The 72,089-nt window shown below is 40.2% G+C and overlaps 3 protein-coding genes across 4 annotated transcripts; 2 read left to right on the top strand and 1 right to left on the bottom strand.

Moving 5' to 3' along the window:
* Positions 1–12,090: 12,090 nt before the first annotated feature.
* SOWAHC (sosondowah ankyrin repeat domain family member C) lies at positions 12,091–14,988 on the bottom strand. The gene has a single exon (XM_053455124.1). The coding sequence runs from the start codon at positions 14,847–14,849 to the stop codon at positions 13,461–13,463; it is 1,389 nt and encodes a 462-aa protein (XP_053311099.1). The 5' UTR covers positions 14,850–14,988; the 3' UTR covers positions 12,091–13,460.
* A 9,583-nt stretch (positions 14,989–24,571) lies between these two features.
* SEPTIN10 (septin 10) lies at positions 24,572–52,560 on the top strand. Of its 2 annotated transcripts, none has more exons than XM_053455125.1 (11): positions 24,572–24,695; positions 36,348–36,416; positions 38,325–38,442; positions 38,780–38,975; positions 39,242–39,428; positions 39,758–39,919; positions 40,333–40,429; positions 42,673–42,841; positions 49,904–50,036; positions 51,749–51,933; positions 52,467–52,560. In XM_053455125.1, the coding sequence occupies exons 1-11, from the start codon at positions 24,663–24,665 to the stop codon at positions 52,474–52,476; spliced, it is 1,359 nt and encodes a 452-aa protein (XP_053311100.1). In that variant the 5' UTR covers positions 24,572–24,662; the 3' UTR covers positions 52,477–52,560. The 2 variants fall into 2 exon arrangements, with proteins under 2 accessions (XP_053311100.1, XP_053311101.1); XM_053455126.1 differs by lacking the exon at positions 24,572–24,695 and adding an exon at positions 34,391–34,408.
* Positions 52,561–55,199: 2,639 nt separating this feature from the next.
* DPH3 (diphthamide biosynthesis 3) lies at positions 55,200–56,835 on the top strand. The gene is made up of 3 exons (XM_053455145.1): positions 55,200–55,363; positions 55,519–55,593; positions 56,309–56,835. Exons 1-3 carry the CDS (start codon positions 55,256–55,258, stop codon positions 56,375–56,377), a joined length of 252 nt encoding a protein of 83 aa, XP_053311120.1. The 5' UTR covers positions 55,200–55,255; the 3' UTR covers positions 56,378–56,835.
* The last annotated feature ends 15,254 nt before the right edge of the window (positions 56,836–72,089 follow it).

Below are 72,089 nucleotides of genomic sequence, written 5' to 3'. Positions count from 1 at the left end.
CACTCATATGATATGTTAGAATTATACAGTTTAGTTGTTTTAGGATCCTAATTTAACTGGTAGTCTACATGAGTTGAATAGTTCTTGTCTGTCGCAACATTCTATGTTTCTACGTAAACTGGCTCACACCCTTACAAAATAACTGAATCAGTAATACCGCTGAATAAATCCATAGGAATGTGCAAGGAGGTGCTAGGCAGATTATTAAATCATTCTCAAAGGCTGTAGTTTAAGCCCTTTCATAATGACATTCCAAGAAACATAATTGGACACGCTAGAAGATCATTTCAATATTGTGTTTGTTTTGAGATTATATTTTTTTAGTATAAATGAAAGACCCCCCAGGCCTCCTTTGATCTTTTCTGTTCACCTGTATGTTAGCTTATATAGCTAGTCAATGGTACAGGCAGGTCATGGTTGGGTTCAACCCTGAACCACCTGCTAGCAAGGAATGCTCTGGACGCATAGGTGCAAAGACCTGGAAGTGTCTAAAACCAGTAATGAGCCAACTGGAAAGTAAATAATCAGTGTTTACAGATGGGGGTCAGTGAAGCAAACATAGCTTTTCAATGCATAGGACCCCTCGATATATAAATCTATAAAATTACTTTTTGAGAGCCTAGACTTTATTTATTTAAGAGGTAGTGCTGAGTTGGGTTATGGCTGGCTTTTGTTTACAAGCTTTTGTAAATTAATTATGGCTGGGATGTGTTTACAGGTGTTTATTCGTTAGGAGGACACTCCAACCATCATATGTAGAAAAAATTGACAGACAATGAGAAAACGATATATTGGGTAAAGAGGGTCCTGCTCGCTAGCTTACACTGTAGAGGGGATACTTTATAATGTAGCGTTAGGGTGACCACATCAGCCATGTTTTCCAGTACATGTATTTTTTACATATTGCGAACCAGCCCAGGCGAAGTAACATGGCCAATGTGGTCACCCTAAGTTGTGTGGTCCCTTTAAATTTTCATTGTTTCCCCATGCAAATACATTGGGGATTCTGCAGATTCCGCCATATGCTTGTGCCATTTGGTCAATTAAACCCCTGTGCGCATACAAGGAAAGTGCTCCCCTTGACTGAGGCAGACAATCAGTGGCAAGACTCATCAGACCAAGTAGGAGAAGGGCATCTGCAGTTGTACAGCTGCAGCTTCTAGCACTGGTAAGAGCTTCTTTTTCCATTTTTGAATAATGCATATTAAAGTACTCACAAAGTTCTCACATCTATTGATGAATAAATAGAAACTTTATTTTAAAGTTTCCTGGCTCTGTAGGGCCTTAGTCTGTGTAATGTGTAAAACCGCTTTCTTTAAATCTTCTTGACAGCCTTAGAGGTAAAAGAAGTCAGTCCTGCCGTATTTTCTATTCCCAGTACAGTCAGACAGACTATGCAAGGACTGAGTCATCATACACGTGATGCCTGAAGCCACAATTTACTGCCACCAATAATTTTTAATAAAATATGCAAATTAAAATAGAGTAAATAACACAAAATGTTTACTTTTCCTCTCACTGATTTCTGGGCCTAGAAAGTTTTGTCCTCTTAAGTGACTAGAAATTCAGGAGGGCGTTTTATCTTGTTTTATATTTCTGTAGGAATAAATTGAATTCGTTCAATTTATTCCTACAGAAAATAAAGTGCCAGGAAACAGATGACTAAATACACACACATACCAGCATGGGTGTAGGAACCCCATCAGATACCTCTTTCCTCACCATCCCCTACCCCACTTTCTCCCCATTTCCTTTTTTGCAAACACGTACAATAATATATACCTTGAAGCACTGGTAAAAATAATGTACATTTAATACATTAAATATGGGAAACAACAGCTAATCTTTGTAACAAACTTTTTGAAATATTGAAAAATTGGACACTAGACAAGCATTTTCTTGTATTCCGCTCCACGCTCCCTAGCATGCAATCACTCCCTTCGCTACCACACAAAAAAATGTTTGCCACACTGACTGCAGATTAGGGGAAAACTGTGAGTCAGTGAAGTCTTACCTCCTTCTGACCCTACCGTAACTTTGAGAGATCCTCTCCCCTGTAATCATCCCCAGAGTCCCTTCGTCCTCTCATTCACTAAGCCATGCCTCTCTTTTCTTTCCTCTCTGTAGTTCAGATAGATATCAAATAAACAACACAAGTAAACAGCACTTGCATGTATAGATCAACTGAATAAGACATACAAACTCTGTATTTGCAGGTATACATAATGTATGGGCACATAGCATAGCAGATATGGATCAACAGAATAACACACAAACCCAGCTTTGCAGGTATACATCAATTGGAAATCACATGTAAACTCAGCATTAAAGGTATAGATAAAACCCCCTAAATTACGGGCATAGATCACAGGTTGCACACCCCAAAGGTCAGCCCAGGCATCCACGCTGCCCACATAGAACCTGACCAGCACTCAGATTACACAAACAAATTACAGTCCAGAGTGAGCCAACTTTGTCCCCAAAAAGCCCAGCATGAGCCAACGTTGTCCCTAAACAGCCCAGTGTAAGACACCTTTGTGCCCAAACAGCCTGCCCTGACACCAGTACAGGCTCTGACATACCAAACACACACACAGCAGGACAGGCTCTGCCACACTGAAACCCAAACACACACACACCAGGACAGTCTCTGCCACACCGACACCCAGACACACACACAGGCTCTGACACTGACACCCAGACACACACACACCAGGACAGACTCTGCCACACTGGAACACTGGTTTTCTGTGTGTTCCGCACCTTGTGAATTGATGCCCCACCCAGGCCCCCTTTGGTTTTAATGTATTCCCCCGATACCCTTGTGTATTGCCCCATGTGCATTTATGCCCCAACACCCTTGTGTATTGATTTATGTTATGTCCCCAGCCAGCTCCTCCTCCCTTGTGTATTGATGCCCCCTTTTGTACTGGTTAATGTACCCATGTGTATTGCCCCCAGCCACCCACCCCTCTTTGTGTATTGATTTATGCGATGCCCCACCCACCCTGTTGTGTACTTATACCCCCTCAGCCACCTCGTTTTTGTATTTGTTGTCCCAATGCACCCCCCCCTTTGAATATGGGTCCCCTTCCACCTATCCCCAACTTTTTTTTTTTTAATACTTACTTTTCTGCTGCCTTTCTTCGCTACAGACGGCTCTCCAACGACATGCTCTTCTAGTTGTCACGAGGAACTGTTCTGTGTGAGCCCGCTCCCTTGAGCGCCACGTCACGTCTTCAAAGGGGCGGGACGAAGAGCCTCACTGAGGCACTGAGCGGCATGGTGCAGGCACGCCGGCCACTTAAAGATTTTAAAGTGGCCGGCGTGTCTTTCTGCCGCTGTAAAACTCGCAACCGCGTCGGCTGCAATGGCATCTCGGTGTGCCGGCCTACGGACTGGCCAGCCCACCATGGGTGCCACAGGCTTTTGCCCTGCATTAAAGACGGCCTGGCGCGGCCTAATCGGCCACTGCAGTGGGAGGCTGCGCGGCCGCTTTATTTAAATTCAGAGCAGTCTGGGAGACAATTGCCCCCCTGCCCCCGGCCCAGCCTGCATGGAAGCTGCACACAAGTATTGTGGGGTGTCTGGTCATTCAGCCCACGGTAGGTTGTTTGTCCCAATTGTGTGTAATTCCATGTACTCTCTTCATCTGCTCTCTGCCAAAAGTGTGCCTCTCTGTAATGTAACCAGGGCAAGATCAGCTAATCCACTGGAGAAGGAGGTAGTAATAATGGTTATACAAATAATAGTAACTAAGTGACATTATAAGTTTGTGTGTGCAGGTGTCATATTTTATCTTGTGAAAATGCATGTCCAGTGGATCTTATGTAAAGCTAAGACATGAGAATACTTTTTCAGAAATGTTTTTGTGTGGTCTACCAATAGTAGTGAAAGGACACAGTATATACACTTTCTTACTCAATTAAATATTGTGTAATCCTGGTTCTCAGTAGTTAGCCAATTCCAAAGTCAAATCTTCACGGACAATGAAATATCGGAATTTGTGCTGGATAAAACCCTACATACCATCATTGTGACTTAACTGATATGTTGTAACCAAGAACTGTTTTTTCTTATGTATTTGGTAACTAAATTGTTTTTATTTATTTTGGTCCTTGGTTATCTGAGTTGGGGGGGGGGTATTTTTCTCTCCCTGAGAGGCTGGGGCATTTTTTTTTATTTTCCTATAGTTATATCCAGGCTAACAGCTAACAGTTTAGCTGTTTACCAGGTTAAGCTATTTACAAATGCCTTGTTATTGAGCCTTCATTTGCGAAGTACATATGAAATACAAACAGGAGGCCACCTATATATCTTACACACTACCTAGATCCTGAACCCCTAAAAATCCAATCCACTTATCTACACATACTATATTGACACACTATATGACCAAAAGTATGTGGACAGTAGACACCACTACTAATTATTGAGTTTAGGTGTTTCAGCCACACCTGTTGCTAACAGGTATATAAAAACAAGCACATAGACAGCCTTCTCCATAGGCAAACTTTTGCTGTAGAATGGATTGTACTAAAGATCACATTAAACGTGGCATTGTCATAGGTTGCCACTTTTGCCACAATCAGTTTGTGCAATTTCTGCCCTGCTAGATCTCCCTTGGTCCTATTATTGTGGAGTGGAAACATCTAGGAGCCCAGCCACAAAGTGGTAGAACATGCATACTCACAGAGCAGAACTACAGAGTGCTAAAGCGCAAAGCCTGTGGAAACCTCAACTACTCTAACTCTGAAACTCTGAAAGCAACATCAACACTAAGTCAGGAGCTTCATGAAATGGGTTTTAAGTGTACCAGCAGCTGCACACAAGCTGAAGATCTCTATGCACAATGCCCAAAGTCTGGCATGAAATGATGTAAAGCACACCTCCACTAAACTCCATCAGCAGTGCAAACATGTTTTTGAGTAATGAAGCACAATTCACTATCTGGAAGTCTGATAGATGGAGATTTTTGGGGTTTTCTTGGATGCCAAGAGAACGCTACCTACCTGAATGCATTGTGCCTACTGTTATGGAGCATATTGGCCTCACAAATAATGTTTTGGCTAAATGGGCTCCAAACTCTGGTGGAAAGCCACCCCAGAAGACTGGAGGCTTCCACCAATATATACAATAAGTAGAAAACCATAATGTTTTGGAACACAATGAAAAATGCTAAACAGACTTTTTGTTCAACCTTCAGTTACTACAAATGGTTAAACTGTAGATGATTATCTTTTATTCCTGGTAAGTCAAATAGAGATATGGCTTCCAATATTATGAGGTCATTTCAAACACCTTCCATACAGTTATTACTGCTGTAACAACTTCCATTCATGCTTTGCACATGAAATGCGTTGTAGTCATTCCATCTAATCCTGTTTTTTCTGGCTTTATGCTTTGGCACTGGATAGAAGTGTGTGATCATCAAATCAGTCAGGGCCACCATTAGAAACCTTTGAGTGCAGAATCAGTTTAAAGCATAGGCTCTACTCCTTCACATCCTATCATATTAATCCCCCAAACTCAACTTTACGCTTTGTCCTCATGGCCCTTTGCTTAAAAAAACAAACAAACAAATGCCTATCCTCCCAGGGTCCCTCATGTTAAGGAAGCACAGCTCTCTTTGGCCACCATAATTCTATATAAATAGTATTTCTGTTGTTTGTGTAAATAGCTTCTGTTTTTTTATTCTGACCTGGTCAGGTGGATTAATTTAGGGATTTTCTTTTCATATATTTGAATGTTATACTGTATGTGGGCATCACATCCACTACATGAAGTGTTTCTGCAACATTTCAAAAGAAACCAATAAGTGGAAGATCTTGAGGTATTCCCATAATGAGGGCAATGTATGGCATGACATTATAGCCGCACATGAAATCAAATGCCTGTTTATGGATACTGCGGGACAAGAAACATTCTCTCTCATTCCTGGATGTTGGTGTTGGAGGTAGACTTTAGTAGCAGGGGCTGAGCGTGAAGGCAAGGAGGGTGTTGGCATGTGATTATTTAGGATTCTTGCACCATCAGTTTTGGCTGGGTACCAACTTACACATCTCTAGTTATATTAGAATAAATATACCTAAATGCTAAATAATGAGCCATAGTTGTTTATTTGAGATTTCTACAGGTGGTGGAAATACCACAGAGTAGCGGTTCAATTAACCTGTTTCTTCAAACAACCTGTTCCTATGGCACCCCCACTAGATGACACCCTAGAGATGCTGCCAATTCCACTTTTCCTTGCTTGTTGTACATATCCTCCAAACTGCTTTCTAGTAAGCACCCTAAAAGAAAAGAATCATAAGAGATCTGCTGCAAATCAAGCAAGCTATAAACCAGCTGGCTGGGATGAGGGTGTCTCACGCGGAGTCATGCTCGGGTCAGCAGGACGGAAGACCCCCCCGCCTAATCTTCAGAATCAGTGTGGCAAGCACTTTTGTGGGATTTTTGCTGTTGTGGCGGTGGGTGTGATTGCATTCAAGGGAATGTGGTGGGGTGTCAAACAAATGCTTGCCCAGGGTCTAATCATTATTAAAGACTCCCACTACCCCACCCCATGCTAGCAATGAGGCCTTGAGTCTCTTAAGCATTCAATGTTCAGAAGGGCAAGATATGGGTAGCGGGTCATGAGAGCCTAGTCCTAGGTAGCAGTCCACAGCAGCTCAGTGCCAGGCAGGAGGCTGTGGGGGGCCATGCCTGGGCCCCATACACAGGTACTGGTTGTATGCCCCCCTTGATAGCAGCCCTGTTAGATGCATAGTGGTGAGACTCTCGTGAATAGCTCTCTATCTCTGCTACTTTAGCATCACAAATTGACTACTTTTATAATAGAGACACGCACACCATTTGGTAGAGCACATTCTTCTAGCTTCCTAGAAGTGTTCACCATTTTGGAACAAAATGTATGTTAAGATTAAAGTCTCAGATGTGTTATTTTTAAAAGCTAAAAGCTATACTTTAAAGATATCATTTACAAGAAGGCAACCCTCTGCATTTTGCTAGGAATGCCATACGGGTTTGTGAGATCTGGTGGCATTCTCCTTGCACCTAACAGTATACAAGCAGTGGATTTGTATGCTTTCTCCTATGTTATTTTTAGTTGACAAAAAATATACATGGAATCCATTATCTATAATATCTATCGTGACCTCATCGCATTTCCCTGATGGTTTACAACAAATTTTGGTAGAGAACACAGAACTCAGCCAGAGGCTCCTGAAAACACAATATTAAAATGCACACTTTATGCAAAGAATTACTTACGTAAAACAGAAATGTACGCAAAACCAATTGTTGATATGCGGAAAGGTAAATATTATTATGCAAAAATGCACCCCCTACATTCCTAAAGAATTACACTATTTTAAAGCTATGGATCTCTTTCTCATGCAGCATCAATTTGACTGTTGTTGGTTAACTGTGTAAATCACCATACCATGTTTTTATGGACCTCACTTTTTCCACAGGGTCACAGCCATGCTGGAACATGAAAAGACCTTCCACAAACTGGTGCCGCAAAGTTGAAAGCATATACCGTATTTGCTCGATTATAAGACGAGGTTTTTTTCAGAGCAAATGCTCTGAAAAATACCCCTCGTCTTATAATCGAGGTCGTCTTCTAATTAGACCTCAAAAAAATGTCTGCTGGGGCCAGGCTGCTTACCGGTGCTTTGGTCCCGAGCAGCGTCTCTTCTATTAGCAGCAGGAAGCTAGCAGAGTGTCACATAATTCTGCCTCCCCCTCCTTCCTCTGAGGGCGGGACCAGAGAAGTTGCTCGCACAGCAGGGCCCCTGCAGAAGTCTGCGAGTGGGAGATCTGCAGTTCAGGTAAGGGGGGGTGTGTGTGGGGGGGGTTGAGCGTGTGTGTGATTAATGGAATGAATGAGTATTTAAATGTTTGTGAATGAGTGTGTGTGTGTGATAGCATGGATGTGTAAGGGGGGGAGGGGGTAGCATGGCATAGGGAGGCTGTACTCAAACTCCTATCATCCCCAGGTTCCAGCATGTAATGGCTGCCTTGGCTTGATAGGAGTTTGATTGCTGTTAGCAGTTATATATATATATATATATATATATATATATATATATATATATATATATATATATATATACCTCCAGAAATGCCTTTTAATCCCCTATATGCCACTCTGGCATATAGGGGGTTAAAAGGCATATCATGGGGCAGAGTGGCATATAGGAGGGCATAAGACATTTCTGGAGGCAGAGTGGCATATAGAGGGTTAAAAGGCACATCATGGGGCAGAGTGGCAAATAAAGGGGGATTAAGGCATTTCTGGGGGCAGAGTGGCAACCTTGGGGGCAGATGTGCATAACTGAGGGGGGGCAGGTTGGCAAATAAAAGGAAATAAAAAAATATATATTTTTCTCAATCATAACTTTTATTAAATATGAAAAAACTGTTTACATGAATTAATATTTACTAGTAAAACTTTTTTCCTATAGGGTAGTCTTATATTCATGCTTTTTGTTTTTTTCCTAAATTAATATTTAGATTTTGGGGGGTCGTGCAAAATACAAAATCGAGCAAATACGGTAATTGTGTATGCTGTAGCATTAACATTACCCTTCACTGGAACTAAGGGGGCCTACAACAAACACTGAAAAATAGTCTGAGACCATTATCCCTCCTCCACCAAACTTTACAGTAGGCACTATGAATTCTGGTAGGTAGCGTTCTCTTGGCATCTTCCAAACCAAGATTCATCACTCCATAGAACACTTCTGTACTAGTCCATTTGCAGTGCATTTTACACCACTCCAGACAACACTTGACATTGAGCATAGTGATCTTCAGCTTGTGTGGTCTACCACTTCATGGTTGAGCTCCTAGACGTTTCCACTTCACAATAATAGGACTTACAGTGGACCAGGGCACATCTAGCAGGGAACAAAGATGGCATCCTATGGCAGTGCATTTAAAGTCACTGAGCTATTCAGAATGACCAATACAATACAATGTTTGTTTATGTCGATAGCATGCACTTGATTTTATACATCTGTTAGCAATAATGTGGCTGAAGCATCTAAGATCAGTAATTAGGATGAGTGTCCACATACTTTTGGTGATATGGCGTATCATATGACAAAGGTCCTGCACTGTTTACATACACCCCAGACCAGTAGATTGTATACAGCTAGATCATAGAAATTTGCTAATTTTTCAAAATAAATGTATAACCTGTGTGGCAACCCATTGCCATTTGCTTCTTTTATATAGAAGAATTGTGCTGGTCTCCCAACTTTCCCTTTCAGGGATGGCTAGGCCAGCTACTCTCCAAATAAGCCCGGCCCACAGGTAGAGCAGGGCTAAGTAGGGTCACCTAACACAATCTTACGGTAGTATGCATGCTTCTCTACAGATAGGCTTTGTGAGTGAGTGGCAGAGAGTGTGATAGAGTGTGTGAGTGTACTAGTGATTGTGTTAGTTATGGTGGTACGGGTGCTTGGCTAGCTAAGGAATGAAGTAGGATTGGGTGTGTGTCAGCCACTGAAACACATTCACCAGCTGCTGCTGAGGTTCATGTTGTTTTATGAGAGAGCCTTTATTAGTAACTTCTGTTGTTTATCACAGTTTTACAAGTGATGCTTGGTGGACATAAAAGCTGGCATTCCTCCAGCTTCGCTTCTATTTTTAACATTTGCAGAATTGCAACTTTCAATAAGTTTTTAGGAGTCCACATGTTTTTAATGTTATTTATTCCGGTTTGAATTTTCCATGGGGTTTATGGTTAAATCAGCATAGTGGGGATTTTGTGGGATTTACTAACTGTTAATGAAACAAGTTTGGTTTCCTGTTATTTAAACTGCTGATATTACCTAGCACTAGATTAAGCATGTTTTTTTCCTGATTTTTTATGTTAGAATTTGTCTCTACATTCAAGCATGGCCATAATTTATCCAATGTATGGAAAGCTACTGTTGTAATAACATTCTTGTCTTTACAGGAACCGTGATGACGTTTCTGTTTAATTTTATACCGATTCAAATGCAACTCAGCAACTAATTCAGACAAGAAGTAACATAAAGCGATGTAAAACTATGTACGGGGAGGTTCTAGATACTGCAGACTCCTCTTTCTAAACCTTTGGCTAAAACAAAACATTTTGCACTTGGCAGATTCATCCCCAAGCATGTCTAAACATTACTGAGTCATGTACGTTCATCTGGAACGTGTACATTCTGCAGAACATCATGGCTTCAGCTAAGAAAGAACATACATTTTCTCTGCAGGAACAACCTGGGCAAAAATGAAGTTAAATTGCCCCTTCACCCGTTATACTTGGGCCTGCTCAATTAATGGGTTACAGGACTGCGAAGATATAATGGTGTGAAGGGCTACCGTAATATTATTAAATACACTTATACAGGCTCCTGCTGTGGGCGTTAGTAATCATTACTTTGATACGCATTGTGCACAGTCTCTCATCCTGCACGCTAACTCCTTCTTGCTTGCTCTTAAGAGTAGTCCCAATTGTACATTGTCTTCTGAAACATTTTAATAGATCAGATAACAATAATAAGTCATGAAAAGATTTACGTTGTTGTCAGTGAAACAAGGCAATCTTATGCCATGACCCTGTTAACTTGGGGGTACACTAGCAAGATCTGCCATTATGGGTTTGTGAGCACTTTTTATAGAACAATCTGTTTTGGTGAAACCAGACAAGCGCTTCTTTATTTTTGTCTAGTGATATATAATTTTTAGGCCATTGTTAAAACGTCTGCAAAACAAGTTGTTATAATAGTTTAACAGTATATTTCATAGAAGAAAGGCTACATTACTTTAGAATCCAAGATTAGCTCTTGTAAGCAGGAGCCTGTGTTTCTTCCACATTCCTCATATTCTCAGTTCTAGTTGCCTGAGCCCCTAACTAAAGAGAGATAAACCAGACCAGTAGAGATTCTGCAACTGCTGTTTGTTGCCCCCATTTGGGAGTAGCCATAATACGAGTGGTCCGGTTTCTATAGGTTAGTTTATACATACATCTTCTAGATACCAGTACAAAATAGATGGATAAACATACACATGATAATATGATTGAAATTATCTCCTATACCCTACCCACATCCTACCAATAATTCTCCTGCTGCTAATTAATGCTTGTAGGCCCTTTAAGGTGGCTGATTGACAGCATCTTGCTTTGCATTGGCTTCACAAAATTCTAGGGAGAAGCTTGCTATTGTGTCCTCCAACAGGCAACTTTGGGTTTAGGAGTACCAATGTTTAATAATGCTGATCCCACAGAGGTCCATCTTCTGCCCATCTGAGACAAACCCCATCGAAAGTGGCCTATTTGAATAAAAAAACAGACATTTCCGTTGTAACTGCTGCCATAGTTTTAGAACTAGCGCTTCGGTTTTTTATTTTCTTATTTTTTCAGGTCTCTGTCTTATTTTTTAATTAGTTCAATTACTTTGTTTGTAGTGTACTATTACATGGCAAAACAGAACAGTAAAAATATGTGGATTGTATAAATTGTTCAGTATCCACAGTGATTAAGCTTATGGCATGTCGATTAGTTGCCATACACTAGGCATCTCAAGGTTCGAATTGTGAACTTGGCAGTCCTGTGAAGAAGCTTTGTTGCCTTTTGTCAAAGAAACCGTAAAAACCCAACATGGTTGTTTAATGTATGCAGCTCACGCTCTGGTAGACAATATGTATGCTCCTAACACAAGCAACATTGTCTAACAAATTCTTCTCAGAATGCCAACAAGTGAGCTCATATAACACCATCTTAAGAGCCAAGAATATCAGCGGTGAAAAGGTAGATCATCCTGTAACTTCAATACGACTAATTAAAGTTTTTGATCAGGCATTGTCAGTTGACCTGCGAGAAAACAAGAATTTATTTTATTCTCCTAATTAGCTCAGGCTCCTCCAGCAATGATAAGGTTAATGTGATTTCTCAGGCCACTGAATACAAAGACCCCATTCATCGGCTGCGATCCCACCAGTAATAAAATGTGGGAAAATCTTTGCTCATTCCTATTCAAAGCTTAGTTCTTCTATGGTGTAAAAATAAGTTATTTTTCGGTAGAATAAAAAGGAGGAAGGACGTGCTTTGGAAAACACAGTATATTGGAACCAATATTTTTATGAAAAAAAAGCAAGTTAACAGGATTAAGACCCCTAAAACCAAATACAAAATCCTCTCTTTACCAAAGAAAACTGAAGAGTCTATGAGATAGGAAAACGTAGAAGTGTTTGACATTTTAGCTTTATTTTAGTTTTCTTGTAACACTAATAGCCAGTCATGAACAAGTAAGTCTTGCTCTCTGTATATAATCATCATGCTGCATATATAATTTACGCAGCATTTGGAACATCGTTAAGTGCTATTTTCCATTAATTCCTCCAAACACCCAAATCTTTGGGAGTTTCTTTCTCAGCCCACATCACCAACTAATTATATGCGGTAGGCACATATACAACAACTTATTTAGTGTATATACATGGAGGAAACAAAAAGCAAGAACATTGGCGTGTAGAATAACCATACTTAACCAGAATGACTACATCACAGGACGACACTAAGCGTTTTGAAGCCAAAACAATCTTTGACCTTCCTCATTTTGTTGTCCTTGTATATTGTTTGGTACGGTTAATAATTATTCAAAAATGCCACTTTCCAGTACACAGAATAAAAGGTGCTGTTAGAACTCTTATTGCTATTTACATACCACCCCCACAAAATATTAGTTATTTTCTTACAATAAAGCGTATCTTGGCCCATTTTAGCAGCTTAGAGCTATCGCAGGTTGTTATGCAAAATAAGTAAACTCCCTGTTTCACACATAGTTTTTAAAAAATCCAACACATTGCATGTATTAGTGGGAAAGTTGTGTATAACATTAAAGTTAAAAAGGCACAACAACTTAACACATGTACCTACTTCCAGGGAAAGCTTCCTCCCAGGTGCTAGTAAACATATACACTTAAGAATACCTATGTATCATTTCACCTCTGGACACTAGAATAGTCATCCACTAAAGTAGTGCTTTGTGTGTAAAAACACAATTAAATGCCACAAGCTCTCATAGAGTGAGGGGAATACTAGCCAGGGAACATTTTGGCAGGGCTTTCATCCTCTGCAGAGGGACCAGTAGCAGACATTGTGCCTTGGTGTGTTATAGGGTAATCTGGCTACATAGCAAATGAGTAAGGATGTTATAAGACGTCCATTGGTATAGTCACGGCAGAGCACTGGGGTGAAAGTAGTACCGATCAGAGAAGAGTCATCCCACCTTCCTTGCTGGGTTTGAAGTGGTGTTTGGTGCTATATACTCCAGTTGGATTTGAGAGGCAGGCGCACACATTTTGTTGACCCAGGAAGAGATCACAAACCATAGATCATGTACCATTGTGTAGTGGGCACCCGGGCTCAGCCCTTTGCCCCATTCACAGTCTTGGATAAGTCACTGCAGCGGTCACCCAAACACGTTGGACTTTGGACGGTGCCTCATGGGGCTTTTGAGTGGCCGATCATCCTCCTCCTCCGGGTCCTTTGCAGAAAGGTTGGTGTGGATGATCTGTGTACGAAATCGTATTTTGTTCATTCGGGGCTTCGCTCTCCCCCCAGATCCTTTCCTGCTAATGTCCGCCCGGCTGCGTCCCAGCGATGGCCCGTCGTGCTCTTCCTCCGGTAGCTGGGAGAGCCGGTGCACTATGAGCTGGGTGGGCAGCACCTTGGAGAACCGCCAGCGGCCAGTGGTGCTGCCTCCATCCTCCTCTTCTTCCTCGCCAGGCTGGGCACCCACCAGCCCCTGGATGTCGCGGGCAGTATCGGTGCTCAGGTACTGCCAGGCTTTCCTGCCGCTGTAGTCCCGGATATCCACCTCTGCATCGTACGCCCCGACCAGCAGTTTAATAACCTCCAGGTGGCCGTGCATGGCAGCCAGGTGCAGTGCGGTGTAGCCTCCTGCCGCCCGGGCATTGATGTTGACAGGTACCCGGTGCTTGCGGGCGTGGGTTAACAGGGCTGCCAAGAGCTCGTGCTGTCCGTGCTTGGCGGCCCAGTGCAGGCAGGAGAAACCGGTGATGAAGTCCCGCCGGGAGATGAGCCCGGGTTCGGTACTCAGCAACTCCTGCAAGCTTTCCCAGCGGGCCTGGCAGGAGCTCAGCATCCAGGCATGTTCCAGGGGATCCAGGGCTGCCGGGCCGGACACCGAGCCTGTCCCGCTGGCGTTATCGTCGTCCTCATTACCGGACACGGAGGAAGAGCTGTGAAGAGACGAACTGTCTGAATCCCGGGTCCGGAGCAGCCCGCCACCGCGGCGGAGTTGTGGGGACACCGGGTCTCGGTTAGACCTACGACTGCCCCGGGGGGTCCTCCCACTACCCCGACAGACCTCCGGGGATCCCGGACACAGTCTGACTGACTGGCTGCCGGTATCCTGTACGGGCAGCTCCGGGGATTCCTGGGTAGGCTCGGTCACGGAGATGCTGGGAGGCGGCTCGAGGCCGGGGGATTGCACAGGGGAAGGAGACAGGCTCTCGGTCTCAGGTTCCCCGCTCTTCTCATCGGCGTGCTCCGAGCTTGGCGGTACTGGAGCTCCAGGCTGCTGCTCTCCTGGGCTCGGAGCGCTCCCAGTCCGGTACTTCTTCCTCAGACACACGTACCTAACCCCGTCCTCGGGATGCACAGTGGCCACATCGTTGACGATATCCTTAAAGCGCTGGCGAATAGCAGTACGTGGCTCCCCGGGGGGCGGCTCGGTCAGCAGGCCCCTGAAGTGCTCCAGCAAATGCTGATTAGCGACCCGTCCGCCCCGCTCTTGCAGGAAGCAGATAACCGACTCCCGGCTCAGCTCCATCATGACTGAGCGGCGGTGGCTGCAGGTAGGAGAGGTGATAGAGCAGCCCCTCCTATCAGGCAGACTCGCGGAGGCGGCAACACTAACACATGTCAACAGGCAACTGCGCTACAGTCTCGGCTTCCTCTGCTCTCTCTTAGCAACCGCCTCTTCTCTAATCATGCTGTACAGAGCGTGCCCTCGCCCGGTACCCTGCTGCCCCATCTGGAGCGGGAGGGGGTGTGACACTTGGCCGCCAATCAGCGTCAGCCCAGCGCGTGTGCGCGATCAAAGAGCGTTCCGCTCCAATCAGTATAAAGCAGATCGAGAAGCCCCGTGGTTCACGGATAACGTTACTGGGCCGCCAGATACTTGTGCACCACTATTACATACGCGCACTTTACCCTTTCACAAGAGTCTCGTGACTCTATATACTATATTTATGTTTCAACCCTGTTCAGTGCTATGAAGCTTTGGGTTTTGTGTCAGTGATCCACTACCAGTGTGCACCTCCTACATTGAAAGCACAGATTCCAGCCCAGTCCAGCCTATACAACTCCCATTACCACCAGCCAATATTTTGTGAATGTGAAAAGAGCTGCAGGCCAGCATCAGATCTATGGCCTCAGGTGGAACAGCAGCCCTGTAATCTATCAGCCTGTAATCTATCACATGGCACCGGTACAAGAGGTGTTCTACCCCTGGGCGTTTTTAGTAAACCGTAAATGGTGTATTCACATTTTGTGAATGCGGATATGTATTACACCTGGAATGAGCAGAATGGGAAATATTATCTTAATGCAATCTCAGTGCTGCCAGTGCAAATATTTATTAATGCCTGAGACCTGTCAGGGAGAGGTATTAATGATCCTGATGTATAAGATTGTCCCTTTATTCACTTTGACATCAAGCTGAGTTGAGAGTCCCCTTCCCGTGTATGTACCTTGAACCTTTTGACCTGAATTAGACGTGTAAAGCAGGATAAAGGTCTAGCTGACTTCTATGTATCTTTCTGTTCAGTTGTTACAGTTGAGGATAAAGAGAAAGGGACCTAAAAAAAACAATGAGAGTATTTACAGTGGAAGATGTACTTGAACTCTCCAAAGAGAAAACATCTAGATCCATGGGATCCCATGGTAAACACCCCAAATTATTAAAGGAGGGTCAGCGTATGCTGGTAAAACCCTTTAACCAGTCACTATTAACAAGAGGAGTTCTAGAAGATTGGAAGCTGACAGTTGTACCACTTCACAAAAAAGTCTAAAGGGAAGGCTTGTGGAAATGAAAGGTTTTATTGTAGTGAGATCTTGTGAAACTAACCTAACATTTTTTTTCATTGTGACTGGGTCACTAAAACTATAGACTGGGAGTAGAATAGCCCATATAGACATCAATAAGACATTTGATGCTGTGTCTTATAGAAGACATTAAATAAATTGCAGTGTTTGGATGTAATAATTACTGAATGAATAAGGCAATGACAGAAGATTGTTCAAAATACCCTGATAAAGGTCAAAGAAGGGAAGGTCATTCTAAAGCACAGCCACCATCAGAAATCTTTGGGGTGCATAACAAACCTAAAGGAGGGCCTCCCCTGCCCCATCCCACCCCATGTTCCTCCCACTGCCCCTGCTTTTTATGGGACCACAAGACCATAAAGTCAGGAAAGTGACAAGTGGGCCCAAATCTGCAAAAAAAGATAGGTAAGTAGCAGACCTTGAGAGCCAATGAAGGGTCCATGACAGGGGCCTAGCTTCTCAGCTTCTCCAAGCCTCATACATGGGTATTGGTTGTACCCTTTTGATGGCTACCCTGTTATAGACTTCGGAGAAGGGCCACTACAATTTGCAGGATAATAAAGATTTGGGGGCCTCAACATGTATAGTTTGGAGAGAATGTGATAGGAACTTAGAAACACATAAAAGGATTCACAAAAGTACAAAAGGGAAGTAAATATGAAGGGGAAAAATGTTAAGGTAAGTTATGCATAGAAGGGTTTTGGGGTTTCATATGGGGTATTTTTATCATGAATTTTTAATTTGTTCTGTAGCAATACAATGATGCCCAACATGTCATCAGCGCCGAGCAACATTCTGTATTATGAACCCTTTCTCACATGCTTTCTTACTAATGTAACCGCTACAATCTCTTTAATATTCTTTACTGAAAGGTGTCATATCACAATGGAGTCCTGTGCCAAGAAAACACCTGTTGATTGCTGTGCTGTATGAACAGTCAAACCATTGTTAGAGTGTGTGCAGAAAAAGGTAGTCAAGGAGGGGAAAGTTTCAGGGAAAAAAGGCAGAGATCAACAGGTGGCGGCAGACATGTGGTGGGACAGCTAGTAAAGATGTCTGTATAGAACAGTATAAACTGTAGGAAAGCTGATAAGGAAAGAGACAACACTGACATAGGAAGGCAGGATCTAAGTCTGCGCAAAGGGTGACAGCAATCAGGTAAAATAGTAGTGTGAGTAGTGCCTGCATCATGAGCCTTTTTAAGCCCAGCATAGCAATTGACCCTTCCTCCTACTCTTGTTCTTAGTCCTCATTAGCTTAGCTGAAGCACATCTGTACTTCCACCCCCTCCCCCACAAACATGTGGGAACTTTATGGAAATGTTTTGGGAACATGGCTGTGTGTAGCTGCCAAATGGCTCCTATTAACATCTTTTATCTCTAAAGATAACATGTGACAGTGGTCTGTTTAAACTGTGCAAGACAGAGTTGAGCTGCATCTGTATACTGTTATAGCCCCAGGACGATGGAGGAGTTTGATTTTCATCAGATATCACAGGACTATGTTTAATGAGGTGACCTGGGTCAAAATGCATTTGTGTGTCTCAAACAAGATGATCTCCCACAGAAAAAAAAATAACCTTAACTACATAGAATAAAAAATAAATAATAAGTGATGCCCAAAATAAATAAAATATAATAATAATAAATGCAAATATAACTATAAAGTGCTGCTGGTTCACCATAAGAAATAAACCCCACTGTTGTTTCCCTAAAACTCCATAAAACAAAACCAAAAATGACTGCACTCAACACACCAATGAGTGTGAAACACAAATGAGATATATATATAATACCAAAATTGATGCAATCATCCAAAAATAGATCAACCAGAAGAAAAACAGAGTCCAAACATGAAATTAAAAAAAAACAGACAGGGTGGGCATAATTTAAAAGTAAAAAACAGGCAGGGTGGGCATAATTTATTAAGTATTAATTACTTTAGTAATTTAGTGATTATTAATCATCTTCTTCATGCTTGTTTTAAAAAGGACCAATTATTATATTTTACATTACTTTTTGACCTTTAAAATTAAACTCAAGGAACACTCCAGGCATCAAATGCATTTTCATTGATATGACAGCTGAGTGGTCCTGTTAAATGTTTGTGTGAACCCACCTTCAAATGCTTCCTAAAGCCTATGTAACCTACCCTGGGTAATTCCTAGGGCAGTGCTAAAGTAAAGAAAACATCTGATGCTGGGAATGAAATAACTGTAACAGACATCAGTAAATCAGTTAAGATAACACTATATGCTCTAAGGGCAACTAGGACTCTGCAAGCCACTCCAGGGCAATGGGGGAGGACCATTGGGCATCTGTCTCCTTTTTGCCTTCCTGGAATGCACGTTACCTTTATATTTCTTAAACTGCCTGTAGCTTTGACTTTTCAGTGGGTGCGTGAAATAAATTTCAACACCTTTTAGTGCCAATGGAGGCACCTATTTAAGCACCATGTTTAACAGTTGTGGTGCTGAGCTGGGTGGCAGCTTCATGTAGGATCCTCATTTGATATCCTCAGGATCACACAGCTTAAGCAAGCATCTTTTTTTGTCCTCTCTTTGCACGCCAGTGAAACACTATACAGACTTTTACTCTCTCCTGAAAAAAACACACAATTCATTACCTGTTTACCACAATTAACCAAAGGTCATTCGGCACCTTGATTTCCACCATACTTTGAGAACATGAAATTGAATTAGTTCTCTCATCCCACAAGTATATATGGTATCCCAACTAAATTAAAAACAAAAAATTTCGAATATACGGTTGCTGATGTCACGACGCACCCGAAGACAAATTGGGTCACAATTTTTGCCCACCTCTACTAATTGGCCTAAGTGATGTTAAGACATCCTTTGATATTATAATAACCATTCCAGTTTATTTTGGGTATTGGTTAATTAGGTTTTATAGTTATGCCAATAGCCTCCCATATGTATTGTTTGGTATACATGAGGTTTATAAACCCATAGTATAGAATCAATTACTAAGTTATATATCTCATATGCTGCAGGCTAGCAGTTTACCTGTGCTGACCAGCACCACAAGGAATGTATATGTGTACTGCAAAAAAGAAAAAGGGAAAAAGTGGAAAAGTCACCATAATGATGACAAGCTCCATTTGCATCCTGTAATCTTCACACTCTCAGCCTTCTAAGGAAGAATACCTGTAGATCTGTGTAGATTTGTGACCTTGTGTTGACACTATATACTGTCTCTTTCATTGTGAGTCCTTTGCAATCTGTTCAGCTAGCATATAGATTCACACTAAAGAGGATGTGGTATCACTTTCATGTATGCTTGTTTTGTAAAGGCGAGCTCTCTAATCTATATAATATTTATAGATGATATAATCTATCTGTCTATCTATCTTTGTATATTAGGATGCAGCCAGTACAGAGAAGCAAGTTCATTGACGCCTATTTTAATCTATAGGACTCACAACGTGTTATAAAGTAGATCCTAATTTAACGGATACTCTGACGATGTCATCACACTACAGAAATTATAAACACAAACATTTTACCTAATGATCTATTCATGGATATTTAACCCTTCAGACCCCAATACATGAACAACGGGACAAACTGTCATGTAGGATTCCACAGCACATAAACTGTTTTGCCTATTAAAGTATGATAAATTACTCAGACAGACAATCAAACACTTATTAAATAACAATTTCCGAATATCATGTTTCAGGTCATTTAAGGGTTAGCTTTTGGGGCCATCAGGAGTAACCTCAGTCATTTCCTTATTCTCTGGGAAAATGGGGTCAGTGGGACAAATCATTCTTGTAAGTGTAATTATTATGACTTTCTTTGGAAGGAAATATCAAATATAATTTTAAGGTTACTTTAGAATTTACAAATGTATATTTTCAGTAGCTATGAATTTACGTAGAAATTAGCATGTGACCACAATATTTAGTGAGAAAACGTATATTTATCAAATATGGAGACAAAAAGTTATAAGAGGAAGGAGCTCAAATGCGAAGAGCAGTATTTGGATTCAACCACGACCTTCTAGATTAAGATCCCTGTTATTGAAACATAGAAACATAGAATTTGACAGCGTATAAGAACCACACTGCCCATCTAGTCTGCCCATTATTTCTGCTGGAAAGACACAAACCTTGCACACAACACTGTACAGAAGTCCCTTCCTACCCTAGCACTCAAGACTCTCTTACAGCCCATTCCCAGTCATTTACAAAACTATCCTACATCCTCACCATGGCAAACAATGCTATTGACCAGCCCCTCACCATCCTCCATACACAATGCTATCCATTTGCGACTCTCAATAGTTGATCACTGTGGCAACTGCCAGTCACGAGACTTAATGTGTAGGCCCAGTGAGACTCCAGTACGTGCACTTTGATTGGACTTTCTCTAAAGCCCTGTCCAGCACAACCCACACTTCCAGGAATGACAAGCCTTTTACATCCATGGAGATGAAACTGTGAAGATTTGCTGGTAGGCATACTTGGAAACTTCCACCACTAGGTAGCAGTGCTGTCAGCATGCTGACAGAAGGTATGTAGGAGACTGCTGAGAAGATGGTACACTTTTTTGCATGCTACATTACCAAAGGTTACTAGTGGATATACTATGTATCCTTACTCACAATAAGGTAATGCTACCTATGATGTGGTTGAAATGTTTCACTATACGTCAATCTGGGATTAATGCAGTTTGACACAGTTTCTATTGCAGAAATGTTTACTCCCACTGAAACTTGATGTGGTATTATGGATACCAAGTCATATTGCTACTCTGCTTTTTGGCCAAGATCAACAGATTACCTGTAAGAGAGGAAAACACTTTGATCGAGATTTGATCGGGGCCCCATGGTAAGGTGCACTAGGGTGATCAACACGTGACTGTGTTTTTGTTGGAGTTGCACATAATCAATTTCACTGTCCTGGGTTGATAAGCCCACCAAACAGCACTTTTTGAACATACATAAAGCCATTCCACTGATGTAGGCAGGAACAAGGCAGAGTCGTGTAACACAATATTATGTGACCCTGTGGTAATGCAGAGACTGCTCGCACAGTATGTGGGCAGCTATAAACAAAAGACTTGGGACTAGCTAAGGGTGTCGAGGTATGTGAGGGTGGATGTGTGACAGAGTGATGATGTTTTAGTGTGAGTGTGTAAGTGTGTATAGGTAAGTATGTGAGTGTGCACGTGTGTTAGTGAGTATGTGTTACACATGGAATATTCCTCAGCTTTTCTCACCCAATAAAATAGAAAACTAATAGAACTAGATGCAGCTAAACAAGCACTGATTTATTAGGAACAAAACAGGGCCTTTTAAACAGTGCACACCAGAACAATGGGAAAGTGATTAATCTATAGATAACACTTAACACTTAAATTGGGCTTTAGAACTGAAAAAGCAATACATATAAGGGCATACACAAAACAACAAATTGGGAGAGGCAGATTAATGGACATCTCAGGGCTGGGATAAAGCAGCTCATGGGGAGGATGAACAATAGGAGAAGCAACTAACTTCTTCATGTTATCCTAAAGGAAGGGTGATTGCCTGCCACCGATCAGTGAATTGCCTGCCTTCTGTTTGTTATTAAACAATTTCCTTTTGCTCCCACTCACCCACCCAATCACGCCACAGCTCTAGGACACCTACCTGCTAGATCTTAAAGTCTAGAGGATTTATGGTATGTGGAGAACATGACCTGTAATAGAGGTGTATACATTTATTGTCTATTTTACCTGATGCCTAAAGTAACTTACAACATCAGAATCTTGTATTCTCAAGAGATTATGTATGTTTCATACCTTCTGCAGGTAGCCTGCAATGTTTCCACTTTAAAGTTGCAACCCTTCCAGGAATTGCCATACAGTTAGTGCAATTTAAGTCGAAAACTGGAAATTGTCTTTGCCCTACCAAACTTTATTGAACATGTTGTTTTTTTCAGATTTTTCTTTTTCAAATATGTAGCATAAGTTTTGATACAATATACCGAAGTGTTTTCATCTCTGCAGTCTTATCCAATTTCCCAAATCAAGCTGAAAGTTATGGTGCTCCTTTTTTATTGGCTGTATACTTGGGCCATACGCTTGCAAGAAATAGTTGTGACCATAGCACACTATTGCATAAGCCATGTGATGTTTTAGTAAACCACAAGCACAACAGGACATCTACTCGTAAAGCATAATAATTATAGTAATAATGTAGACCCACAGTTGCAAGGAATAACCATTTAAACACGGCTGTCTTAGATTAGTGTCCAAATTGCCTAATTTCCAGAAAATATGCCGCATCTTGGGACTGTTGCAAAATACACACATGCAATGCTCAAACTGAAACAGAGCATACCTATACCAGATGGAAGCAGGGTGTTAAGTGTCTGTATAGCTTCTGGGAACCTTAACTTCTAGCTCTCATTAATGCCTAATCTTTTGATTTCTTCAAAACTTGGTTACAATGCTTTTCCCAGCATTAACTGGAGTCAAAAGGTTCCTGTAGTTATTGATCAGTCTCTCACTGCGTATTGACGAATTTTGCCTGCTCATTCATGAAGAACTGTTTTGACATAATGACATTTGTGGGGTTTGGACATGAGCTGCAGGTTGTCCTGGTTCAACATTTTGATAGGGATTAAGTCCGGAGTATGACTAGACCAGCCCAACACTTGCTTATGTGCTTTGGATCATGGTCTTTCTGTGTGACCCTCTTATGCTTTGTCTGGTAGATAACCATACAAAGCACTGTTCATGGTTCCTTTATTAATGGCAAGTTATTCAGGTTCTGATGCAGCAATGCATCCCAAAATTCTGACATTACCACCACCATGCTTGACTATTGGTATGACATTTTTACTGTGGCATGCAGCATTAAGGGGATGTGTCATCCAAAAGGTTCCACCTTGGCTCGTCTGTCCATAGAATGTTGTTCCAGACCTATTTAGGAGCATCAGGGTGCTTTCTCACAAACTCTAGATTACTCCTCTTAGATGGCACTGGTTTTGATCTTATTTCTCTGTCATGAATCCCATGTTTGTACAAGCGCTTTATAGGGTCATAAATACTAAGGCTAACTGAAGTTGTAGAAAGGCTACTCCTGGGAGGATCTACTAATATTCCAAGCCTTCTCCGTTTTGGTCACTAATGCTTCAGCAAGGCCCCTTGCCGAAACACACAAACACCTATTTATGCATGTTGTCCACATTTTGTTGTTTTTAGGTCACACCTTTGAATGAACTGTAAGCTAAACACTCCCCAATTGGTCATTTTACCTGTACTTATAGTATGTTTTATATATATATATATATATATGTTTTATCTGTAGGTCTGTACCATAAAGACCACTCTCCCTTTCTGGCGCAGACCAACATCACTGTGGAAAATATCAAACAATGCAGAGCATACAATGGAGAATATCCAAGTACTATTTGCGTAACTAGATGGCAGCAGGGTCACTGGAACACATCTGAAAAAGAAAATAGGCGGCCAACAGAATAAGTGAAACTAAGCTGCTAGAGTAAAAATAGCCACTTGAGCAGGAATAGGCAAAGTGTCTTTACAAGGTCACACCAGTGTCCATGGCAAGATTAGTGAAGGCCCATAGAACGTAATTAAATTGTCCATCACAGAGCCCAGTTAATGTCCATGAGCGATGTTGGTGCCTACCCATGCACTTGAGTCCCCTAAGGGGTTAACAGAGTTAGAATAGCCACAGGTAGTCCAGGTCAGTAAAGGCAAAATCCTATTGATACTGCAGAGACGTTTATATGTGGGCCAAATTGGTGGGAAACAAGACTTTTCTCTGCCAAAAGTTAGAAAAGCAAGTAATTATAGGGTGTGGGGGGTAAATATCACCTCTATGGAGGTGGACAATTTTGTTATCAAAATAAATTTGGGAGCCCTGGTTGGTATGGAGAAATGGAGTCCATACCTCAGAGCACACGCAAATAAATTGGTGAATTTATGGTTATTCTGAAATTATTTAATGGTTTTAATGGCTAAAGCTGTGGCCTTTCCACCATAGAAGAAGTGTCACATTTTTATTTTTACACACAAAATGTCCTCGGTAAAACATATTTTTGATACATTAACTAAGATTTCAAGAAACACATCATAACATAATATTTTAAAATATACAATTTTATGTTTTTGTTTTGTTTCAGTATATTGAAAATTCATGGAAAAGGAGAAGTTGTGATTTTTTTTTCATTAATTTACACAGATATACTTGTCTTACACTAATTTACCGTGTTTTTCCTTCCTATTTTGTGAATGTACTTAGTAAAGTCGCTCCAAATACTGATACTAGGTAGAGTCATAAGGCGATTTATTTCATCTTGCGGTATTCAGTAACCGTTAACGTGTGATTTAGGTTTGCCCACCCGTGTCCACTCGCCCTCTGCCTGTGCCCACAGGAAACCGGTTTGTTACAGGAGGAGCCTGCGTGTGTGTGGACTGTGTCGGGGGCGGTGTGGTGTCCCCGGGCAGTGTTAGGGGAGGGTTTGTGTGTTCTGGGTTGTGTCTCTTGCTGTTCAAGTTATGGACGCGTCTCCTGAAGTTTCCCGGCATCTGGTGAGATATAACTTTGCGTGTTTGTTGCGTTCGTACTTGGCTTACCGAGCGCGCTTATTGTATCCGGGCGCACGGGGTGTGTCATGGAGCGGGAGGCGAAGTGCTGGAAGTCGCGGGACGAGACAGTGTGACACACACTTCGTGCATTCAGGGCACCCGGGACGCTCTTGGCTTGAGTGGATCGTGCTTAGGGGCAGAGACAGGCTACATAGGGGGCAGGGTGACACACCCTGTGGGCAAAGAGCACAAAGGAATATGGGGGTCACCATAAGTGTAAGGAGGAACCCAACAAAACTGATCACTACAGCCCGCACATGGGGAGCTACACTGATAATGCAACTCAGCTGGGGGAGGAGGACAGATGGCAGAGTGACAAAAGGGCATAACGGTGTCACATGCAGGGTTTGGGGACATTCTGATGGGGCAGGGGGTGCATTGGAAATTAGAGGGGTATATTCAGCAATGGGGGGGGGGGCATAAAGTACTGTAATTATGTCTAATGAAGTGCCGCTGGGACTTGGGGAAACATCAGTATACAGTATTCATGGGGGGTACTTTAGAGGGAATGAGGGTTACATCCTGTGTTAGGTGAAAGGAAGTAAGCCAGGCTTTATAAGTTAGGTGACAACATGGGAAAACTGTATTAGATATAATTAGCAAGGCTGTAGAACCCACTCGTCCATATCATATATATATACATATATATATATATATATATAGTGTGTGTCTAGTGAACAATAACACTTTGTCCCCATACAGCTTATAGTGTCACAGGCAGAGATATGTGTGGAAGGAACAGTCACACCCAGCATGCAGTCTGTGTACAGACAGAGTCCACTCTGTGCTCCCTAGCCTTGGGCCTTTCCTTTTTCCATTCATTGTGTTTTGTCTGGAAGTTGCAGCCCAATTTGTACATAACTAACCGGTTACATATCTAACAAAAAAAACCTGACCAATTTAAGATTGAGCTGTTTTTTTTTAACGTATGCTTTGCGAGATTATTTAATTTTACTGTAGTGTTTTTTAGTGTCAATTTTAAAGTGTTAAATCAGATGATTGTATCCCTTATGGCATTTTATTCCAACTGAAGTTGGGTTACCGAGGGAGCACATAGTGAGCACTGTTTGGTAAAACAAATGATGCTGTTGTTGATGTAAAGGGACATTCCACACTCACTTATTTGTTTACACAGGTGTTGGTATTTTTTATCTTTAAAGCTATTTACCTTATTTTGGTGCAAAACAGCTGCGTTTTACTATCTGCAACTGTCAACCTGTAGCATAGAGTGTGAAGTAGGTGGTTAGTTAGAGGCTTGTGTGCTTTCAAATACATTAGAGAGAAGCTGCAGCTTTCTATGCCTCCATATCCCGTCATTGATTGGCTGCGCCACTGATTGGCTTCTTGAAGTGGTGTTCGGAAACTAGCCAGGGGAAAGGGGCAAATGCATGGGGAGGTTCTACACCATGCAAGGGGGATCCCACATGAAGGACCTCTAAGCTATCATATGCATTAAGTGTCCCTTAGAGATGACCTATTAGAAGAACTGTGGGTAGATGAACAAAACAAATATATTTTTCATGTGACCTTGCACATGATGACATGTCTAACGGGTTTGGAGGCTGTCATTATGGACGGCAGTAGAATGGTGACACATAGCTTTTCTCGTATAAAGGCCGTGGAGTAATATGTGGTTAACACAAACAATTCAAAATGTTAATTGACATTCATTTGCATCAAAGCGTACTTAAATGTCTTTAAAGAACATAAGGTAAGTCTGTTGAGTAAGGCCTTCTGAGGTCACACTCAGGGGATGAGGCAGGTGGGACTTCTTGGTAAATCTGCCCTGCATTATTCTATGGAAAGTTCTTTCTGTACTGGTAAGTCTATTGCCAGGTCTACTATGATGAAGCAGCACTGGTTACTTCCACATATTGGCCGCCGGTGCCATTCTCTTACAAAGTTCATGGAACAGCAAGGAAATATGAGACATTTCCTTTGCCACTGATTTCTCAGCAAATATCCATTTCAGACTTGGACATATTTAAGCTGCAGTAGAGGAAATATCCATTTTGTTACTGTCAGGGTTTTTTTTTTTTGCTGCAGGCAGGGAATCCAGTGAAACAGTTTCGCTGTATACAGGCTTGGCGTGACGTTGCATGCTGTCTGTATTCAGGAGTGCGGAATTTAACTGTAATCGATAACTGCAAGAGCTTTCTGTGTCTTGTATTTGTACTTTCCATAACTATTCATAAGCGTAACAAGTGATTACCTAATATTTTTAGTAAACAAAACTCAATCTTGGAGTATAGCATTTCTACATGTATGTAGTGGTACATACGTGGAGCAAGTAAAGATGATAGTACATCACAGGATACAGACATGTTATAAGAGATTAACATATAAATATCCATAAGCAAGAGACCCATTTTGCACCGCTGGTGTATCCGCTTTAGCAATCCTCCATCACCATCATAATCATTGTGGCTGAGAGTGAACAGGGTTGAAGTCCACAGGAGACGTCTTACATTTTGTAAAGGATATCTGCATGCTGGCATTGTAATGTGGCACAATATGCATTTGGATAAAAAAGCTAAAATATAAGGTGGCACACACTTGTTTTATGTAGCCATTTTTGTAGTTACAAAGTGTGACTGCCACCATTAGGGGTAGCGGTCATCATGTACGCACCTGCCTAGTAAGTCTACTTAAGTTTTTAAAATGAGGTGGCTTCTACAGTAATTGGCTGCAAACAATAGGCAAATTCAGAACAAAAACTATGGACCCCCGGGGCACTTTTAAACAAAAGTACCAAGCATCATTTAAATTTGAGGATATAAAATATTCTAGTAACGTTTTATTAAATGATCTGGGTCGTGGATGAATTCTAGCAAATAATGACAGGCCTAGAAGTAACTTTTGCTTACTACATAAAGACGTGCAAATTGTTGCAATTAACAGTGGCCTCCCCTAATAAGCTTTATTACTTAATTAGATTTAAAGGGCCAGTCTAATGTCCCTGACATCCCCTCCAAGAAAGAATGTACGTTAGAGCGCACTGTGAGTACTTTAATATGTATTCTGCCAAAATGAAGAAAATAAATAAATTTAAGCTCTTACTTGACACAGAAGAAGCCCTCCTACTCCACGATGAGACTGTTCTTTCCACTGATTGGCTGCTTGGACCTGTCAGTCAATGGCAGGAAAGTGATCCTATTGAAATCAACAGCAGCACTTTCCACATGTATTATGCATTAATCCCACCCCAGTGTGCTTCTGCCACCAGAAAGGATTGGCTTGCTTTGTATAAGGCATATTTAAGTCAACAAGATCTCTCCAAAGTCTACTACTCAGAAATTGAGACACCCAGTGTTGGCACGGCAGCGAATAGGTGGAGGCATTCACAGCCAAAGGGGCAACATATGAAACAATTAGGTATTCCAATTAGTTAATTTTGTATGACAGATTCGGTGTAACATATGACCTGCTTAGAGCTGGGAAGCCCCATGCTCTAGTGTTTTAGCTGGAAATTCTTTCATCTCACCTTGTACCCACTCAGATTTACTAACGTTTTAGGACTAACAACGTTGACAACGAGGCACATATTGTCATTTCAAAAATGTCACAACTCATCCAGACAAAATGCTCCTGAAAAAATCCTCTATTTTTGTTCACTAGACCTTTCCCTTTTTTTGCCTAATACTGAAGCAGAAAATCTTTGCGAGCCTCTGTTAGAGGCTGAGAAATGACCGTCTACATACAGGAAGTACAGCAAGCTTGCTTATGATAACATTTTCTAATTTATTATAAAACAAGGTCTGTGGGGGTTTGCCCTCTCTTTATCATTTATCAAGTGATGCAGTACAGAAAGTATTTCAAGGACAAAATCAGTTAGTGAGTATTCATCATATAAAAATAATCAGGGTATGTATTTTTTTTAAATATACCGTATTTGCTCGATTATAAGGTGACCCCCCAAAATCTGAATATTAATAAAAAAAAAAAAAAAAAAAGAAAAAGCCTTATTATAAAACCACCCTAAAGGAAAAAAGTTTAATTCGTGTAAACTTTTTTGTTTGTTTGTTTTTATTTCCTTTTATTTGCCAACCTGCCCCCACAAATGCCTTATACCCCATATGTTCCACTTTGCCTTCTGATATGCCTTTTATCCTCCTATATGCCACCCTGCCCATGTTATGCCTTTTAACCCCCTATATGCCACTCTGCCTCCAGAAATGCCTTATGGCATATAGGGGGTTAAAAGGCATATCATGGGGCAGAGTGGCATATAGGGGGACACTTACACACCAAGACACTAATATACCCACTTACATACCCACTCTGACACTTACCTACCCACTGTGGCACTTAGATACCCAGACACTAATATACACTCAAGCAACTAAGGCACTTCACTCACTGTGATGCCTCAGCAGGCGCTTACTGCAGCTCCCACTGGATCACACACAATGGCGCTGTGTGACCCCGCTAGGCCCCGCCTCCTCTAGAAAATTACTGGATCCGCCGATGACTTTGGGACGGCACAGTGCCGCCGGTGTTTCTTCTGATCTCTCCGACCGGCTCTGCTTCCCCGGCAGTGGGTGCGCTATCCCGGCAGTGAGAAGGTACGCACATATGCAACCTCCGCTGCTGTCCGCACTTTCGCCGGCGCTCGGTGATAAACCCCGGTGGAAGTGCCGGCAGCAGCTGAGGAGATCTGGATCTTAGTCTCATAGTCAGACCTCTATTTGAGGTCTGATTAGAAGACGACCCCGATTATAAGACGAGGGGTATTTTTCAGAGCATTTGCTCTGAAAAAACCTTGTCTTATAATCGAGCAAATACGTTAGTATGGTCCCATATAGCCTTTGTAAAATAATTTTCAATAGAACAGGAATGTCTGGCAACTTGACTTTATTGGAAGTTTGTCTTAAATACACTGCTGAAATATATTAAATCTTCCTTTAATTCACACTTCATATATTTTTCAGAATTTCTTATAGATATTCTTATGAACTCACTAGAGGGTATTAGTAACTGAGGTAGGGCCTGAGGCAGGGTCAGAGGTCCATCTCTGCGCTGACCTCACAACTGCTCAGAGCACAGGGGCGTTACTTCTGGGCTGCTAAAACATGCCCCTTATCTTGTGGTATCTGGGGCAGATACCCCTCTTGCCGTATATCTTAAGACCATGCTAGGGAAACCTAATTTTATGATCCCATCGTAGCAATAATTGTGACCTTGCTTTTCTGCTCAACATATAGCTGTGTCACACACTCATGAGTTGGACATACTGTACAATCTTTTATTTTAAGTATTACATACAGAAAAATAAGACCGACCGCTCACCAACTAATAAAGATCATCAATGGGTTCATCTTAGGAAAGGGATATTTTATTTCATATCTTTTCCCCCCCAAAACTTTTAACAGTTTTTCTTTTTGGTTCACCAGAGTCAAGGAGAGAATCAGACTTACAGATCAAGCCAATTCATGTAAGCATTGGCTTTGTCACGTGAATTATTTGATCTCTGCCATTGGTTATTACAGCATGACTCTGCCTCCAGGACTGTCTTGGATTTAAGACAGCTCTCTTTACCAGGTGTGGTCCTTCTAACTCAGGCTAGTACCCTCACTAAGTGTCCAAAGTCTGGCTAGGAAAAGTGATATGGAACTGTACCGAACACTGGATGTACTGCATCCAAATTACACTTTGATAAAAAAACTTACATAAAAAACTTTATGTAAGTTTTCCTTCTTTAAGGGAACTTGCCTAATTCTCAATTGAGAGTAGAGCAGTTTAGCTGGTTAAATGCTCTCAGCCCTTTAAGTGTGCCAACATGTTTTAGTACTTCTTACCTATATTTTTACTAAGTCATACTGACATGCAAATTAGTGAAGACAAGGTATCATAGACAGGTCCAGTTAAGCCGTGGAGTGTGTTTTGTCAAATATAGACAACCTTTTGTTTCAATTATTCATATTTGGCTCTTCCTTACCCTGCTTTTGTTTTGCTTCAAAAGAGCAGAGCAACCAAAGATCAATGCATCTAGCTAGAGGCAGGGTTCCAGCTATCTGAACGATCACTCCAGCTGGTAGTAAAGTGAATAGAAGGGGGTAATGAAATGATAATACTGGAAAGGGATATTTACAGCATACATTCTCACTGTGCAAGCTAAGATCATTGTGCGGTTAATGTGACACGGGTGCATGCATCAATGTATATAAATGTATATTTTCTAATGTAGAAAAATGATGATACAGGACACATGGTATCTTGTAATCCCAAGCAACCCACAGATAGATACGAGAGTGGGAATCTGCTCCATTCAGCTGTTCCACCCCCTTATTGCATTAAAACATCATACCTAGTACTGTTTAGAGTAAAAAGGTTTTTTGTGACAAAATCATTGGTGACTAACCCCCATATAACTAACACCACACAAGCAAAAGCAAATGTTGGAAATAAAAGACATGCATTGTTCACGGTATGTAAGATTAAACTGAACTATTTTGGCAGAAAAGTCAGTCCCACCAGAATCTAGCCTCACCCTTTCTAAATAGAAAAGGACAGCTATTTTTGTAGACAACAGGCCAACTCTACCGACAGTCGAAAGTGTGGTGTCACCTGTGAGCACAGATTCCCAACTCACAAAGAAGCTTGTTTAGGTTATATTACCTGTCTGCTCCAAGTTAACTTCTTGATTGTTTTTAACCAAGTCAGAAAAACTATTAATAACAAATAAAAACACACACTATAACAAAAATACTTTTAGGATGAGAATAAAACAGTCCTGTAATGCGCTCTCTAAATTACATTACTAAATGTCCCACGGACAGTAATGACTTCCACAGTGCTTGCCACAGACACTGGTGGACAGTTTTCCTATGTCTGATGACTAGAATTCATGTGCTATCCATTAATTGCACGTAGTATTTCCTCTATACCCAAAAATGACTTAATTACAAAATAAAGCATATTATAGGGTAGGAAGCTATGGGAAAAGATCTAAAAGGGGATCAATTACTTGTTAAAGTCTTTACAGCAGGAAAAACAAAATACTAGACGGGCAAAATGGTTTTTATGTAGTGTTAAATTATATTTTTCTATGTTTAAGTAAAATTAGGATCAATCAACTGCTTTGATATACGCCAGTGGGGTCTAATCCATGGATGCTTTTTTTAATTTGTTAGATAATGAAAGCATTTTCATTGCATATTGGTAGGGTATTAGGCATCATCACAAAGACTGGCTGTGCATGTAACCTTAGCATAAACAGAGTTAAAACATGCCCCACTTTGTTTTATTGTTTCTCAAAATGATTGCAATGTCGCCAAGTAAAGTACATTCAGCAGCGTTGCTTACTGGGCGCACCAAATGGCTTGACTTCCATTACGCAGAACTGCATTCACTTGAGTACAGTAATGGTATAGTCACCAGCGTTACTTTGAGGCGAACCCTTTACATAATCCATCTGCCCGATACCATGGACTCATTTTTATAGCATATAATGTAATGGACCCTGTTTAATGCAGTACAGTTTTCTGTAAGCAAATCAACAGAAGCTTATGCTCTGGGTTATATTCACTAAAAAGAGAGTTCTACTTTCAACTCCCCCACTTCACTATTCATTATGAAGGGCCAACACTGGCAAGTAGGGATGGGTGACCATGCAAAATGCATAATTAAGTAGGTGAGGAAACTTTCAGGAAATCCCTCTGACTGAACTATGCAATATTCAGGTCCAGTCCAGCTGCAACAGAAGCTTACATGAGTTAGACTCTCATAATGAATGCACTCTCTCCTGACAACACCCCCTTTAGTGAATAAACCCCACTGTTGTAGTCACGCGGGTGTGTGTGATGCCATTGCATTGTTGATACACACTTTGGGAAGCAGTGCAATCAAAGAAAGACAACTAATCTATAAAAAGCTTTGAGTGTATGCTACCATTCAAAAGTTTGGGGTCATTTCAAAATTTCCTTGTTTACGAAAGAAAAACAAATTTTTGTCCATTAAAATGACATAAAAGGGATTGGAAATTCAGTGTAAACGTTGTTAATGTTTTAAATGACTATTGTACTATTGTTCTAAATGGCTATTGATTTTTAATGGAACCTTCATAGGCGTACAGAGGCCCCTTATCACTCCCATCACTCCTGTATTCAAGTGGCACATTGTGTTGGCTAATCCAAGTTTCAGTTTAAAAGGCTAATTGATCGTTAGAAAACCCTTTTGCACAGGTAACTGACCCCAAACTTTTGAATGGTAAGGTATAATGCAGCTTTAGAGATGGCACAGTATCGCCCCTATCAACTGTGAATGATCCACAAACTGGGAAATCATTGAAAAATATTGTTCTGAGTAAGAAATAAGAAAACCAATTTGACATCGTAAAGAAAAGGGAGGTTCTACTGAGCAATAAACTATACAAATATGTATATACATATACCCTCATATACATATACCCTCTCATTTTTCATAACTCATTTAACAGCACAAATTTTATTTTGTGTTATGCTTTTAAATTGTTATTTTTTATTGTATTACTAAGTGGCTAAATTGTTTAATATATTGGTTTTGAGCTTAGTAAATTATGTAAGTTAACAAAACTAACCTATAATTTCAAAGTTTCTTTTCTGAATAACACATTTGCAGCCCTTTTGCGTTTGCTGAATATTGTAATGTTTGACGTACGCTATATTCATCCCAAATGTAGTTCAGGCAATTATTATAAATATTGTGTTATATCAACCAATTGTTAAAGATAACATTCCACCCAGACAAAGGGGTCACAGATAATATACCTCATATAGTGCTGATTTCAATCGGTAAGCAAGATTATGTTGTAATCAAATGAATAATCTTAAAATCTAGTTTGTCACCATCCGTGGGAACCCAGCCCTTCTTTGTCTCTACAAAAGCACAGATTTAAACAACAAAAAGGGGTTTAAGACACTTATCTTTATCATGAACTCCTCTATCTGATGGCTGTTTTTTAAAGCTAGTGTTGATTAGTAACTACACGCAGGAATAGAAATATCATTCCAAGTATAGTGAATTGCTCAAACTCTTCCCAGAAATACATTAATTGAAAATGTTTTTGTTTGTTTTTGCTGGGAATACTTAATTGGCATGTGACACAAAGCCAGGTACTGATAAGTTGTTGCCATAGGAAATGAAAGTTTCTATGTTGTTATGTGATCAAACCTTCAGGGGGATTAATCAATTTGTACTTCTGCTAAGGTTTGTTTGCTTAGCCCACTAGAGACTGCAATTGATATTGCAATTTGACTTAGAGAAACTGGAGGTAAGGACGGGTCTGCTCAAAGGAGCTTACAATCCATAAATCTTTGGACATTATATGCGAGACAGAGCACAGGGAGGAGGAGAATGAGATGTGTGTCTGCACCCCCTCCCTTCTTCCTCTGCAAGTGGGGTATTTAAACAAAGCTTACACTATATCAGATGTGGAACATATACAGTGCCTGTAACTTGACATTCAGGAAGTATAGGCTAGTAGAAGGATTGTTCAATCCAAAGCCACTCCTTATATGTGGAATTCCTTTCCTCGATAATGCTTTCCATCTGTACTATTCCCAGTACTGCTGTCAAGGACTTAGTGACATAAGAATGTGGGCTGTTACAGGCATCATCTTCCTTCTCTGTGCTGAGCGCTGCTGCTCTGCTTCCTTTACAGAGACAAGACCACAAAGGTATGCTGAGCAGCGATTAAACACTGTAAAGATGTGTCAACAGGCTTACGATCCCCATGCATGTCTTCACAGGTAGCCTTTACAATAAAGGGAAATGTGACCTATCACCAAGGAAAACCTATAGGCACATTACACCGCATATTTCAACTGTTACAGAAAAGTCAAAAAGTACTCAAAACATTTATAGAGACATCAGCAAATCATGTATCGCATTCATTTTTGCACATTTCTTTCCGATCATTTAGGATCGGTTATGAATTTCAGAATACTTTGGTTGATAATATCTCTTTCTAGAATATTATTATGCATTTTACACACCCAATACATATATATGAACAAGGGTGTATCCTGTGTGTTTTCAGTTGCATTTAGATCAGGAGCAACTCCTTGAGTGTTATTGTGGCTTCAGAGAACAAGGGTCTGCGTGCACTCTATAACAAAATGATCTGTGTTGTACTATTAATATATATTCAACACTTTCCCTCTTGCTCTCCATTTTCCTTAATATTGCTCTGCTGTATAGTAGTAATAAACAGAGCTACCTAATAACGGTTTGCATTCTAAAGAAGACATTTTCTTTCCTTTTTGTGTGCATATAAATGCTTATCAGTGACCAAAACACATTTAAACTACATAAACAGTCTAGTCTAGGGTCCCTGTCAGCTTCACCAACAAAGGATGCATATGAAAGTACTTTGTAAGTACATTAAAATGCATTTTTAACCTGTGTAAAAATAGACTAGCTTTTAGGAGGCGCTGCATCACACTGCCCCCCATTGGCGGTCCTGTTTTCAGCCAATCAGTGGCAGGAAAGTGCCTTCCTATTGAAGTCAATGGAGCTTGGAGATCCCCCGGAACCCAGGATGTTGGTGCTGACTGGTGGCAGGTATACCATATGGGGGCAGCTGAACACATCTCCCGCAAGCCAAATAGCTGGGGGTCTGAGAAAGAGGCAAACACAAATGAGGGAATTCCCTTCATAAATTTGTAAAACGAAAACGTGGTACCACTTAGCTATCATGTGCATTAAATTACATATGATAGCGGAAGTGTCTCTTTAATACGTAGGGAAAAGTAGAAGCATCTGTAAAACACAAATACTTCCATCACCTTTACAGGTGTATATTGCACTAATTTCACTTTAAGAAAAAAAAAGGATTAAAAAAACAAAACACTTTTTGATTATAGTGTAAATGAGTACTAACGGAAGTTTCTGTCATGAATATATAGTTATGAGGGACACTAGTGGAATAGCGTATTGTGTTCATCTTGCGGAATGCCATCACTGGGGACATTCGAAAAGGTCAGCTGCACACACAGATTGAAAGATGTGCTGCAAGTCAGACCTTTCAGAGAGAATACTGTATTCAGTTACAGCTGGAATGTAGGTCAACAGGGTACATGTTAATCAAAGTTCAAAGAGACTTCATTGTGCAACCATTCACACAATGATTGTTGTTCGTTGTTATTTACTTTATACCTTTTTGCTGTAAAATTCAGTAAGATTACGGAATTAACTCTGTAGTCATACACACAATGGTGTTTGTAAATGACTTATTTAAATGACAAATTTAAATCTGTGCAGAAGTTTTCATGATTGTTTGTTTTTTTTCCTTCCTAAGGACAGATGACACTATTTAGGCCAGCTTGTCCTTTCTCGCAGACAAAACATGTTATTTTGGGGTATTTAAAAATACATGTATAGCAGCATCATTTTGTTAAACACAAATCTCGTCTTTTGCTTTGGAGTTAACTTGTTCATAATGCTACTTAGTTGTAGTGGTCCTCTCTGTTCCTTGGTTGCTGCAACCGTGTCCACAGCTAATAGAACTTTGATCAAACCAGGGGTTCACTAGATATTTAAAACAAAAGCAACACAGAAAGCTGCCTCCCCAAAAGTTGCGCTATTTATTTTAACATGATGCTTTTTGCCATGTAGGCTTACCAATCAAACCTTGGAATGAGATCACCACAGAGCTCAAACTGTGATTCCCGAGATGGCCATAAAGTAAGTTTGTTATTCCACTACTTAGTTGTTCTTACGTCCTGGACATTTTACTAAAGTGTAATATCCATGAATAATAAAAATAAATTGCTTCCAGTACTGCTTCAAAAATAAATAAAAAGTTTGAAATAAAAATATATTCACATTTAAGATAATGTACAAAGTTCAATTTAAATAATCTTCCTGAGGTTAGACAGCAAACTACCCTCTCTGGATGACTGATGGGGGCTTTCGATATATTGCACTGCGCATCTGTGCCCTGTAAGTAGCTACATGGAAAGGAAAGCCTTCTTTCAGATATTGATGTTGATGTCAGGTATTAAGATGAACATGCAGCTAAACACATATTTGTTTTACTTTATTTCTCAAGTGCTTACTGCGTGGGCTCCAGGAAGCTCTCCAGTCAGTAGAACAGACAGCTAATTTGAAGGGAATATATAGAAACGTGTCTTCTGCTATATGTTAAATGCTGCATGGAAGACACGGGTCAAATGAAGCAGACGGTGCAGACCTTGTGTCTTTTTCTTCAGACAAAATTGATTATTATTATTATTACTTTGCCTTTAAAACATGATGCAAGAAAGTAATGATTATAAGACGACCCCCCAAGATTTGAATATTAATTTAGGAAAAAAAGAAAAAGCCTGAATATAAGACGGCCCTATAAGAAAAAGTTTTACTAGTAAATATTCATTCACATGTAAACTATTTTTTCATATTTAAAAAAATGCATTTTTTGTTTTTATTTCCTTTTACTTGCCAACCTGCCCTCAGTTATGCACATCTGTCCCCCAGCTATGCCTTATTCTACCTTCCTGATGTGCCACTCTGCCACCAGATATGCCTTATACCCCCTATATGCCACTCTGCCCCCCAGATATGCCTTATACCCCCCTATATGCCACTCTGCCCCCCCAGATATGACTTATACCCCCTTATATACCCCTATATGCCACTCTGCCTCCTTGACATGCCTTTTAACTCCCTATATGCCACTCTGCCCCCCAGATATGCCTTATACACCCCTATATGCCACTCTGCCTCCCTGATATTCCCTTTAACCCCCTATATGCCCCCTGCCTCCCTGATATTCCTTTTAACCCGTTATATGCCCCTCTGCCTCCCTGATATTACTTTAACCCCCTATATGCCACTCTGCCTCCCTGATAAACATTTTAACCTCCTATATCCCACTATGCCTCCCTGATATTCCCTTTAACCCCCCTATATGCCCCTCTGCCTCCCTGATATTCATTTTAACCCATTGTATGCCCCTCTGCCTTCCTTAAATTCCTTTTAACCCCCCTATATGCCACCAGAAAGCCTTTATACCTCCCCCATATGCCACTCTTACCCTCCTCCCGACTTACCCGTGCATCCCTAGACTTCTCCTTGTGCTTCAGATTCCTTTGATGTCTAGTGGGGCAGCCGGGGGAGGTCTGTGCGATCCGTGCAGACAACCTCGGCTGCTGCTGCCTGCACTTCCGCTGGGGCTTCTATGAATGAGCACCGGAAGGTCATGTGATGCGGTGCGCTCCCTCATAGAAGCCCCAGAGGAAGTGCCGGCAGCAGCAGACCTCCACCGGCTGCTGCAGAGGAGGATCCAGGTCCCCTGCAGCGCTGCGGGGGATCTGGATCTTAGTCTTGTAGTCAGACCTCTATTTGAGGTCTGATTAGAAGATGACTTTGAATATAAGACGATGGTTATCTTTCAGAAAAAACCCTTGTCTTATAATCGAGCAAATACGGTAGTTATGAAACCACATCTTGTAATCCCCAATTTTCATCTAACATTAGTACTTGTAAGTGTTTGTGCTAAAAGCTAGAACGTGCCTCTACTTAATGTCTGTATGTAAATGCAAATGTAATTTTAATTACAATATTCGTTCATTATTGATAATTTCTATGCAGAATGGTGAAAATGGCCGTCAATTGCCACTTTTTGGTCACGTTGGCTTTGACAGTTTACCTGACCAGCTAGTCAACAAATCTGTCAATCAAGGATTTTGTTTCAACATCCTTTGCATTGGTAAGTATTTTGGAGACAGATACTCTTAAAAGAAGCACACGCAAAAATAAAGCACTGTCTACTTTATACATAAGACAGCGCGAACAGTTTCAATAGTATACATCGAGGCAGTGGTTCCTCCATACAACTATTCTACTCCTGATAGAAGCACCTGCAACATACATTCTCTGATTTAAAATATATGAAGGACTAATACAGCGCTGTTTAGTTTATATTTGAGACAAGGCTAACAATTTCCATTATAAACAGTAATGCAGTGGTTCCTTACATCTTTATTTTTAATAAGTTAACATGGATGTATATCTTCTCATGATGCCCGTTGTTTCTCATTATGCAGGTGAAACTGGCATTGGAAAGACAACATTGATTAATACACTATTTAACACTAACTTTGAAGAATTGGAATCCTCTCATTTTGAGCCCTCGGTGAAGCTCAGAGCACAGACCTATGATCTCCAAGAAAGTAACGTGTCCTTGAAATTGACAATTGTAAATACAGTAGGATTTGGAGACCAAATAAACAAAGAAGACAGGTTGGTGTTGTGCTTCTTACATATCTTGCTTTTTTATCTAGCGCTGTTTATTTTAGTACAGTCAGAAGCCTGACATGTTCTTTCATAGTTGTTTGTCTTTTATTGGTTGTGGTTGTAATTTCTCTATTTATTCAGAAAGGCTATACTTAATGCTTAATTATCTATTTTTTATCAGGGACATTGTTTTCAATTGCTAGAATGCCAGGAAGACGTATGACCTACAGTAGGGGTTGTACTATAGTAAATTAGATACAATTATCTTTCAGCTACAAGCCCGTTGTGGACTACATTGATGCGCAGTTTGAAGCCTACTTACAGGAAGAGCTGAAGATTAGGCGTTTGTTATACAGATACCATGATACCCGCATCCATGCCTGCCTTTACTTTATAGCACCCACTGGTCATTCTCTAAAGTCTCTTGATTTGATAACGATGAAGAAACTTGACAGCAAGGTAACACTCCACGGTCCTTAATGTTGTAAGACATTATTTTGAGTCAAGTTGGTTTGTAATCGTTTTGATTAAAGAAATTCAGAAAGGTAGCATGCATCGTATTTGTAAGCCAAGTGGGGCTGTAACATGCACAGTTATTTTGCCCAGTTGTTTGATTTCGGATGAATAAAACATTAAAAATGTCATGGGAACTCCAATAACGTAGATTATGCAGACTTGTGTGTTGTTTTCTTTCCCAAGGTTATGACATTGTGACCGCTCCTAATTATTTGTAGCCTTTACTTTGAGTAAGCTGTTTCCTTATAGTGGGACATATGCTTCCTCTGCAGGTGAACATCATTCCTGTCATTGCCAAGGCTGATGTCATTGCCAAGTCCGAACTGCACAAGTTCAAAACGAAGCTAATGAGTGAATTGGTCAGCAATGGCGTGCAGATCTACCAGTTCCCAACAGACGATGAGACAATTAGCAATCTCAATTCTTCTATGAATGTAAGTCTGATTATTGCCTGCTTTTCAGATCAGGAGGCAGAGCTGGTTTGTAAGAATATGTCATACTATGTCTTGGCAACGAAGCTTGTTAGTAGGTATAAACATAACTTTCACCTTTATTTAAATAATTGTTTCCTTTTATTTGCAAGAATCTTCACTAATAACAGTTTTACATTTGCATCAACTAAACTAGGTATTAGATTGTTAACGCTGTTTTTTTTTATGAAAAGAAACTCTAAGTTAAATAAAGTTATTAAACTTTAAAAATAGTCCAGAATGTTAAACCAATCCCACATCTCTGTTGCTGCTATTTATGCTTCTTCTTGGGTCACCTAGTTTTATAACTTTTTTATTGTTTGGCAAGGTTTGTAACATTATAGTGTTGAAAGTTATTTCATGCATTTTCCTTAAAGGGACAGCTTCCGTTTGCTGTGGTCGGGAGCATGGAAGAAGTCAAGATTGGAAACAAGATGGTGAAAGCTCGGCAGTACCCTTGGGGTATTGTACAAGGTAAAAGAATGAGTTGTACCTTGAATTAAATTCAAGGTACATTGTGTTATATTTAAAGAACACTGTTATCTTGAATAAAACATCATGGTGTGATAAAGTGCTTGGGTGAGGGAGGTTTTAAAAGAATGTGAGGTCAGCAGCCGATATTCTTTTTCTTTTATTATGCCATGAAATATTAAAGTAGGAAACAAATGGAATACACAGCTTCCTATTTAAATTGTGACGTGAGTGATTAATGTCTGAATCTTTTCTTCTCTCCCAACACACCTGTCAGTGGCTTGTCTTCTAAACTAATTGGCAGGGCAGCTCAGATCCAGAAAGCCAACAAAAACACGACGAGTCCTAAGCAAGGGATTAAAAGCGATAAACACGTTGCTACAGGATCTGTGTTTTTCAAATAATGTAAATTATATCTGTACAAAATACTCCTAACTGTAAATGCTATTAGACGGAATTAATTTAAGCACCACAAACATTGCATTTTCACGTTTACTGTCTATTGCCATCTGTATCATAGTTAAATAATTGTTATTTCCTCTGCACTCTCTAATCATGGCTATTTCATGATTAACAAATCCTTCCTCTTTAAGCAGTTCTCTTGAACCAGGATTATCAAGATGTCATGAAGGGGGCATCATTACCAGCTGTAACACTTTAAATAGGATTATGGACAGTCCCAATTCTTATATATATATATATATATATATATATATATATATATATATAATCATGTTTTTGAACTGTTCACTTAAAATTGCCTCATATAATTTCTGTAATGCTGTAGATGACACCAGCTGCCTTACTCCTGCATCATACATATTTAAATGGGCAGTTTAATGTCCCTGACACCCCCCACAATAGAAAAATGCATATTAAACTACATTGTGAGTACTTTAACCCCTTAAGGGTCAAGGCGTTTTTACACTACAGGCCTGCAGCATATTTTGTGTTTTTATAATGTCACTGTTTAACCGTAGTGTCCCTCTTTCTGAATTAGAGAACTCAAAATTATACATGTTTTTTTTTTCAGTACAAGTAGAACTTTATTATAAAATCATATTCATAAATCTAAGACATTACATAAAAAAAAATTCTTACAGTTTTACACACACACATAAATTACACACAGATAGATTTAATGGGAAATACCCAAAATATATTCATTGACTTACCCTGATCTGGAAAGCACCCTATACGCCTAGGGTTTTTTTTTTCTATTTTGGCTGTTATAGGGAAAATATTAGAAGGTGCACATTACTTTTTTCAAACTACAGTTTTTTTTCCGAACTCAGCATGTTAGCACTTTAACTTCAATACTGGTTTCAGACATAAAACCATATGTTAAAGGAGACACCCTGGGGTATTTTACTGGGGCCATTTTTTAGCAGGCAATATTAACATCAATCTCTTTTTTATTAAAAAGTAGTCAACTGTATATTTTTTATATATCGTTTTCATTTTTTTAAGGGAACTGGGGAGCGTTGTAGGGGGAGTGGGAAAGGGTGTTTAAAATGTACATAGATACATTTTTGTTACTTTAGATATATATATTTCTACATTTTTTTAACTTTTTTTATTTATGTTTCCCACTGCTCTCTATAAGAGAGAAAGATAGCATGCACTTGGGGTCTTTTATGGCCGCAGGGATCCTTATTTGCGCAGGGGAACCCCTGTTATGTCCGTGGTGAAGCCAATTATAATTTCCACTTGGACTGCCAATAGTTCACGGAACACTAAGAAAGATTTGCATGAGCTAGCCAAAAACAAGCATACCTTGTAATCAGAATGTTTAATATAATTTTTTTAGATGTGCTTCCAGTTGCTATCATGTTCGTCAGCCTAGAATATGGCTTTGCCAAGGGCTCTTGGTTTCTATAGTTATTTTGTTTTTGGCGCCTCCTTCATATTAATTCATATACCGTACTTTGTATTTGACACGTTCTGGCTCAAAATGATTCCTCCAGCCGGTCGGCACCCTAGACAGCTTTATGACATGGCTTTTGGACAATCTGACCCTAGCCTGGAATGTGCGGTGAGCCTCTGAACGTAGTCTAGTTCTGGGAAACATACCTTCTTCAGGCCCTTGTAGAACTACAACTCTTATGAGTGAGACCGTCTGACTTTCTGTAAAGATGACAAACCCTTGCCCCATTGTTACATTGTTAATGAGCTATTAAAATCAGCAATAAGACAAGCATCTGCAGGGGTGTTGGATTGCATTAAGACTTTCTGTTTTCTCCTAGTGGAGAATGAGAACCACTGTGACTTTGTGAAGCTGCGCGAGATGCTTATTTGTACTAACATGGAGGACCTGAGAGAGCAAACCCACTCACGCCATTATGAACTCTATCGCCGCTGCAAGCTGGAAGAAATGGGATTTCAAGATATCGGGCCTGGTGATAAACCAGTAAGGTAAGCTTGTGACCTGCTTTTACCATGCATTTGTGTCTGTAATTGCAACCAATAACGTTTATTTTGGCCGGAGTAGTTTGCCACAAATAAATATATATAATCAAGTTGTATTGGCTGCTGCATAATACATCTAAAGATAAGCAAGTGCAGAATTCATACTTGTTTAGCAGGGTTTAAACTTGAGGAAGAGGTCCTATCAATAACGTTTGCAGTGGTTGGAGGCAGGAGTTTCAGTTGCTGCTACCTATCTATTTCAGCCTAGTTTGCTGGATTTACTAGTTTGGGAAAAGCAATCTTAATTTTGGGTTCTTACATCTTGTTGAGTCCTCAAAAACTGGACAAAAAAACTAAAATACTTTAGACATAAAGTATAGAGGAAGAGAGGGAGATAGTGCTATACATGAATGTGGGAATTGGCAGTAGCATTGCAGAAAGCTGCAGTTTCACCACTGATTTCACTTTACATTGCAAAGGGTGAGCGCCAGTGAGCTTCAGCTTCAAGAATAGCTTGGATGTCCAAGTGTGATGTATATTTAAAACTGTGAACTATGCATTGTACAGGGCCAGCAGAGAAATTAACCATGCGTGGTCATTTATAATGCATCATGAATTGAGACTTGAAAGTACAACGCCCGCTTTAGTGAATAAACTCCAGTCTGTCTGTGTGTTGCTAAAACCGAGTTAGCCATAGGAAGCCCCATTGAATTCATTTGCTCGTTTTAAATTACAGCCATGCATGTCTGGCTCTGTTTTAAACATGTTCTGAATTAAAGAGAAAACATTTGTATCTCTTTAATTGTTGCAATTTGAATGTATCCGACAATAAATGATATATGATGAATAACAAAAGCTACAGACCTGCGAACAGTACAGCAATGCTCGATGTAATTGAACATTTAAAGAACCATAGAAATCATCAAAGCATTAAATTGCCTGTCGGCAGCGTTGACCCTATAAACCATAATGAGTGCTGACCTGGCTGACCCCAACACCTGTTGCTCGCATGCACAATGCAGCTGCCCCTAGACATGGTGCTGGAATGTTCAGGAGGAAATCAATCATCTTTCGCCAGGACTGCACATGACGAGGAAACAAAACTGTGCTCACAGATAAGAGGGCAAACGTTATATACAATGCATGAGGAGCTGCGCTAATGTGAGAAAGGCCAGAAAAATGTTCTAATTTATCATCTGGCTGTGCAAGCATGTGATTAATATATTGTTTTACTGTGCAGGGCAGCCTGGTGTTTATAATACTGTCCCCTGGGCCAGCAGAAGGAGGCCACATGTGATATGCTTCTGGTTTTTAAAGTCTGTCTTCCAATGGAACCAATAGGCCAGTTTATTACAACGTTAATGTCTGAGCATATGTGGAATAGTCTGTCTTGGTCAGTTACATAGACAGGAAATATTTGAAATATTTGAAATTCACATATCATCTGAGTCATCAGGGCCTAGCAGAACATAATACACTGCTGACTCAGATTATAGGCGACTTCACTGCATTCATGTTTCTTATTTGGCACCTCCTTCACCCTAAAAAACAATTGTTGTAAATAACTAAATATTGTCTTCTTATTTGTGTGATGTGATTTGTCATTTGGTTATTTTTGGATTGTATTGGAAATGCCTTAGGGGCAAACATTTGCCAGAAGGTATTTATTGGATGTACCACGCAATATATATGCTGAGACACGTGTTCTTGTACAAAAATTGAAGCATTCCATAACGTGAGGAGGTGACAAGTGTTGAATCACACCAACCTGGTGCCCTCACTCTTCTGGCTGTGTGCCCCTTCCTCTCATTCCACTTTCTCCTTCACATCTACCATACCTGGCACATCATCTGGATCTCAACCTCGTGGGTCTAACCCAGGTTCCTCTTTCTGCTTCCTTACAACTGCTGCCTTACAACCTGTTCCTCTGCCCCTGCCACCTACAATCCTTCTCCTCATTGGCCTCCCTTCCATCTTCTACACCATAGCCCTTCCACCCTCTCACAGCCCAAGACAACCACGCACACTGTCTATAATATCAATCACTCAACCTACAGAAATTGCTAGAACCCTGATCTCTTCTTCTATCACCTGTCTTTCTCACTATCACTATCCCTGACTCCTGAGCCCTGTTTTGTTTGTGACTAAAAGTCTAATCCCAGGCAAATGGTTGTGCAGTTTTGTATATAATTGTAATTTTTATGTATAATTGCTTTGATTGGCTGGGATATTTGCCTTGGAAGCAGCTTGGATTTTCATTAATTTGTACCTTTTTAATTGTATATCGTATGGCCACATAGTTGATTCCCAGCTAAAGCGGCTGCTTCCAATTTTTTTCCTACTACAAGCAGCTAATCATTAGCTAGAAATGTCAGAATGTGGACTGGAAGGTCACAATTATACTTTACAGAGTACTTTAATATGCATTCTTCTATAGTGGGGGTATCAGGGACACTAAACGGCTTCCTGACATGCCTACTCTGGAGACAGCAATGCTGAAAGTCCTGTGCCAGCCACCCACAATGTGAGAGGTATTACTGAGCTTACCCCACTGCTTAAAATATTACTTTCATTATATTATTAACCCCCGTCATTTGTTTGTCATGGGGCTTATAGAATAGGATGATTCCTTTTCCATACACATCTTTAGACACCACTACCTATTTTTTGTTAATTATACTAAACAGCAGTAAGTAACAGCAGAAGAAAGTTTGACTTTGAGCCCAAGTTCTGTTTCACATACCCCCCCCCTCCCGAAAGCACATGCCACTACAGGATGGATGACCCAATTGAGCAAAGGTTATTTGCCCCCTGACAATGAAGATTTATGATAGTTCAGCCCTGTGACCCGCAAATATGTCTTCCTGTTAATGGAGTAGTATTTTTCAAGAGAGCACAAAAAAAAAGTTAAAAACAAAACCAAATGGTGATTGTTCTTAAAAATAACCAATATTGTTGGCAGATTTTAGGTAATGTTGGCAAAATGTATAAAAGAGAAATAAGACATTTAGACAGGAAAAGGATGCTCAATTAAGTTGAACCATAACTTGTGTGCATAACTTGGCAACAGTCATCTTAACATATGACATCAGGTATCATGATCATAACTGGGAACTTCTGGGCTCCGGCTACCCGTAGCCTTCCCTTGCTGATGTCGGTGGGTGGTCCTGCTGATGTTGGTGGGCGGTCCTGCTGATGTCACCCCCATTTAAAGGGAAAATGGGCGGGGAACGGGGTGTGTCAAGACCCTGTGACCCAGAGGATTCGGGTCTTGAACCGGAGAAGCGGTGCTTCACCCAGCAATGTCCGGGTCAAACCTGGAGAGTTCCCAGGTATGATCATGATCTGTGTGATTATTCCTCCCCATTAAGTTATCACTTCCCTATTGTTAAATTGCTGATTGTTATAAGTGGGTTCAGACAGCCTTTGTAGGAGTGGGAGGGAGAAGGTGAAATAACATGAGGACTATTGACATGCTAGCTTTGTAGCCTTCAGCTACAGGCTAGAACAGTCCCTTACTTTTAAAACAAATAGCACAGCCTGTAGGTAATTCGGCTAAAAGAACTCACACAGCCATAGCTTCTAAGTCTTTTACATCCGGCTCCTAACTTTTTGTGCTGTCAATCACTGTGGATTTATCTCTTCCTGCGTGTCCAGCTTCGAATTTCCTAAGGAGGTGGTTAAAGCAAGTATCGGGGTACAGTATTTTACTGTAGAAAAGAGGAAAACAATTAAATTGTACACTATTACCCTTACCCTTTACTCACGCTCTGGTTTGGAGGTATATATTTCTGTGAGCTTTGTGTATAAAATAGTCCTATAGAAATCACACCTCTATATTCTAAGCATTAATTAACCCATTCATTACAGGATGCAGTTTAGATATGGAGTGGTTTTCAAAGCAGTCTTCCCAAGCTATTTTTATACATAGCAATGAAATCAAATTCTCTGAGACATACATCCTGTTTATTATTCTTTGGTCTGATTTAACTCTGCTGCCAAATATCGAGGTTTTTTTCACACAGCGTTCCCTTGCCAGGAAGAAGCCTGTGGTGGAGGCACCCTTCAGTAACACAACTTTCCCTGCCATTTTTCCTGCAGAGGCTGGGAATTTCTAGGAGGGAAATTGTTTATTGTTTTGTGATGTTTGACTTTGCAATGACTTCCTATCTCTTTCCATTTCTTTGTAACATACTCAGTACCAACGTCATACAGCCAGTGGAGCACCAGGGCCTCAGTTTACCATATAGTCCATTCGTACAATATAAGCTTTTTAAACAAGGCTTCTAGGCTATTTCCAGCAGCGCCGGCGGCTAGTAGTCTACATACAGTGACTATCGCTTGAGATTGATGTTGCTTTACCTTGTGACAATACCTGGGAACTCTCAGAGTTTGCCCCGAGTCTCAGGGATTTTGCCCCAGTCTCAGGGGTTCTGAGTGTGAAGAGGCAGATTGTCAGGGTCATACAGTCTGGAACTTCCTATTCTACACTGCTGTGATCTCATAAAAGTCTCCCAGCTGGTGCTTTTGTTCACTGTATGTTATGGTTGATATCCCTGCTTGAATGCAGGTGACTCAATTAAGTGTAAATTTAAATAATGACAAGTCAGGGTATCCACAACGGCCTCGAAGCTATTCTGGTAACACATTTGACGAGTCGCTACATAGAATCTGCATGAGTTGCTACTAAAGGGCAGTTCAGTTAGAAAGTTCTGAAGTACGCTTGTGACACTTTGCGGTCCAGTTATCATATGTAGGACGAAGCAGGTAATGCGGGTACAAAGCAAAAGAGGCACAGATAGAGATGGACGTTAAGAGTAAATGAAGGGAAAAAGCATACTATGGGACTAATAATTTCGAGGGTTTTATTACTTGGGAAAGCAGCAGGAAAGCAATCAGAAAGTTGTCTTTTGAATTATGTACTTTATGCTTCTTCAATGACACACTAACAAGGCGTTCTGATTAAAAGAGGAAGTCCCACCATTTTTTATTACTAGTATCAGCTAAAAAAAAAAATACTTTTCAAAATATTGTGCCGTTTTCTTTTTTAAAACAATTCTAGTTTATGTATGGGTAAGGCTGAGGAGGTGAGGAAGGAAGAAAAGTTTAAGGGGTAGGAGAGGGAGGCAAAGAGACAGAGGGGAATGCTCGATAATAGGAAATAAAACAGGGAAAAGGAGAATTCGGAGGAAGGGAAAGGAAGAAGCTGGGGTGTGCCCCTAGTGCGAATCACGTGGTTTTGAAAGAATTTGTGGTTCAATCTTAACAGTCCGGTAATGGAAGACACGTTAGTCATGGAGGGGGTTTGCCGAGTGGGCTTTTTATGTGGTTTGAGGGACCATATTATACTGCGTATTACACTCCATGCTGTGAGTTCACTATACACATTTAAGCCCGTGCTTGTTAATTTCATGCTATTCAGTGCAACAGAAAGCGGTTGTTAGTATTGTTTTATTTTAATTGGCAAGCAGTGCTGTGAAAAGATTGTGGCTTTTTACCAGCACAAGAAGCCGAAGTCTCTTTCACAGCTGCTCTGTGTCTGTCTCACTGAGCAGCCTATGAATTAGCGATTGAACAAACATTAGCCCGTATCTCAGAGGGTTGTAACTGTGTTGTTTACTCAGTGTTTGAGCTGATGTTCCGTGCTTATATATCGCATGTGCAAAACATGTGCCATAGTAAGCATTGTTGGGGCAATAAATTAGCTGTTTCCCTTTCATCGGGTTATGAGTTTCCGTATAGTATGGTAACCTGATTTCTTGTTCTTGTTTCTTTATGCCACTTTTGACAAGTTGCTTATCCCTCTTTGGTAGTAGTTTATTGGGACAGAGGAGAAAGGAATATATAGGGACAGTCCAGCCCGCCATGCAGCCTCACCAACAAACAGTGTGTATTGTAAGTATGGTTTAGTTTGCTGAAAGAAAACAAAAGTGCTTGCCTCTAGTAGAAGCTGCAGCATACCCCCTCCATTGTCTGATTTCTGTGGCAGTTTTGCTTGTTTGAAGCAGTCAATCGCTTGCAGGAAAGCACTCCTATTTAAATCAATGGAGCACCTTCATGTGCACAATGAGCTCCAGAGGGAGCTGGCTGGATGTGACTATAGTGAATCTTTGGAAAACAGGAGATGTGTTTGGCCAAATGCATCGCCTGCAAGCATGGGTCAGGGGGTGGGGATTCTGATTCCCTCCGTGCAAAAAAAATTTCTAACGTTTTGTGATTATGTTGTCCTTTGCCACACATTTCCACTATATTAAAGTACTTTAGCATGCGTTATTCATTGGTGGGGTTGTAGGGGACAGTACACTGCCCCTTTAATAAATGATTCCAGCTATGGAGTGAGATGTGACATTTCCCCTTTCAATATAATTTCACCATAATCATCCTGTGTTGAGGTTGAGAACTGGTTGACACACAGATAAGTGTAGGTGACAATGACTATATTAAGTGCGTCACATCACTCATCTGCTTTGTAAGCTTGTCTCCATGGCAGCCAAATATTGATGTGAGCCTTCACCGTGGTTTCGCAACTTCTTTGGATGAGCTAGTATGTAACATGTACTGTATGTGCAAAGATTATGTCATCCAGGCGGGTGTGTAATGCATTAATATTTATGTAGCTATATATCACAGTGTTTGTTGCCTCTGGGTTTGTAGCTCTACTGTGGAAGAGCACTGTGAGTCTGCTATATTCCATAGCCCCCTAGGGACTATTTGATTCCTATAGGGTAGACGTACCATCATCTGCAGCTGTGCTGTTCTGCTTCTGTAGTGGTCGTGTGTATCTACTGCCATCTGCTGTTTTTTTCATTTAAAAATCAAAGCCCCGACAACAACGGATGTGCCCTAATTTTCATATGTAGCATGTATTATCTTGACATAACAGGACAAAACACATTATGGTGATCCACTTAGCCAAGGCTATACTGAAGATATTTGCCCACTACACGTTTGTTCATCATTTGGAACTTTAAACACTGGTAATTGGTAAACTTGTCCGTAACAATCTGATTGTTATGAATTATTTCCTGTGTGCAATCCAGTCCTCTGTGATAAATGTCTTTTCATCAGTCTGCAGGAGACCTATGAAGCCAAGAGACATGAGTTCTTTGAAGAACTGCAAAGAAAAGAGGAGGAGATGAGGCAGACCTTTGTCCAGCGAGTGAGAGAGAAAGAAACTGTGCTCAAAGAAGCTGAACGAGAGGTACCTTTCTGTGTATACTGTATCCTACCCAAAACTGTATTCATTCACAGTCCCAGAACACTTTGGGCTCACCAAATCACCGTTAACTGTGGTGGAGATATTTAATGGATACGACCCATCCTTGATGACACTCGAAAGCCACATGGTGATGTGATATACCCAATATTTATCAAATGCTCATCACTGATCCGTGGTATGTTGTACATCCCTGTTCATAGGGGTAACCAGAGCAGCAGGAGATCCCAATACACAGCAAGTAGTGGGGTGAAATGCTGGTGTTTCAGTGATCTCCTTGTGTTGATATAAATTAATCTGTTCTTAGAATATAATTCGTAAAATCAATTAATATTTTATTTAGCGCTTGGCTTTGTAGCACTATAGGTAAGCCACTGATGACCTGATCATTCTTAAAACTTAATTTTTGGGCCTTCAATATACCGTATTTGCTCTGAAAAATACCCCTCGTCTTCTAATCGGGGTCGTCTTCTAATCAGACCTCAAATAGAGGTCTGATTATGAGACTAAGATCCAGATCCTCCGCACCGCTGCAGGGGACCTGGATCCTCCTGTCTCCCCACCCCCATTTAACACCCCCCCACACATACACTTACCGGTGCTTCCTGCTGTATTGCCGGGGCAGCGGGTTGACGTCTACGGAAGGAGGTGTGGCTAGCAGCGGGGGTTGTCTGCGTCCGTCGCGCAGACCTTCCCCGACTGTCAGAGATCAGAGTTCCCCGCACTGGTGCCGCACACAAACCCCCGCTGCCAACTCCACCTCCTTCCAGCTGCAGCGGAAGGAGACGTCAACCCGCTGCCCTGGCAATACAGCAGGAAATTGGAAGCACCGGTAAGTAAGTGTGTGTGTGTGTTAAATGGGGGCATAGGGCATTTCTGGAATGCCTTATACCCCTATATGCCACTCTGGCACTTAGGGGGTTAAAAGGCATATTATGGGGCAGAGTGGCATATAGGGAGGTATAAGGCATTTCAGGAGGCAGAGTGGCATTAAGGGGGCATTTAATAGAGCACTCTGCCTCCTGAAATGCCTTATACCTCCCTATATGCCACTCTGCCCCATAATATGCCTTTTAACCCCCTAAATGCCAGAGTGGCATATAGGGGTATAAGGCATTTCTGGAGGCAGAGTGCTCTATACAATGCCTTTTAACTCCCTTAATGCCACTCTGCCTCCTGGAATGCCTTATACCTCCCTATATGCCACTCTGCCCCATAATATGCATTTTAACCCCCTAAATGCCAGAATGGGATATAGGGGTATAAGGCATTTCTGGAGGCAGAGTGGCACATAGGGGGTCAAAAGGCATACCATGGGGCACAGTGGCATATAGAGGGTTAAAAGGCATATGGGCCACAGTGCCATATTGGTGTGGCAAGCCTGGGGGCAGATGTGCGTAACTGGGGGACAGGTTGGAAAATACAAGGAAATAAAAACAAAAAAAAATTTTTTCTCAATCATAGCTTTTATTAAAAAAAAATAGTTTACATGAATTAACATTTACTGGTAAAACTTTTTTTCCTTTAGGGTCGTCTTATATTCAGGCTTTTTCTTTTTTTCCTAAGTTAATATTCAGATTTTGGGGGGTCGTCTTATAATCGAGCAAATACGGTATTTAAAGTCTCCCGGCCATTATCATTCTGAGCCATAACATTTCAAAAGTTGAACAGCACAAGCTTAAAATTGTTTGTTTTAGCTTCAAAATAGATTTGAGCAACTGAAAAAGCTTCACCATGAAGAGCGAGCAAAACTGGATGAGAAGAGGAAAGACCTGCAAGAGGAAATTAACGCATTCAGTAAGAGGAAAGCGGCCGCTGAGCTTCTTCAGTCACAGGCTTTTGGAAACGTATCTAACACCAGTTTGAAAAAGGACCGAAAGACGTAGGTACCGTGCTGGTAAAAGCCAACTTATCTGAGTCGCAAACATTTTGTAGAAGAGTTTATTACCCTGAATGAAATGATGTCAATTGCACACTAGAAGTAAACTTGTATACAAATAAATGTTTAATGATTATTGAGTAGACCTTATTATGATTCTTCAAGCTTTTTTTTTTTAAAAAAGTAGTGGGGATTATGCTTTCTGATTGACTAAATATTGCCACTTGGTTTGCCACTGGGTTTTGTTATAGAACATGGTGAATTATTTGCCCAAGTACATAGACCCTACTACCAAATAGACATTACTAGCTCCCCATCGTAGGACACTTTTATCATACCACACAATGAGTGCGGATTAAATGTTCCAGTAATACTCAAATGGTGTGAGTTTCCAAACCTTTTGCCTTGCTGCTCATGGGATGTATAAAATGTACCATTTTGTGTGTTTTTACATTCTGGAAGTTTATATATTTCTGAATAAACTAAAAATTGATAATGAAACATCTAATCTATTGAGTTGTGTTTTTCATTAACAGATTCATGTAACTGAGAAGACCGCATGACAACAACAACAAAAAAGACAACAGTGCCGCTATGTTTTTGATCTTTTTCTTAGTGTTTTGAGAAAAACATGTTTCACAAGCCCACAATCACTGAAGAGGAGAGTAGAGGTGGAAAACTGCCATCACGTAATACTTTGGGTATGGATCTTTACCTGAAGTATATTTGTTACTGCTGTCAGACCTTCCTGTTACTAAGACATCATCCCCTGTTCTTTCCTAACTGCATGGAGCCAAAGAGAGATGCTCACTACTGCATCCTACCGCAGGACTTCAACCAGGGCTGCAAACGAATTCTGAACATATTTGAACCAAGGTTACAATGGAGTTTACAGGCTTTAGGGGGTAACCTATCCTTCTAAAACATAAGAGAATTCTTTAGATTTAACGTGTTAACTCTGATGTTACTGATAGGGGAACTACTAGAATACCCTTAATGGGTTACTCCTTATCTACCTTTATTGTGATGAACTGGAGCGCACACAAACTTACTGCCGTGAAATTTTCTAATAAATTGACAATGGGATGGCTTTTAGAATATCTGGATTATAAACTCTGTTGTCTTTGACGATTGTTTTTAAGCTGACATTACTTGTTGTATTTTTAAGTGGCATTTTGCCCTCCCAGGTTTGGTGTTAATACATGACTTTTCTAAAATGTCTGCCCCCCCCCATGTTTAACATATCTGCAAGATAGCGCTGTTTTATCTGCAGGTATATCAACATAATTTTATATGTGTATTTTTACCAATAACCCTGTCTATAAAAATTGTACTTACTGGATAAAAGTAACTGTTCAAATGAAAAGGTATTTTAAACATATGCCATTTTTTTTAGGGTAAATAAAGACAAATACTAATATTTTATGTCTCTGTTATCTGTGTATTTCTCTGCAAATCTAAATGTGTAACCTAAGGGAAGGGAACCATCAAGGGTGCTTTTTTTTATAAGGAAAAATGCAGGACTATAGTTTTGCACTACACAGTTAAAAAAAAGTTAAAAGGCCATCTTTACCATTAGACATAAACAATCTTAGATGCACCTTTCCATTCTGATTATTTTTTGAAGACCTTTCAGACCCCTGTGTGCTGGATCATCATCGTTCTAGGTTGAAAAACCACAGATTCTACGCCTGAATTAAATTATTTTTATTATTTTATATTTACATGATACCTAGTAGAGAATTTACCTTCTGTGTGCTTCCTGTGTCAGGCTTTGTACTTTGTAATCTAGGGCTTACCATGTAACATGCATCTTGTAGTTATTGTTCCTTTCTGTCAATTCTAGTCTTGTTATACCCCTTGAATATATGTATTGTATTAAGCGCTGCATAAATTGTTGGCACAATATAAATAATAATAATAATAATAATACAATGCTGACACCTTAATTGAGGTCCTGAGGTCTGTTCAAAACAGGTCTTGCACTGATGATGTCCTTAAAAAACCTTCCTGCTAACCATTAGGCGGCACTTCAATAAATAATTCTATCAAAATGTATTACAGAACGATAAATAAATAATAAAATCATTAACAATACCCGAGGCAACTACAACACCTCAAAGTGAAAGTTAATAGCCAATTGTAGTTACGTTTTGTAGCAACTAAACTTGTTGCTAATGGCTGTCCAACCCTCTTAAAAGAAATTAATTTACCTACTTAATGTGTGCACAAGCCAGCCTTCGTCCCCACGTGCATCAATGAGCCTTGGATGCCCATGACCCTGTCGTCACCTTAGCGCTTTCCTTCCTTGGACCACTTTTGACAGACGCTGACCACCGTAGCCCGGGAACACCCCACAAGAGCTGCAGTTTTGGAGATGCTCTGACCCAGTCGTCTTGCCATCACAATTTGGCCTTTGTCAAAGTTGCCCATTTTTCCTGGTTCTAACACATCAACTTGCGAGTCCCAACCACTGACAGGTGCCAAGATGATCAGTGTTATTCACTTCACCAGTCAGTTGTCATAATGTTATGCCTGATAAAATACCTTTCTATTATGGTGCGTATATTATGTTGAGACTAGGTCCTTTAATAAGTGCATTTTAAGCAGTAGGGGCAACAAAGTATGGTTACATGTGGACGATTGGGTGTCTGTGCTACTGTTACATCTGTGTTGAAGTAGACAACCCGATCCAGTTGTGCTTTTAAGAAAGATTTATATAAAAATATTTATATTGAAAAAATGCTGCCCTGCAGTATGGATCATGTATAACATACCCCTAGTAATGTGTCAAAGGCCTGTTTCATTTACCTTGCCCAATGTTTCACATTTAAAACCAAATTCAGCGTTAGAAATATCCTTCCTTGTTCAGCTCAATATCCAATATACTCCCAAAAATATATTATCAATTAATACTTGATAATCCAAACAACACATTTTTCATTTATTTGTAATGTAAATTTGTAGCTCATTCGTAACTTTTGGCTGTGGCACAAAAGCAGGCACTGATATGTGGGTGGCATAGTAACTGAAAAAAGCATTTAAAACTTCATTTTATAGTTATTTTTGTACTTGGAACGAAAAACTCAATTTCTGACGGAACAACACCTTTAAGTGTCTATACATTGTAGTTTTAAACTTTTTTCAAACATTCTATCGAAAGTTTTAATTTAGAACTAAAACAGTTGCCATCAACAAAGATGGCTGCCTGCTGCTGAGGAGGAGCAGATGACGCATGTAACGCGACTTGCCACGTTCACCACACGCGACTTTCGGAAGCTTGTACCGGTGTTGGTAGTGTTCGGCTCACGGTGGGAGGTCTGGGATGGCCGTTTATCACGACGAGGTAGAGATCGAGGATTTCGAGTTCGACGAGGACACGGAGACCTATTATTACCCGTGTCCATGCGGAGATAGATTCGCTATCACTAAGGTAAAGGGAGGGTTTAGAGTGGCCACTGGTTACACGCGTTTGTGAAATGTCATGTGGTGGGAGGTTGGTGCATCTGTGTGCTTTAAGAGGCTCCCGTTGTACGTTAACCCTGTGTGCTAACAATCTAAATGGGTTACTGCATTCTTTAATTTTAGGAAGAACTGGAAAGTGGAGAGGAGGTTGCCACTTGTCCTAGCTGTTCATTGATTGTACGAGTTATCTATGACAAGGTGAGAATTGGTGCGGTAGAAAATGTGGTGTGTATGCCAATGTGATAAGCAGCAGCAGCAGCTGATGAATTAAGTTTGGCTGGAAAAAGGAAATCGCTACAGTAAATAATGTTGTCATTGTGTTTTTGGATACAGAGTTATTATTAACAGCTCCATATTTGTCTGTTATCTGAGCCCATTCTGCTAGACACTCTGATTCCTTATCGTACTGCACTGTGGTTACGATTGACCAATATGGCTCATGCCATAGACATACCTTGGAAATCCCAGGCTCCAGCTACACAGTCTCTGGGGAGTGGCTTGTTGTTGGTGGAGCTGACACATGTGGGTGGGGCTAGTACCAGACTTAATGCCCCTGTTTTGTATTGGGAGGGGAAATGGGTGTGGCGTGGATCCGCCTAAACACCACTCCAGCCACCCGGTGATCTAGTGCCATGTCCATAGAACCACAGAAACTACACCTCATCTGGAGTTTTCATGGTGAAACCTGGTATGGCCATAGAGAATCAGTTCAGTGTGGTGGTGCAGGGAATGCTAAACTACATGACTGTATACAGCACTGTATGTAATGCTCTAAGAAAACAAATGTTATGGTATTCAACATGATAGACAAAGACATTTATAAAGCTGGATTGTGCATTTTGTTATTTTTGTTTAAATATCCCCCATAGTTATTTGTTTGAAATGCCATTATATTTTGTTTTGTTCTTTGCAGGATGAGTTTATGCAGGGCGAAGTGGTTCCTGAGCCAGTGACCAACAAAGCCGAGTTGTTAAAGTGCTGAGTATCTTTTACTTCTAATGCTTACCTGCAAAGGCACTGAGCAAGACTTTCCATTTGGATACTGACTGCGGTTATTTACAACGATTCATTGTGCTTTCTGGAAATACCAAGTGGATCCAAACCTTTCTCTTGCCTCTCAAAGACTGGTGAAAACATGTTTAGGATGACGCAGAAATTACAATCCTACAGATTGCATGCAAGCAGTGTGTGTGAAGGATGCCAAAGCATTTATCGTGATGAGCATGGGATTGATTAACATCCTTTTTAGGATATCCTTCTTGGGATGAAAATCTCTACATATTGTTGTTTTTCTCAGATATACTTCCAGCATGTTTTCAGTTAATTCCAAGCATTAGCACGTTTACAGCCTCTGTAAGGGATCTCCTGTAGGTTTGGCGACAATGGCCAATTTTATAGGAACATAGCAAAAACTAATGCTTGTGGTTTTGAGGTTAAGCTTTGTAGTATGCCAAATTTAGCTTACACAAACCCAACTTTTAACGTATTTAAATGCTGACTTTAAATAGTTTTGGGTCATTAAAAAAATATTTAGATTTATATAGTACACAGGATGTCATATAATTTTAGTATGAGCTGAGGCTAGCCATCAATTAGCCTGTGCAATACCAGTGAGTCTCAGCCAGCCTTTGGCAAATAAATAGGTTGATGAGAGTTGGAGTTCAGTGGATGCTGGCGAGCTTGAACTGAGTGCCAACTTAATGTATTCAAATTGCTGTAGAGATCCACTAGCTCTTATTTTTGTAACATGATGATGGAAGACCCCTTTCTTTTTAAATGTGACTGTTTTATTTTTCCCCTTTTTAATTATTTAGCTTGGGAGGTATCTGCATCTATATTTTTTCATGCAGCCCCTTAGGGGAGATTTTACTTGTCATAGTTATGTGTCTTTATAATTAGTTGGTTCTCTACAAACGGGAAGAAAACAGAGAAAAAAAAAACTGTCTATCCCTGATTTTTGTTTTTTAATGACTTGAAAACTGGGATGGATTCTTCATGTGTAGGTTTTGATCATATGAAATGAAAACATTCATGGTATTCTTTAACGGTAGCGAGCTACTGCAAAACTTGGCACACTTATTTATTATATTTTTACATACATATATATTTTATAAATAAAAAAAGATGTTGGAATGGTTTTCAGTTACTTTTATTGCTAGTTACATATATACAGACACACCATGTTTCTTTTCTTTCTGTACAAGCTGTGGACAAGGTCTGTCTGTTGGAACCTGTAAAGAGATTATGTAAATTTACATACAGATATTGGCTCTGTCTGGGTTAAAATAAATCTGTTTAATTATTTTACAATGTTTTGATCTTGTACTCTATAATGAAATCAACCTAAAACATTTACTCACCATAAGCTTTTTAATTGTAAGTTGTAAACCTTGAGACACAAGATCACACACAGTGGCGGAACTACCGGGGTCGCGACTGCGACCGGGCCCTGGAGTTCTGCCACTCAAGGGGGCCCAAGCAGATTCGGCCGGCGGAGTGGGATTGGAAGCCGCCTCCGGCGCCAGGGGCGGGCTCGGCAGGGGGACAATTGCCCCCCAGGCTGCCCGAAATCTAATCTAAGCAGCCGCTGGGTGCTGATGCGGTGCTACTATAATACTTGCCATATAAAATTTTAAAAATGTATTAAAGCAGCGCCGGCCGGCGGCATCAGCACCCAGCAGCCGTGTGCGATGGCTGCCTAGTGAAGGGTGAAAGCTCCGCCCCCTCGCACGGACCTTTCACCCCTCACGCTGCTCCCATCACTATGCGGCCCTCAGATTGCTGGGAATGTAATCTAAACAGCCGCTGCGTGCTGATGCCGCCGGCCGGTTCTGCTTTAATACTTTTTTTTTTTTTTTTTTTTTACTTTATATGGCAAGCCAATCCAGCTTGCCATATTACATTTAAAGAAAAGTGTTAAAGTAGCTCCGGCCGGCGGCATCAGCACGCACCGGCCGTTTAGATTACATTCCCAGCAATCCGATGGCTGCATAGTGATGGGAGCAGCGTGAGGGGTAAAAGCTCCGCCCCCTCGCACTCAGACTGCTGCAGCACCGGATGTCAGGTCAGTGGCATCCTGTCAGCATAGAGGAGAACAGTGTGCAGCTACCAGAGGACGGAAGTGAAGAGAAGTAGAAGGTCAGTAAACCAATGTATTTTTTGTACAAACTGTATAATATTTTTTTGTATTTGTTAAAAACAAAAAAATCGGCATGTGTGTGTATGTAAGTGTGTCCCCCTATATGCCACTCTGCCTCCAGAAATGCCTTATACCCCCCCTATATGCCACTCTGTCCCATGATATGCCTTTTAACCGCCTATATGCCAGAGTGGCATATAGGGGTATAAGGCATTTCTGGATGCAGAGTGACATATAGGGGGTGAAAAGGCATATCTGGAGGCAGAGTGGCATATAGGGGATTAAAAGGCATATCATGGGGCAGAGTGGCATATAGGAGGGTATAAAGCATATCGGGGAGGCAGAGTGGCATATAGGGGGCATAAGGCTTTTCTGGAGGCAGAGTGCCCCATGATATGACTTTTAACCCCCTTTATGCCACTCTGTCTCCAGAAATGCCTTTTAACCCCTATATACCACTCTGCCTCTATAAATGCCTTTTAACCCCTATATACCACTCTGCCTCTATAAATGCCTTTTAACCCCCTATATGCCACTCTGCCTCCAGAAATGCCTTATACCCCCTTATATGCCACTCTGTCCCATTATATGCCTTTTAACCAGTGTGGTGTATAGGGGTATAAGGCATTTCTGGAGGCAGAGAGGCATATAGGGGGTTAAGACATATCAGGGGGCAGAGTGGCAAGCCTGGGGCAGATGTGCATAACTGGGGGGGGTCAGGTTGGCGAATAAAAGGAAATAAAAACAAAAAAAAAATGTAGATAGAAGGGGGTAGGGGTAGGGTAGATAGCCTGAGAAGGGGGGGGAGATTGGGTTGGGAGGGAGCCCTTAACAGATTCTCGCACCGGGGCCCTGAGGCTTCTAGTTACGCCCTGATCACACAGGATAAAAACATCCCATGTGATTTTGGCGAACAATCACTTCTGTACATTGTATTAACCCCTTAAGGACAATGGGCGGTCTCTAAGCCCATAGAAAACAATGCATTTTGAGCCCGTACATGTACGGGCATTGTCATTAAGGGGTTAATCCTTGAAACCGTACTATAAAAAAAAAATGCCTTTGTCTTGTAGTTAACATTTATTAGACCAGGGTTTGGCATACTGGAAATGTTGGAATCAGATCTGCGAAGGCTAGTCTTATTTTTCTTCCTTAAAATACGGGACTTAGGTTTAGCAGTACAGTTTCAAGAAAGCGATGGTTCTTACTCTTAGAACTTGTTATACCTCTCCTTTTCATGCTATCCTGCTGTGAAATTGCCGCTGTGGTGGATCTCAGGCTGTAGTGTACACTGAATAATGTTTTGAATTATTGTGGCTCTTTAGCACCTGTAGGCTGATAGCGCCCCCTTGTGGTTCTAAACGTCCCATACTCACCGCTCGCTCTCCTTAACAGCATTTGCCACACATCTTCTTGCTTTGTTACATTCTGTAATCACAGGAATAGTTTGATTGGTTTGGTGAATGTAGCAATAACATCTAATTGTAACTGTAAACTAAAGCTCCTGGCACCAAACAACTATCGGTTCTTTGCACCATTCAATCTTCTCTTTTCTATTTATTATTGTTTTATATAGTGCCATCAATTTCCGCAGCGGTGTACAATGGGTAGACAGGGCATAACAAGTAGCATGTAACATAACAAATTGACTTACATAAACAACAGGGGCGGAGGGCCCTGCTCAAACAAGCTTACAATCTACCAGTGTTTCCATCTTGCTCCAGAGACGCGTCGGTATATTACATTAACTGGCTGTGCCGGATGTGTACGGTAGTAGAATACCAAGCAAGAAGCTACACGTCTGCCTGCCGCGTATCTACATGTTTTGCAATGATATCTGTGATATTCAAAACTTCAATTCCCCTACGAGAAGAGAACATAGGAAATGGAAGTTCAGACTTTACATATTAATGGGCAAGTATACGGCATGGATAAAATACTTTGAGTACTGCATTAAAAAAAAAAAAAACCTTTTTCCATAGCAACTTGATGTTTAATCTTTATTCTAGAGGCATTTTAAACCTGGAAAGTATGCTACATTTGCTCTTTAGTCCAGCAGGGTGCAGTGTTAACCACCAGACTGGTACGATTATCAAGTTATAGGTTTTTTTTTTCCCCTACACACATAATTCTGACTTTCCCTTTCTAGCTATGTTTTATATTGAAAAGGTGAGAGGGCAGCTGCTCCTAATTGAAGTGTGGGAGAGAGTAGTTATGAACCATCTTCCTGATTTCCCATTAGACCAGTGTTTTTTAACCCCTTCAGTCCCATGGGGTTTTTGCTACCTCAAGTCCCGAAGCAATTGTGCCATTTTTGCGTTATGTTGGCTTAGCTGAAAATGTAGGATGAGAAATTTAGTAAAAACTAGTGAAAACTTAAAAAAAAATTTTGTATATATTTTCCTCTCTGAAGCCTCACAAAATTACATGAAGTGATAGAAAATCCCCTCCAAGTTTATCAATTCAGGTGTCCTGATTTCAGAAATACCTAATTTATATAGAATTTCCATACTTTCCCAGCACTATAGTAGGGAACATACTATAAGGTGTACATTATCCTTTACAAAGCCGTTTTTTACATTAGGTATGATGGGATTGCAACTATAATTTTAAAGAAATTAACCAAAAATACCTACAAAAGTATATATTTCTGTAAAGAAGACAACCCAGATGATCTTAGGGGTATTTGGGCACTCTTCATGCAGCTATGTGGCCACCAATCACTGTCAAAGGTGGCTGCAGAAATGATTTTTCACCAACACTTCTGCATAGCTTAGATTTTTTTGCACAGGGTATGTGTTATGGCAGAGAAACCCGGACAAAATTGTTTAGCTGCATCTCCTGATTACGGAGATACCCCGCATCCTTATTATTTTTATTTCCAGAGGGCTATATTCATCCCTTACATAAAGCACTTTATAGGGTAGTATTTTTTATACTTATGGCTTAATGGGGTGCAGTGGGGTTGTGTTAGGGTAATGGGATGTAAGGGTTTTTTTTATCTTCCATCTATATTATATGTTTGATCATTTTTATTTTTTTAAATTGCAGTTATCAGTGCAGTATGGTTAGAGGTCCTCTTAGGGACCTCTTGAACATGTTATTAATGCCAGTGATGTCACAATTACATCACTTAGCTCACTTTATTGTTTATTTTTTTTTTTATTGTATTTTAGTGAATTTTTTTTTTGTTACAAAAAAAAATCTGTTACACTTTTTTGTTGTTGATTTCTGTTTCAGCATGTGTTCCTCCCCGTGAACCTATCATAGTGTGATCTCCATGCAACTCCCAATAGACTTGCCTAGAGATCACAGTGTCTGTGATCAGTGCCTCATCAGAGACTCAGCAGTGACGTGACCCGGAAGGGAATTTAAAACTGTAACAGTTTTCTGGCGTTTGTGCCGACAGCTGTTACAGCAGATCTTGAAACAGAAAGCCAGCAATGCTGGCTTCTGCTGTCAGAGGGGAGCTCAGGCTCTCAAACGACAGCCTGATGTCCGGTGTAGCGACTGCAAGAAGGTCAGGACGTACCTGTGCGTCCATAAGGGTTTCTTGAGATGCATTTTATGGACGTACTGGTACATCCATAGGGGACTGAAGGGGTTAAACCAATCAAGCAATTTTCTTTTTCTATCCCTGGTAATCTAAGGTCAACGCTAACAGTGGCAATAAGGTAAATCTGCAACAACTCACCATGACTAGTATGCGTCTTTACCCACATTCCTACAGCAAACTTTTTCCTATTGTAAAATGGGATAGCAGATACCTTAAACGGAAGAGTTTTAAATTTCCCCATACGTGTAAATTAATGCTGACGGAAGCAGAGAACCTACGACCCGTATGTTAGTTTATTTACTAAAGAGAGAGATTGTAGGGGGTTGTGGGATAAACTCCCTCATATCAATATTGATTAAGAAGAACCATCACTTGGAAGATTTTCCAGCAAGAGGAGAAGTGGCACAGTGAGCTCCATTCGAGGTGCGTTCAAGTTGTTTGATACAATATGTGACTGAAGAAAAACCCAGTACAACAGCAAAAATACATAGCAGCACTCATCCTTCTCTCGGGTTTGTAGTGCAATCAATAGATTCAGGCTTGTTACATGAAGCAGCCACTTAAAAAAAGAAAACAGAAGAAAAGCCATCAAAATACATTAATCAAGAATACCATAAAAACGTGCTTTATTTTTTAATAATTAAGGACACATAGCCAACGCGTTTATTGCCTCAGAGGGCACGTGATCATATGCTCATTCAGGTTGCAATAACGTACTAATACATTTATCAACTTTAATGGACATTGATCTAATTTTTTTCAAATTTTTTATGTATTTATAAATTTAGTTAGCAATTTTATATATTGAATAATGTGATTTACCAATAACTGATGTACTGATCATACTGATACTTAATAACTGATGTACTGATCATTTTACTAAATGGATACATGTTTTCACTAATTTCTATGTATTTATTTTCCATATACTTACCATATTTATCAATTATTTATTACGTATATTTTGTGAGATAACTTTATTATTTATCTTTAAAATGGGACATATTGTTTTTGTCAGGTGTGCAAAAATGCTGTAATGTGGGAATGTTGTCAAAAGTAGGCACGTTAGTTTGCAAAACATTTAACTCAAAAGTGAGTAAGCAGAAGAAAAATCTTAATCAAATCTATATCTGTTATAAGCACCCTTTGCCTTGAAAACAGCAATAATAATTCTTGGTACACTTGCAAAAAGTTGTTTTAAGGAACTCTGCAGGTTGGCTGTTCCAAACATCTTGGAGAACTAGCAATACTTAGATAGATTCAGAAACTACCTGACAAGTTCTTTAAAACCTGTGTGCAAGTGTTGTCACCAGGGCTCTGTGTGGGCTAAAGCATCGCTTTCAGGACTCCTTGTTTTTTTTCTACTGCCTGTTTGGGGTCACTGGCATCCTGCAGAATACATCTGGGGGCAATTAGTTGCCTCCCTATTGGTATTGTATTAAGGATAAGTATCTGCCTCTTCTTCAAGGCGTTGAGGAGAGCGTTTATTCTGACCAAATCTCCAACTCCCTTTGCAGAAATGCACCCCCAGTGAGAAGGGGGAGAGGGGATAGATAGTGAGAGGGGGTACATATTGAGAAATGGGGAAGGGGATAGTTATAAGGGGGAACATAGTTAGAAGGGGATGGGGAGAGGGGGTAGTGTGAATGGGTACGAGAATGAATGAATAAATGTGTGGATGAATTGTGTGAATGCGTATGAGAATTAATGAATTCATGTGTGGATGAATTGCTTGAATGATTTGTGACTGCATTAATGAATATGTGTTAATGATTTGTGTGAATGAGTGAGTAAGTGTTTGTGTCTATCATGAATGTTTAAGTGATTTGGGGAAATGCAAAGATGGTACATGAAGAGTGGGCTTTAACAATAAATAAATAAATAAAAATGGGCTGCTCAGTCTTAAATGCCCGGGCCTATTTTTTGTCCCAGTCCGGGCCTGGCGCCAGCAGATTCTATAGCGCTGAAACATTGCCTTGAGATTTCTGCTTGGGAGAGACCTAGCTGATACATTATAACCACTTGCCATAGTGTATGATTTTTGACATTAAACTGTCTTTAGCAACCTCAACTTCTTAGTGAATTTGGCTTTCTCACCCAGTTTTATTCCTCCCACACAGCTGTTTGTGTTTCAACCTACATATTAAATCGATGATCATTATCATCTGCTTGGTATAATTGTTTAATCATTCACCTACAAGCCCACAAAATCCCTGACTTTGTGCAAGAATGTCTACGCTTACCCATTTGATTTGGCATCCATGGTTTGGCTACCCATCAGAAACAGGCCATCACCAAGTTACTATACCTTGTAACTCCAGTTAATGCTCCAGAATATGCCAGCTGTTTCTTTGATTTATTCAGCAAGAGGCGTCTGATAAATTACATGTAAATTCCCCTTTTATTGCATGTGGTTTCCTTCTATGTTTTTTTTTGTTTTAATAAGGATTTCAATAACTATCCCTTTCAGGAATACTGATTTGTTTATCTTTAATTTTTGTTAGAGTCTATATGCAGCAATTCTGGGAAATCTCATAGCCACTAAGTAACAGAGATTATTTTGGATATTAACATGAGCTGTGCTTCTATGCAGCACATAAATAACTTCTCTTGACAGGCCCTACTGGAAAAAATCATCAACACGCTTATTTGGGGGCTTGCCAGGTTCCTATTATTTATTGTTTTCCTATAGGGAAACCAGATTATTATTATTATGATGATAATAAAACTCTGTTCTAGTTCTCTTAGAACAACTTACCAGTTTATTAATGAAACTATTGCTTTATTATTTCAGCACATTTTCTCTGCAATTAAACAGAGTCTGTCATCAAAATAAATTGTACCTTGAAACAAAGTTTTATGTGGTGTAATATCATTTTCAGTTTCTCTAGTACAAATTTAGTGGATAAGCTTTTCAGGTTATCAGGGACATGTTAAGCACATATGTGTTGTTGGTAAGCATGGACCATACTATGGAATCATCATACTTGGGAACTTCCTAGGGCTCCCTCTTGGAACTCTCTTTTTCTATTCTTTATAGCCATACCTGGGAAGTCTGGGTAAAGAGACTTTTTGTCCTGGTTTCTGGGTCCCAGTGCAAAATCTCCAGGTCAAGGGAGCAGTGTTTTGGTTTGGTACCCCCCACTCCGTGCTGATTTCCCCTCTCACCCACATGCAAAGTTAAAGAGTTTGGGAGTGTCCTTGCCAAAAGCCACATTTAACCCACCTACAAATATCACCAGTCCCCCTGAAGAGGTTGCCAAAGCCTAGAAATTCTCAGGTGTACTTGTAGCATACCACCCAACTGTCAAATTTTGGTTTATATTATAGGTTGAGTTGAGGAAGCAGGACTCACCATGCAGATAGACTATTGAAGCCCCAATAGACGTTATAGGGCAGGGAATAGACAACACCGAGTACAATGTGCATAATGTACTACCTCAACCCAAAGTACAGAATTTGTTAAAAATAAAAATAAATACTAGGAGGAGGGGTTTCTGGGCCATGCTAGACATCAGGTACAATTCAATCTGTGGTCCTAGTATTCAAACTCAGAATTGCTTCTTGGGATAGTGCATTTAATAAAATTTTGAGTATTTTATTTCCAAAGGTACAGATTACATAGGAATGTATAACGCCATATTGATATCTTGCCAAGAGGTACCCATCAGGATATGATAATGCTGTAGTAGTCCCACAGGGGAAACACTATCATATTCAGGACTCCCCAACCCAGCCGATAACAGAATTACCGAGTACAGGAGATCACATCAGACGCTGAGCCACCTCTGCTCCTTAGGATACGTGAAAAGAAACAAGAATGCGGCTTTAGAAAGCATCAACTGGATTTTATTCTGTATTCCATTTTTCTGTTAGTATGTGATACTCAGTGCCCATGATATCAGAAAACTAGACAGCCTACATGAAGTAAATCATCAATAATAAAAACTAGTAAAACATCATAAAAAAACAATAACAAAACTGTTGCATGGTCTCAGTTGAATGTTGTCCAATATATTGAAAACTTATAAAACAAAAAGGTGGGACTCGTCCTTTAAGAGGTTTTTGTGTCACAAAACAATTATCCTTTCATTACCAACCACATTATGTGATAAGTCGTCAGCAAAGGGGGCCCAGGAGTCAATCATATACCCTATATATGGTGGAACTGCAGAGTCCCCTGTCTGTAATGGCTTTTACGAGTCTTGCTTATTTAACATACTCTGGGGAGAAGAGAAAGCTGCAAATTAGTAACTCTGCTAAACAAAATAAAGGTAAATGAATATTAGATTTCTGCCTGTAGTCAGTGATTGCCACATGGAACAGGAAGCCTAATATGCCTGCTTGTTACCATGGTCACCAATACTATGGGTTTGATATTAAAGTGCCAGAGTGCTGCCAGTTGATTTATTATGAGATCTGCTGACTGGCATTCTGGGAGGAAAAAAAAAAACCCTGATCCCTGCTGCGATATAACAGTATCATGGTTGGCCACCAATACAAATATTATTAAAAAATAACTAACCAAAAAAGTGAATTCATTTTTTCTCACAAAAAAATGGATCAACAAGCATCCATGGCTTCCTCTGCCAGAATGATGGCAAGGGTGATGGCAGTTTAAGGTTAGAGTGTTAGGAATTTATTTTTCTCACGCTATTAGCTTTTTCCCCCGTGTGGATTCTCGTATCAACCCCTGCTATATTGCAGAAGATAGGCTATGGGCAGTGACTTGTATGAGAGGAAGGGAGCAGGGAGATTAGCTAGGAAATATATAGGGATTTTGTTTTAACGAATAGGCTAGCCTAGTATATATACAAACATAAAGAAACAAAGATTGTTCGTGTTGTGCTTTTTCGTGTACGTTTATCCGCCGCCATTTTCATTTATTCATTATTCTTTATGTCAAATGAAACATTCGTGTTCGTTTTCATGTTCTCCTGAATACGTATGCACAAGTCTACTTCTAATGCTGCATTTAGTCTTGAGTTAAAAAAGTTTAAGCAGTGTTAAGTATAGCTTCTGATATTGCTTAACCCCTTAACGACCAATGACGTGCCTGGTACTTCATGGCATTAAACAAGCTTAGAAAGCGATCTATGAGGTGCCACATGTGGCATGGGTGGTATCGCTGTACTCAAGAGATGTTGCTGAACACTTAGGGTGTTTGACAGTGACATATGCCAGGAGCTGTAAAATTCATACCTGAAATATGATGTGTGTGGGAAAAAAAGACCACAACGAATTTTGACAAAGGCAGGTAGTAGAATTAGTGCGTGGAAAGCGTTAAAATACTGCCATTTGAAATACCTAGTCTAGTTTTCAAAAATATATGATTTGATGGGGTAAATTGAACTGGTCAGCTTCAAAGATGTCCCAAATAGGACATGGTGGCAGAAGGATCATATGTTGAAATTGCAAGTTTAAAAATGCCCAGTTCCCAAATGTGGCAATTTACCTCCCAAATAACCCTGCAGAACAAAGCATTGGGGTATCACTGCACTCAGGAGATGTTGTTGAACAAATATTGGGGTGTTGTGTCACAGTGACCTATACCCGGAGCTGTAAATTCATACCTGAAGTGCAATTTGTGTGATAAAAACACAAAATAAATTACTACACAAAGTTTGACAAAGGATGGTAGTAGATTTAGTGCATAGAATGGGTTAAAATACCAGCATTTGAAATACTATGGGGTTTGAGGGGGCAAACTGCATTGTCTGGATTCAAAGATGTGGGAAATAGCACATGGGGCAGAATAACCAGACTTGGGGGGAAAAAATGGTTTTGAAATAGTAAAACGTTACTTGTACTTATTGCCCTATAACTTGCAAGAAAAAGCAAAAAAAAAACCCAAAAAATATTGGTATTTCTAAACTCAAGACAAATAGCAGAATCTATTTAGCATGTTTTTTTCATTAGCTTTTGTAGATGAGTAAAAGATTTTTTAAATAAAAGTGAGAAAAAGAGCAAGTTTTTTTAATAGGATATTAGATGATATTATCAAAAAAAATCTGAAGAAAGCCCTTATTGTCTTGAAAAAAACCCTACAATATATAAGTTGTGTGGGTACACTAAATAGGAGAGGAGAAAATGATAGTTAAACACGAGTACCGCAAAAGTGTTAAAACAGCCTTGGTCACGAAGGGTAGAAAAAATTTAAAAAACAGCCTGGTCCTTAAGAGGTTAATTAAAGACAATTAAATAAGCATTCCTAGTTTCTTGATAAGCAACATGGGAGCAAGAACTCTAAAAATAAATGGGTGAATTGGATTCTGTATTGCTCATAATTAGTTTGAGTGGTTAACGAGCAGAGTAGTAATTGATAGAATAATGGTGTTTTATTGGTTTGTTTAAGCTCCATTAAGGATCACTATTTCATTTAAATGGATTTTGGTTACAGTTAAGATTACAGAATTCTATTTTTGTGGGGAAATTTGATTAACTTTTATGAACCCAGACAGATTGCAACCAATAGCATTTTATAAAACCCTGTTGCATTAAAAAAAATACAATATATATATTGCAGCTGTTTGCCACAAGACTATTTAATATAGTTATGTAAATCCCCTAATTTGGGTCCCAATATGTGAGGATGACATGGTATTATAAAAGGCGAAGTAGACTAGACATTGGTAGTAGCCTATAGTATGTAGATTTTAAAAAAACAAAAACACTTCTTATTTGGTTACAGCTTTGGAGATATTGTTATCATAGAGTGACAAGTCATAAAGCACTCTTAAAAGCAATGCTCATGTTCAGAGAAAATCTTTTGTGACACTTCATCACCTGTGGCAGTGGAGTACAAAGTCTGATGTGCTTGCCTAACTCAGGATAGAAGAAGTATGCGTAATATCAGTAGCACACTGTTGTTCTCAGCATTAGGTTAAATTCAGATAGCTTGACCATGTCATGTTACTGGGACATTTGCCTTTTGTCCAACTCAAGATTTAAAGGTATATGCCTCAAATGTTGATAGCCAAAATAGCTACTTGATAAATCTTTTTTGGGGACAAGACTAAGTATATCATATTTTTAATAATGTTTTTTTTTTTTGATAACCTGCATACGGTAGTGATGAGTATCCTTACTTTTATTGCCAGATTTTCTGGAAAGCAGATTAGATATATGTTAAAGGTGCTTTAGGGATGCCATGGGAGGTTTAATTGCACCCATGACCTGTAACAGTGAGGTTCCTTGGCTTTGATTTTAATCATAGTGCTTATGTATAAATAGTGACATATAATTTCAAACATTTGAAATGGCCAAAGAGAGACACATTTGTTTAGGTGATGTGATTAGAAACATGACAAGGGGACAGAAGACTTTTTAAGTGACTTCTTGATAGCCATCTATTTAATTAAGATGTATAGTAATGTGTATTGTACATTATGTGTGGGCTCCCATGCACTGCTAGTAGGAATGCCAAAGACCATGCCATTCTCACTGGCCTTTTGGCCGGACCGTGGTTCATTTTCTTCATAATGATTTGTACACAGCACACCTTCCTCAATTTTGTTCTTGAAAATGGAGCACTGACCCTTGGAGTAACCTCAGATTATTCAGATGCACGATTGGCCCTTGGGTTTCTAGTGGCTGGTTCAGATGTAAATATAAACTGCTTAAATAATCTGACTGCAACGCACTACACGTAAAGATTGATTCACGTAGGTGTCAGGGTGACATTGATTTATTATTATTTTAAAACATATTATTTATGTATAATAAAATTAATCACAAGTGTTGATGAGCTACCTTGTTTCTTAGGCCAAGTGAAAACCTGGAACTGTCCATGACTTTAATAAGAGCTGTGTCACTTCTACAAATAACAGCTGGAGGATCTCTGGTAACTCTTTCCATTTTCCTGCTGGAGACTCTGGTTGACCGTTGGAATGAAAAACAAATATTACATTATTACTAATGGATTAGAATTCCTAGAATAAAAAAATCCCTCTGAGTTTTCTTAATCCTGACACATTCCTGGTGCATCACAAAGTCCTAAGTGCCAGATATAGGTATTGTAATTACAACAAAGCTTTGGACAGAAATCTATCATTGACAGAGCACCAGACACAACATTTTTGAATTAGCAGAAGAGATTTCAGGGACACTGTGCGCACAAAATATAGATAGACAAGGACAGATAAGAGCTGTCTGAGTGTTGCTGTTCGAGCCAGAACATGAAAATTAATATCGCACAAACGGTTCTAAAGGAGACAGTCTTAAGCTGTTTGCAATACCTTATCAGGGGTAAACGTATAGAACAACTTTATTATAGAGTTCCATCGGCTCGTTGCTTTCTTTATTTTGTAAAATAATAAAAAAAATTCTCTAGTTAAAGGTCAACTCCAAATGTATTTTCAAGTAAAGTTCATAATTGGGTGGAATCCAGTGTATTCTTTATTGGCGTTGGAAAAATACTTTATTATTAAATGAACATATGGTATGGTATTTTCATTTTAAGGCATGTTGAAGTCCATTTTGCATTTGCTATCTTTTGTATTTGCACTTGTGTATATACTTCTTAAACACAGTAGTACTTCAATAACTTCTCAAAGAAAGAAAGAAAGAAATAATTTTTTTTTCGAATGTAGCAACAAATATATTAAACAGAAGAAAATTCCAGTAGTTCATATCATGGTACAGTATCTTTATGAATAGAAACGTCTTCTTGGAGATGCGTATGAGGTATTTTGCATAACATACCAAGAACATGAAAAGAATTTGGTTGTAGATAAACAAGAAACACTGACTGTTAAAATGATTCATCTACAAATGTGCCATCGAAAGAAATGTTCCTCAAAAGTGACACTCACAACAAAACTAAAAAGAGTTATCTTAGGAGTGACAGTTATCTGTATTTGTTCACAAATTTCAGTGTTGTAGTAAGTGTATTCAAAATCCACGCTTGGTTACAAAAAAGTATTTTGGTGCCATTCGAAGCTACCCTTAGATGAGTAATCTTAACATTAATGGGTAGTAGGTGAGTTGAGGGGTGAGATTTAGGCAGCAGCCATCACTGTGCCCCCCAGGGTGTGCTCATACACAAGGCAGCTACTCCTTTAACCTTGAACTGAAGATGACTCCACTCATGCTTGTGAGGTGAGCCCAGTGTTAAATCACGCAGGAAGAGAATACCCCCAAAACTGATGCATGCATTGAATTACACCCACAGGTAACCTCAGGAGAAATACAGGCTGCTCTGGAAAAACACGGTGTGGTCGTTTCAAGGAGCACAATACGACGATACCTAAACAAAAATGAGCTGGTCCAGTTGCCAGTGCGCCAATGCCACAAAAAAGCTTGGTTACAATACCTTGACACTCCTCACAGCTTCTGGCACACTGTAATTTGGAGTGATGAGACCAAAATAGAGCTTTATGGTCACAACCATAAGCACTATGTTTGGAGAGGGGTCAACAAGGCCTATAGCTGAATGCAGCAAGTTATCAGAAAGTACTGGCAGACCATTTGCATTGTTCTGCACGAAAGCTGCGCATGGGACGCTCTTGGACTTTCCTAGATGACAATGGCCCTAAGCACAAGGCCAAGTTGATCCTCCAGTGGTTACAGCAGAAAAAGGTGAGAGTTCATGACAAGTGGGCAGCTATACCACCTGCAAGAATTTGGTGCCTCATAGACAACTATTACAAAAGACTGCACGTTGTCAATGATGCTAAAGGGGGCAATACACAGCGTTAGGAACTAAGGGAGACTTTTGCACAGGGGTCATTTCATTTTTTTCTTTGTTGCCATGTTTTGTTTTATGATTGTACCATTCTGTTATAACCTACAGTTGAATGTGAATCCCATAAGAAATAAAAGAAAGGTGTTCTCTGCCTGCTCACTCATGTTTTCTTTAAAAATGGTACATATATTACCAATTCTCCAAGGGTATGCAAATCTTTGAGCACAACTGTAGATACTACAGTCTGATTTGCCTTTCAACGCGAAGGATCCCTCCAATAGTACCCAAATGAATTAGCTCTACCTACTAATCCA

Source organism: Spea bombifrons, chromosome 2 (genome assembly GCF_027358695.1).
Source record: "Spea bombifrons isolate aSpeBom1 chromosome 2, aSpeBom1.2.pri, whole genome shotgun sequence".
NCBI classification, from domain to species: domain Eukaryota; kingdom Metazoa; phylum Chordata; class Amphibia; order Anura; family Pelobatidae; genus Spea; species Spea bombifrons.
Note: the sequence above shows the minus strand (reverse complement) of the source record. Positions and strands in the feature narration are given on the sequence as shown.

Bases quoted from the DNA above. Each gene is read 5' to 3' on its own strand.
- SOWAHC (XM_053455124.1), bottom strand. From the start codon at position 14,849: ATGATGGAGCTGAGCCGGGAGTCGGTTATCTGCTTCCTGCAAGAGCGG.
- SEPTIN10 (XM_053455125.1), top strand. From the start codon at position 24,663: ATGGACGCGTCTCCTGAAGTTTCCCGGCATCTG. The intron at 38,976-39,241 runs GTTGGTGTTGTG...ATTATCTTTCAG, and splicing joins CAAATAAACAAAGAAGACAG to CTACAAGCCCGTTGTGGACT. The intron at 40,430-42,672 runs GTAAAAGAATGA...GTTTTCTCCTAG, and splicing joins CCCTTGGGGTATTGTACAAG to TGGAGAATGAGAACCACTGT.
- DPH3 (XM_053455145.1), top strand. From the start codon at position 55,256: ATGGCCGTTTATCACGACGAGGTAGAGATCGAGGATTTCGAGTTCGAC. The intron at 55,364-55,518 runs GTAAAGGGAGGG...CTTTAATTTTAG, and splicing joins ATAGATTCGCTATCACTAAG to GAAGAACTGGAAAGTGGAGA. The intron at 55,594-56,308 runs GTGAGAATTGGT...TGTTCTTTGCAG, and splicing joins TACGAGTTATCTATGACAAG to GATGAGTTTATGCAGGGCGA.